General features: G+C 36.8%; 8 protein-coding genes and 1 pseudogene across 17 annotated transcripts; 3 read left to right on the forward strand and 6 right to left on the reverse strand.

Moving 5' to 3' along the window:
• Positions 1–427: 427 nt before the first annotated feature.
• Positions 428–1,384, reverse strand: LOC121794716 (LOB domain-containing protein 16-like). 2 transcript variants are annotated; one of them, XM_042193005.1, is made up of 2 exons: positions 1,013–1,384; positions 428–883 (listed from the first exon to the last, which is right to left on the reverse strand). In XM_042193005.1, exons 1-2 carry the CDS (start codon positions 1,292–1,294, stop codon positions 611–613), a joined length of 555 nt encoding a protein of 184 aa, XP_042048939.1. In that variant the 5' UTR covers positions 1,295–1,384; the 3' UTR covers positions 428–610. The 2 variants fall into 2 exon arrangements, with proteins under 2 accessions (XP_042048939.1, XP_042048938.1); XM_042193004.1 differs by having other exon boundaries at positions 428–904.
• Positions 1,385–6,631: 5,247 nt separating this feature from the next.
• Positions 6,632–18,040, reverse strand: LOC121794416 (myosin-9-like). 4 transcript variants are annotated; one of them, XM_042192568.1, is made up of 27 exons: positions 17,681–18,040; positions 17,063–17,191; positions 16,491–16,634; positions 16,240–16,385; positions 16,003–16,159; positions 15,308–15,366; positions 15,060–15,216; positions 14,833–14,982; positions 14,617–14,753; positions 14,398–14,544; positions 14,206–14,307; positions 14,081–14,138; positions 13,897–13,998; positions 13,660–13,697; positions 13,438–13,564; positions 13,170–13,352; positions 12,932–13,063; positions 12,747–12,853; positions 12,607–12,667; positions 11,444–11,621; positions 11,051–11,256; positions 10,852–10,971; positions 10,384–10,482; positions 9,914–10,162; positions 9,684–9,823; positions 9,028–9,278; positions 6,632–8,752 (listed from the first exon to the last, which is right to left on the reverse strand). In XM_042192568.1, the coding sequence occupies exons 1-27, from the start codon at positions 17,681–17,683 to the stop codon at positions 8,700–8,702; spliced, it is 3,435 nt and encodes a 1,144-aa protein (XP_042048502.1). In that variant the 5' UTR covers positions 17,684–18,040; the 3' UTR covers positions 6,632–8,699. The 4 variants fall into 4 exon arrangements, 3 of the variants coding, with proteins under 3 accessions (XP_042048502.1, XP_042048504.1, XP_042048503.1); XM_042192570.1 differs by having other exon boundaries at positions 17,974–18,036; XR_006049289.1 differs by lacking the exons at positions 16,491–16,634; positions 17,063–17,191; positions 17,681–18,040 and having other exon boundaries at positions 6,632–6,981; positions 7,713–8,752; positions 16,240–16,395.
• A 499-nt stretch (positions 18,041–18,539) lies between these two features.
• LOC121794420 (F-box/kelch-repeat protein OR23-like) lies at positions 18,540–20,345 on the forward strand. 2 transcript variants are annotated; one of them, XM_042192575.1, is made up of 3 exons: positions 18,540–18,718; positions 18,817–19,776; positions 19,983–20,345. In XM_042192575.1, exons 2-3 carry the CDS (start codon positions 18,869–18,871, stop codon positions 20,275–20,277), a joined length of 1,203 nt encoding a protein of 400 aa, XP_042048509.1. In that variant the 5' UTR covers positions 18,540–18,718; positions 18,817–18,868; the 3' UTR covers positions 20,278–20,345. The 2 variants fall into 2 exon arrangements, with proteins under 2 accessions (XP_042048509.1, XP_042048508.1); XM_042192574.1 differs by having other exon boundaries at positions 18,541–19,776.
• Positions 20,346–20,481: 136 nt separating this feature from the next.
• Positions 20,482–24,955, reverse strand: LOC121794419 (transcription factor MTB3-like). Of its 2 annotated transcripts, XM_042192572.1 has the most exons (4): positions 22,723–24,955; positions 22,123–22,243; positions 21,422–21,640; positions 20,482–20,776 (listed from the first exon to the last, which is right to left on the reverse strand). In XM_042192572.1, exon 1 carries the CDS (start codon positions 24,210–24,212, stop codon positions 22,731–22,733), a length of 1,482 nt encoding a protein of 493 aa, XP_042048506.1. In that variant the 5' UTR covers positions 24,213–24,955; the 3' UTR covers positions 20,482–20,776; positions 21,422–21,640; positions 22,123–22,243; positions 22,723–22,730. The 2 variants fall into 2 exon arrangements, with proteins under 2 accessions (XP_042048506.1, XP_042048505.1); XM_042192571.1 differs by lacking the exon at positions 20,482–20,776 and having other exon boundaries at positions 21,145–21,640.
• Positions 24,956–25,208: 253 nt separating this feature from the next.
• Positions 25,209–28,628, forward strand: LOC121794418 (annotated as a pseudogene).
• A 1,300-nt stretch (positions 28,629–29,928) lies between these two features.
• LOC121794422 (PHD finger protein ING2-like) lies at positions 29,929–32,886 on the forward strand. Of its 4 annotated transcripts, XM_042192580.1 has the most exons (9): positions 29,929–30,089; positions 30,277–30,376; positions 30,480–30,551; positions 30,670–30,860; positions 31,146–31,209; positions 31,700–31,956; positions 32,039–32,077; positions 32,153–32,245; positions 32,724–32,886. In XM_042192580.1, the coding sequence occupies exons 2-9, from the start codon at positions 30,331–30,333 to the stop codon at positions 32,724–32,726; spliced, it is 765 nt and encodes a 254-aa protein (XP_042048514.1). In that variant the 5' UTR covers positions 29,929–30,089; positions 30,277–30,330; the 3' UTR covers positions 32,727–32,886. The 4 variants fall into 4 exon arrangements, with proteins under 4 accessions (XP_042048514.1, XP_042048511.1, XP_042048512.1 ...); XM_042192577.1 differs by lacking the exon at positions 32,724–32,886 and having other exon boundaries at positions 32,153–32,497; XM_042192579.1 differs by lacking the exon at positions 32,724–32,886 and having other exon boundaries at positions 29,950–30,089; positions 30,257–30,376; positions 32,153–32,497.
• Positions 32,887–33,264: 378 nt separating this feature from the next.
• Positions 33,265–34,561, reverse strand: LOC121794421 (histone H1-like). Its single transcript, XM_042192576.1, has 2 exons — positions 34,262–34,561; positions 33,265–34,148 (listed from the first exon to the last, which is right to left on the reverse strand). Exons 1-2 carry the CDS (start codon positions 34,463–34,465, stop codon positions 33,465–33,467), a joined length of 888 nt encoding a protein of 295 aa, XP_042048510.1. The 5' UTR covers positions 34,466–34,561; the 3' UTR covers positions 33,265–33,464.
• A 17,708-nt stretch (positions 34,562–52,269) lies between these two features.
• Positions 52,270–54,527, reverse strand: LOC121794423 (probable WRKY transcription factor 21). Its single transcript, XM_042192581.1, has 4 exons — positions 54,305–54,527; positions 53,213–53,974; positions 53,012–53,137; positions 52,270–52,679 (listed from the first exon to the last, which is right to left on the reverse strand). Exons 2-4 carry the CDS (start codon positions 53,959–53,961, stop codon positions 52,538–52,540), a joined length of 1,017 nt encoding a protein of 338 aa, XP_042048515.1. The 5' UTR covers positions 53,962–53,974; positions 54,305–54,527; the 3' UTR covers positions 52,270–52,537.
• An 8,988-nt stretch (positions 54,528–63,515) lies between these two features.
• Positions 63,516–68,786, reverse strand: LOC121794426 (E3 ubiquitin protein ligase DRIP2-like). The gene is made up of 8 exons (XM_042192583.1): positions 68,591–68,786; positions 68,219–68,475; positions 67,257–67,356; positions 66,547–66,865; positions 66,010–66,455; positions 65,866–65,919; positions 64,240–64,312; positions 63,516–64,062 (listed from the first exon to the last, which is right to left on the reverse strand). The coding sequence occupies exons 2-8, from the start codon at positions 68,331–68,333 to the stop codon at positions 63,892–63,894; spliced, it is 1,278 nt and encodes a 425-aa protein (XP_042048517.1). The 5' UTR covers positions 68,334–68,475; positions 68,591–68,786; the 3' UTR covers positions 63,516–63,891.
• Positions 68,787–69,573: the final 787 nt, after the last annotated feature.

Below are 69,573 nucleotides of genomic sequence, written 5' to 3' on the forward strand. Positions count from 1 at the left end.
GGCTATTTTTTTGTTGTTCGGGGCGACGCCGGAGGTAAACGGAGGGGGCGGACATGGTAAATTTACATCCCGATAAGGGAAAAATAGCCCCCCCTAGATCCGCCACTGTGTGAAAGCTAACTAATTCGAACAAAGTTTCATCAATAATCAATTCTCACATTAATACTTAAAATCGGATTGAATTTTCATAACTCGTAGAAAAAGTGATGTCAAATTAAACCATTTTATTTTTCCTTGTAATTCATGTATGCAATATTGTTGGTTTATTTAATTAGTTTTGTATACAGTAAGTAGGAGTAAAAGAGTAAAATATGCCCATTTCCTTTGGTTGGGAGAAAATTTTCTTTAAATGCCTCAATTATATGTGGCTCCAAATCATATATATTTCCATAATTAACGTGATTGATGTTGGCAAATAAAACAAAAACATATACTAGCACTATCCTATATCTCTGCAAAGAGAGGACTGAAATCATTGTATGTATATATATATAATTGCCTCTCTCATTTTCCATTATATACAAACCCCAATTCGAAGAGATTTTAGCCAGTGAGCATCATCATATATGGATCATCAGTTATCCCAACAACATTACACAAAAGTAAATAATCAATCTTGATTGTTGATCATTCTGAGAGCTAGCGCTTGGAGCTCGCTGAGATCAGTCTGAGAAGGTCTCTTCTTGGTGTAGTAGTGCTCAATATCTTCTCTGCTTTGGGTTTCTTGCTGGTCGATCGAGTCCAGTGAGCTCTGAGGCGATATGCTCGAGTAGAAATTACTGTAATTCGCTGCCGGAAATGGCCCCATTGCACCGCAATTCCATTGATTCTGATCACCATTCCGCATCACGTTTTGTGCTAGCTGCGCTTTCGCCTGCATCACCTGCGCTTGCAGATATGCCACCTGATATATAAAACTTAATTTTGTTAACAAATCATACTTCAATTTTAGGCAGGGCATTCATAAATTAATCATGAAATTGGAAGTGAGGTTAATTAGTTAATTAATTACCTGTTGTTGAAGGGCGAAGATATGAGCAACGCAGCCGTAGACAGGATCTCTGATTCTGGCCTGGGCTTCGTAGGCAATGGTGACGACGGCCTCGCAGCGGTCGGCGGCAGGCACGTGCAGAAGCAGCTTCGACACGTTGCTGGCGCCGAACACCTTGTGTATGGCGGCGAACCGCGCGGGGCCCTGCTCCGAGCAGAAATAAGGCGCGAACACGCAGTCCGCCGCGCATTTCCGCCGGAGGAACTTGCATGCGCCGCACGGAGATCCGCTGCCGCTCGCCATTGATAATATTGAAAATACAAGTGTGAAGATTGAAGGTGGTTTTGCAGGGAGGCCTTTTATAGAAAATTGAAGCGCACGAGCACACTAGAAAATGGCGCACATATATGAAGAGAGAGAAGGGGACATGGAAGGTCTGTGTGTTTGGTTTGAAGGAGACATTTCTTAATGGCTTATGCAATATGGGCTGGGTTTTCTTTTTCTTTTTCTTTTTCTTTTTTTTCCTATCTCATTTGTTTTAAATAACTAGTCTAGTGTGGGTGTTTTTGTTATTCTTGTCATAGTGTGTTCTATAATTGAGAGAGGGGTTTTTTATAATATCTTTTTATTGGATTGAAAATTATAATGTTGCCAACAAATTAATTAGCCTCCCCAACCACACTACTACTATTCATTTTGAGTATGATAGTTTTAGACTTCTGTTTATGCAATTTTAGTCTTCTATATGTGTTTTTATCAGCTTTGACTTTCTTATAACAAAGTGGTGTTTTTTCGTATTTTGATGTTAATAATTAAACAATTGGAGTATGATGGATACGACTCTTATAATTAAATCATTTGATATAGAGTTTCAGCATTCCATGTCTTTCTAATTTGCTCGGTTCTATCTTCAATTATTGAATTTTGCATTCTCGTGTGATTGGAATATACAATATCTATATCTATTTGGTGTCAATAGATACTTAGATTTATTAAATTATTTCATTAATATATTGCCAAATGATTACCCGCAATTAGGGTCGTGCGACGATACATAATGGAAGTAGTTAATTATTCCAAACAAAAGTGTTACTCCGTCATACTCCCTTCATCTCATTCAAGATGTCCATTTTTTTTAGTTTGTCTAACTTAAAATGTTCACATTCTATATTTTAAAATAAATTACTTTCTCATCTCCCCTTATTAAATATCCAATTACACTTTTACTCTCTACTTATTTCACTTAACAACTCATCCTAAATTCTCGTGCCACTCAAGAAAACGTGGACATCTTGAGTGAGACAGATGGAGTATTCACCAATATATACATACTCTATAAGAGCATCCTCAATGGTGCTCTTGGGCAAGAGCATCGTCCTTGCTGTCGGCAAGATCACAGATGTGCTCGCAGTTGCGCTCTTGCCGAAGAGCAGGGCGACGTGGCACCGTTCCATTGGGCGGTGATGCCCAATCACTCCATGCGCAATTGGGTGTGTTTTTATTCCGTTAAATTTATTATTTTTTTAAAATTCATAAAAAATCGAATATAATTTAGGAAAAAATCGGATTCCAAAAAATATAGCCGTTTTTCGACCTTTTTTAAAAACTTTTTGATTTTTTTTACATCAAATAGTAGTGATATCAGTCAATCTTCCTCATCAAATGTCAATTTTTACTTAAGGTAGATAGGTTTATCTTTAGAGCATCTCCAATAATAAGCGAGCGACCGGCTCGCCGATTTTTGGCGCTCGCCGGTCCGCTCGCCGAACTATTGCAGCCGGCGAGCGCCAAATCGGTGAGAATTTCGGCGAGCGCACGCCGATTCCCAGGCGCTCGCCGATCCGCTCGCCTCTATTGCAGCCTCCCGATCGGCGAGCGACCACTTGTTTTTTAAATTTTCGGAACTCATATATACGTGATTTGCAAGTCATTTTCATTCGCACCACTTGTTTTAACGAGTACTTTCTCTATCTTAATTTCTGTACAAGAGCAACAACGGGAAATGGATCTCAACAACGAGCCAACTTCAGGGACGAGCGGGTCTCAAACTCCCACGGTCCCCGTGGGAGGTGGATGGAGTCAGATGTCCGAGTACTACAACAACATGTACCATTGGCAGCAGATGATGCCCGGGATGGCATCTGAGGGTGGTATGCCGGGATGGCAGGGGATGCCGGGGGGTCCTGCGATGCAGGGGGTACCAGGGATGCAACCCTGGATGCCGATGATGCCGGGTGGGCACCCGGGATGCAGATGACGCCGGGGTACCGGGGATGCATGGGACGCCGGGGGAGGGGCGGGGATGCAGGGGACGCCGGGGGGCTCTGACGTCTATCGCCCCAGCTTTGATTTTGGTACTGCTTCTTCGCACACATCGACCCCAGCGGAGACGCAATTCCAGGGGATTGAGACCTTCTCCTTAGAGGAGTTGGGTATAGATCTCGGGGCACCGGACACTCCCGTGGGACGGGGTCGGGGCGCGCCCAAGAAGAAGAAGGGGAAGAAGGTGGTCGGTGAGTCATCGCAGCCGGAGGTACGGAGGAAGTGGACAGACGCAGAGAACGTCGCGCTGTCCAAGGCGTGGGTCAGTGTTTGCGATGACCTCCTCGCCTCGAACAATCAGAAGATCCTCAACTTGTGGGCTAAAATAGCAGCAGCCTACATGGCATTTTGCCCGGAGGGGAGGCCACACAGCGGGGAGGAGTGCCGGAAGGGGTGGGACCGAATCCGGGCTGGGGTCTCCCGATTTTCGGGCTTGTACACCAACGCCCTCCGAATGAAGTCCAGCGGCCAAACTGACGAGGACTGCAGGAGGCAGGCAGAGAAATAGTCCCCCCAGCCCGGCCTTTACAAGGACTTCACCTACCGGAACTGCTACGAGGTGCTAATGGACTCCGAGAAGTTTCGGGCAGGTGTCGATGCTGGCTGGCCAAAGAAGCAGCGCCTGAACTATACCGGTAATTACGCCGGCGACAGTAGCGGCGGTTCCCACGACCTCCCCGAAGATGCTCAGGAGACCCCGTCCCCTCCCGCGTTTACTCGCCGCACTCGCCCGGTTGGTCAAAGGCGGGCGCAACGGGCTCGCCCGAGGTCCCAGGAGGTCCAGTCGGCACCCCCCCGTTGACAGCTCGACAGATAAACTCGTCTTCTTGGCGCGTCAACAAGCGCGGGCTCAGATGATCCAGATCATAGATCAATGGAAGAATGCAACTGACCCCGAGGAGAAGAGTTTTTCCCACACGGTGCTCGTGAGTATGCGAGAGGATTTGAATCCCCCCGTGGCACAGGTGGGGGGCTCTGACGCGAGCTTAGATGCCGCAGATTTGGGGGTCCCGGATAGCGGCGATGACGGCGACGAGTGAGGCGGAGGCGGGGGAGTTTTTTAGAGTTTTTTAGAGTTTGAATCCCCCCGTGCGTGATTTGAATCCCCCCGGATAGCGGCAGATTTGAATCCCCCCGTGCGTGATTTTAGAGTTTTTTTTGTAATGGACTTTTTTTTTAATTTATGTACTTTTTTAATTTTTAATATTATTATTGCATTTTCCCGTATCTGTGTCGTAAGTGGAATTCCGTATTTAGTGTGATTGTTAATTATTTGTTTTTAGTGCTGATGATGTGGCTAGGCTATGGCTGGGCTATTGCTTGTCCAGTTGCTTGTCCTGATGATGTGTCAGGAGGGATTTTAGTGCTGATGATGTGGCAGAGGAGTTTGTGGCTGGGCTATTTGCTATTGGAGATGCTCTTATGGTTGTAATTCCGAATTTTGTAGCCTATATATATAAGCATGTTCTTGTGTCTTCAATTAGGAAGCAACAAGATTAATCAATTATGTAATTTTATTTATTTTTTAATAATTTGTAATATTATTTTGGATATTTTGAATGCATTTTAATATTGTGGAAATGTTTTTAATAATTGAAATATTTAAATTGGATGATAAAATGGTGGGACCCTTGAATAGTTTAAGAGTAAGGATTTGAGTGTTGTACTCTTGCGAAAAAGCAGGAAATTAAAAATGATTAAATGTGGATCGGGATCCTCGTCCCTCTAACAATGAGCCAAGTGAGAGTTAATTTGATAACGTAACTTGTGAATATAAGTATTATAAGCATAAAATCATGTACATATTTTTTCATAAATTACTATATTATGATGTTACATATTTTAATGTTTTATATAAGAATAATATATTGATTAGTCCGTGTATAATCAAATCTTAATCGTAAAGGTATACTGTATATGGATCAGATTGATTTGTAGCTAACTCAATAAAAATAATTTATCATAATTCATCAGTATTATGAAATTCATAACTTGTATACATACGGATTATAAAATTCATAAATTGTATATATAGCAAATGTATAAATATATATTCTGTGTTGTTTTGATAAAATAATGCTAGTAGTACTATTTTAGCTGTGACTAATGACTACATTCCATTATTTGAATCAAACGATCTCTTGGACTTTTGTGTTATCGCTTTTGGTTTTGATCATATGATTTGGTCTCTCAAATTGTTTAATATACTATAGAGTTTGTTTGAAAGGTTGTTCAAAAAAATATTTTTTTTGCGCCGAACGCCGCACCTTGGAACTGCTGCTAAATTTTGTTTACTTATTTATGCTTTCTGGAAATTGGATTAATATAGATTATTGACACGTAGGTGATGTATTCTTATAGGCTTTAATTTATAATACTACTATTGATTAGTGACAAATAAATTATAATGAAGCATGGTTCAATGTATTTGAATACAATTATACAAGTACCAAACCCTGAGAGAAGCTACGGTCATAATATGACCAGATATATTCGTAATTTTAGAAAATATTAAGTATATAATAAATTTGAATTAATATACATACTAGTTTCACATTCTCACAATTATTTTTTTTTAAAATTATGACTAGTCTATCGCTAATTAGCATTATTCCAAAACCTTTTACTTTGTTTGTAATGGGTTACTGCCCAATTCACTCACTTATTAAAATGCCCAAAAAGGGATAGCTTAAGGAATTAATCTAAATTAAAATATTAGTCCATTATAGTATTATTAGTTTGTAGAGTACTTTGTATAATGGAAAAGATGAGTTATGAATGTTGACTTTGGAGGTGAGTGAAGTAAAAAAGTTACAACTCCTAGGACTATTTTATTTGGGTTTGTGAGTTAATAAATGAGGTTGGAAATCGGATTGCAAAATTAATTGGCCATGAAATCAGTGCTATTTCCCCACTCGCTCTGTATTTCTCAGCACAATATTACAACATTGACTTGGGGCAACCTCGTGTATTTAAAACGAGTTTATTCAACAAAAATCTATTATTCAAACTATATATCAGATTAAGTAAATTTATAGCTGTACAAATTTTAAATCAGGTTTTATTTAGGGTTAATTACAAATTTTGTCCCCACTTTGACACTAATAGTATTTAAAATCAGAATGTGCAATATCTAAAAATTAGTAGGACGGAAAATCTAACTTTCAGGACAAATAATTTAATTAGTATTCCATGGAGGGACCTAAATGTTCAAAAAATAGTTCAGACATGAAAAGATATTGGAAAGACCTTGATATACAAAGTTGGTATAAATTAAAAAGCCATGACATTTTTTATAAGAACATCATAGCATTAATATAGCTCCCGATAAAATCTGTAATAAAGCATTTTATTTATTTACACATTCTTCACAATCACAAAATTAAAAGCGCAATGCGCAGAAATGTCATAAAATAAACCAAACCATAAAAACATTGATGTTAAACAGCAAAAAGGTCAAATGCTGTTTACAAATTGCATTGCAGCAAGCAAAAGCAATCAAATATCACATCCACAGATTAACATCTGAGTTCTACCTGCATATCATCAATAAATGATAACTGCATATTGATTGGAGCTGTCCATTGCCCCGAGAAACCGCCTGCATCATGGCAAGGCTCTGCTCTCGCTGCTACTCCGCCAGTTGAAGAATTGCACAGTTAACAAGCCTAAAAACAAGAAAGTTGTAGTATGTACAAACTGATGACAGGAAATTCTACTCGACTACAACTTACGTACTAATGTTGACCTCATCACAGCAAATACACAACGCTACATCTGCTAGCAAGTTAATTACATGCACATGTATCATTTGTATCGAAGATGAACTGCAAGACTCTAATAAACACGCAATACGTTAAATGGAAAAATAAAAGAAAGAGGTTAAAAGAATAGCCTGTCACAAGTCAGAGAACAGATGGGTGAAAAAGAGAGAAAGAAGTTTCTTAGAGCTAAAAGAGACGCAACAGTCAATAAAGACAGACCAAAGAAACAAACCATCCAATTGTCCCTACTTAAGGAGAGTACGGTCCAATGCACGAGTGAAGAAGAACCTTATTTCTAACAAATAGGAATCCAATAAAAACTTGGCAGGAGAATAAATAAGGCAGTGCCAACTAAAGCATATAATCGATCACAAGATATTTCGCTTTAAGAAATTCTCAGTACAAAGAAAATAGATGGGCGTAATTTTACCTTGTAGAAGTTGTACAAACAGAAGTGGAGATTAGGCATAATTTACATTTATTATAACATGATATCTGCAGCAGTGTTCAAAAGGAGAGACAGAAAAAATGCAGATTCATAATGTCATCAAAAGTCCAACTAGTACCACATATCATTTGTTAGAGGCTAACACTGCAGATTCGTAAAGTTTCCTTTTCTCTGATAAGATGCTTACCTGGAACCTCACTGCTACGGACAGAATACTTCCATATGGAGCTGATGGACTGTAGTAAACACCATTGGATGCACAGAGCTCCAGCTCTCACTAAAATTGTCCACTAAGATAACCGTGTCTAAAACTTAAATGAAAAACAAGTTGAACTTAAAAAGGAAAGGAACCTAAGCAGAGACGAGACATGACAAAAATTTGAAATCTTACAGAGGTTTAAAACATGAATGATGAGAATTTGACTTTACACTCAAAATATGCTTCTAATGCAATCCATCCGCAGATACTCATGATAAAAGGTGGACTCGTCTTGAAAGTGAGGGAGAGCTATAAAAAGTTGGGCTAACAGACATTAAGAAATGGAAGAACTAGATTTTATTAATCGACAGAATACATGCATAACAACAACTGGTATATATTGAAGATAAGATAAACTTTTTCGATGTATATAGAGGTATCGACTGTCTCAACCTTATGGCATGAATAAATGAATGGCAATGCAGAAGGAACTTACCAGTTACTGGATCTGTCGACAAACAACCTTTTCTCTGATAAAATAAACATTCAGATATGCTTTACACTGCCTAGGAAAACTATTATCACCAAATTGCAGAAAGCCAAACTAGATTGGGTCAAGATTCTGAGTTTTGCAGAGATCGTTACTGACTCAACAAATTTTATAAATCTCCAATTAAGTTATAATCATGCTAAACTAATTGACATATATGAAGCTGAATTAGATTTAACGACTGTATGCCAGTATTATTATAACCTGCATTATCGTGTCTGGTGTCAATTGGTTATGTAGAAGAAACTTATAAATGTGATGTTAAATTTTCTTTATATACATGTGTGATGTGTCAGTACAACAAGTGGGTGGTGTTCCGTGTTAATTGCGGTATCTGCTGTGACATATCAAATTGTTAAAATCTAGCCCAACTAATTTCTAACTAGGGAAGATATAGACACAACACACTGACAGAACAACTTCCATCAGAAAAAGTCATCGAATGCCCCCTCCCGATCATTTTTCCACTTTCCAGATCCTGCAAAATGCAACCATCAAGAGAAAAGAAAAGTATAATGTAGTTTCTTACCGCGATTTTATTCAAACAAAGAAGGGATAAAGATTTGAACCAAATGTGTTACATAGAAGACTAATGAGAAAATAACAAGAACAAAATGAAAAAATTACTCTTAATATTGATATCAAGAATTGGGACAAACATTTTAATTTCTATACGGTCGTATCGCAAGAGATAAATTTTGCCGGATCAAGTCCTAACTTCAGTGTTTGTGGCCTCTCAGGGACTAGACTGACCTGAAACCTCAGCTGCTGAAAGATCCTGAACAATGAGCTGAAGTGCACTAGAATTGGCAGAAGAAAAGTCTGCTGGAGTTGAAGCAGGGGCTGGGAATGTGAAATCAGAGTCGGAAGATGTCGTTTCTGAAGAGGTGGAAGAACTATCACCTTTTTCATCCTTAGTCACGATCCCCAAAGCTGAACTTGAGGTAGATGCACATAATACCATTTGTAGCTCTGAAAATTGACCAGAGATGTTGTACATCATCCTGAGGCACACTAGATCATATCCAATATTAGTTAAATGAAGCTGAGTTAACTTTATTATCAGAACAGAGAGTAATTTAAATCCATCAACCATATATTGATATGAATCCTTAATAAATATTAAATTTTCTTAAAAGGTAAAACTATATTTGATCATTTGCATAGTGAAGTAATTTTGACATAGCATCTCTAACATGGAATTTCAGCATCGTTAGATGGTGGCTGTCCAATCACATCAGAAAATACAGAGCTTCTTTTTTACACATCAACATTAAATTCAAGAGAAATAATAGCCTGTTTTCAGAGTATAGCTGGCATAATAATCATTTATCAAGAGAAAATCAAGAGGCATAAGCTCTCCAGGCAGAAAAATGATGAACGGCAATGGTTTTTAAGAGTTATGGTACCTATTCAGTGATTCCTGAAGTTGGTGAACTCTTCTTTCGGTTTCTTCTAACTTCATCCGCTTTCCGTCAACTGATTCCATAGCTTCAGTATACCGTCTCTCCATATCATCAGCCCGTTTCTTTTCAGATTTTAACAATCCCTGTGTATTAGATGGTACAGAGTAGTGCTGAATCAGTGAGAACAGAAAGCATTTACACAGGCTATAACAAATCAGGTTACAACAAGTTACCTTCAATCTCTCCACATCAGAATTTGAATCCTTAGTCATTCCTAATCCTTCTTCAACTGGAACCCCTCTCTCCTTCATGATTGAGAAGGCTTCATCGATTGCGATGCGAGCAGCGTCACTTGCGATATGAGCAGCTTGGCCCTCAAGCTTGCTAGCTCTTGCAGCTTCATCTTCAAGAAGACTATTTGTTTTATCGCCTTGGCTTTGCATTACATCCAATGACTGTTCCAGCTTTTTCTCCAAGGCAGCCTGGCACAGGAATTGTCAATCTTAATATAAAAAGCACTGAGTAAAAGGGCCTAGCATTGCATCTTGCAATAAGTTAATAGCATCAAAATATGTAAGTCATCTATAAAGCTGAGAAGGGAAAATATTCATCAGGGTATAATTGTGCCTCCTTATGCACATGCACACAGAGATACTGACTAAACTTTGCATAAACAGAAAGATGCAAAAGGAAAGTTATTAACTCGCATATGTCTCTCCATCTGTAACTGTGATCTCAGTTCATCCACTAGCTTTTCAAGCTTACTCTTTGCTTCCTGAAGTGCGCTTGTTTCTCTTGAAGCCTACAAATAGTAGATAAAACCATCACTAGTGTCAGATGATTGCTAAATCAAATATGAATATCCATTTTGCATTAATCATGCCCCTTTCCCTGTGTGGAAGAAGATAAGAACATAAAATGCAATGTTTTTGCACTAGAACCATAAAAAGGTCAATTTGAGAAATACAATGAACTAACGAGACATAACATAAATGCACATGCATTCCGTGGGAGTAGGTTCATGAGTTTCTGAATGAGATCAGCATCCTAAACTAAAATAATTAGATGAGATTTATATTGTTCAGTGTGACTGCCACGAGCGCTGTAAAATGTCAGGCTTACATTCATATGATCATAGCAAATCAAGGCTATATAAAACTTTTTGGCCTACCACTTTCAGTTGTCGAAGCTCTCTTGTAGCTGACACTCTCCTCCACCCACTTTGGATAAAAACCGTTGCCCTTATGGCTCGCCTAGCTTGTGAAAAAGCTCTATGGCCGCGCCACCGGGACTGAAAAAAGGGTCTATTATTCAAGGAGGGGCATCAATCTGCTCAGACTTTTGCAGAGAAAGCCTACAACTTAAATCACCTGTATAACAGTCGCTGTTTTGGTTTGTATTGTGAAATCATACTGCTTCCGTGCAGCCATTGCTCTTATTATTGCTTGCAGTGAAGTAGTTGCTCCCTTGAGTCTGTTGTAGTTCTGATTGAATTTATGCCATCTCCAATCTGTTTGGATTTTAAGAGCTGCTGCATCCTTTCTTACAACTTGGTAAAAATTGAAAGCAAGCATTCCTGTACCACGGAAGAAAAATGTGAGCTTGCATGATGGTTACAAGCTCAACATTAACTTGCTGAAAAACAAGGACAGCGATGAGCATGCACGGGGTAAGCTATTTTCAGTTAAGTTAGTCACAGAGTATGAATACAAAAAACAGGTTCCACTATATACACATTAGAAAATCGGCAAGTTGAAACAAACCTCTGCATATAGATTGAAGTACAACCGCTGCCTTAACTGTGGAAGAATAGTTTTGTCGGGCCCTATGAGTTTTAGTCTTTCTTTGTATTACCTTTGCTGCATCACCTAATTTTAATGCGCTGTGAGCATCTAAAGTAGCCAACTGACCAGCTCTGAGGAAGATCTTAGTTTTTCCAATCTACAATCACAAAATTATACTTTACATCATTTCTTGATAAACAAGAAGCAAACCCGTAAACCATAAGGCGACAAGATACAAAAGATTATTGTTAGAAATAAAAGAAAACCACGTTGAAGCTGGACAGACATTGCAAATGTTGGTAGAATTGCAAAAGAAAGATTTGAGCCACCGAGAAGAGAAGCTGTTTAACAGAAGGTCTTTGTTCCCCACACTTTTCGTATGTTCTATTACCCGCTAATCTATACTAATCTCTCAAAAAATTGTGGCACTGAGATATGGGAAGAGTAATAGAGTCTTGTGAGATGCGATTCGGGTAAAGAACAAGAAAGAAATAGTAAACTCAAAAATATACCAATCTTCTTTATACAAAACTTACCTATTATGACTAAGGGTGCAACATGACTAAGAATGTGCTACGAGAGAGTCCTCAAAGTCCGTATAGAGAGTCAGGTTAGTAAAAGGTTGTCTTTATTGATTTTTCTATTATAAAACTGAGTAAAAAGAAATTTCATTTTACAGACCTGATTTCCGGAACCTGGGATATGAAAATTCATTTCAGCCAAATGAACCTTCACAAACTGTTTTCTTAACTGTGCCAGAACAGAAGATGCCAAGAAGACAAAAAGACTGTATTTGAACATTGTTTATTCTTATTGGTATCAATTATGACTGAGGCCTCAAGATCAACATTTCTGTCTAGGATAAAAATTGAATTTTTTGCAAACTGAATAGTGTATTTCAGGCAGTTTTTCCAACTGTTTACTGAAAATCCGTTCCGTCAAAGATGCTACTGAAGATTTATAAACCAGAATAGCTTCAACTCTATTTTAAAATAAATGTAATTAAGAATTGAACACACATATAATGTGACAAAAGAAAGGTAAAGAAAAAAAGCAAGAGAGAAAATGGGCACTTAATTTCTCTGTATTCCATTTTTCGGGTAAAGGAAAACTCAATGTTGAGCATAAAAAGAAATTAATACCTGAGCTCCATCAATGCCCATCTTCTCTAAAATCCTTTTGGATGCATCTTTTGTACCAATTCTGCTCGTGTGGGGAGAAAAGAGTTAATTTCATCAGGGTAATCACATAAGATCATAAATATATCAAATGAACGACTTACTCTCCTTCCAACTCTGGCACCAGAGTAGAAAACCGTTGAAAAAAATCATCAAATGTCTTATGAGTAGGATAACCGGATAAATTAATTTTAATTGCCTCTAAAACACCCTGCCAGTAGACAAAAGATATTACTAAGTTTGGGAAGCATATAGAAATTTTTGAATGACTACAAGTAAGAGCACTCACACCGCAACGAAGTTGCTGCATAACATCTTCCTTTTGAAAAATACAAGGCTTGAAAAGGGTATTAGGTTTCACGCATCTAATGTAGTGAGGTTCTGTGGAATTCAGTGTCTCCATCAATTGTTGGAGTTGAGACTGTACCAATTAACCAATCTATCAGTTTCAACCTTCTTTAAAGAAAGAAGCTGTGACAAATAAGTTAGAACAGTAGTGAACGAAAAGAAAGAGAAAAGAAACATACCTTAAAGCGAGAGCCTATTGATGAAAATTTAGAAGACTTGTTTGAAGATTTGGTTGTCTCTTCAGGAATTGGAGGAAACAGTTCTACTACAAATGGGCATTTCGAAGCAGTTAGCAGGTCCTGATGTTCGGGGACGACATAGTCTTTGTTTTTGTCCAAAAACTGATCACATTGGTATTGAACCTTGGCGCAAAAGCAAAATAAAAAAATTCAATAAAATTGAAAAACCCAAAACTATACTCTAGAAAAATAAATATATCCAGTTTACCTCTCCAGCATAATGAACAATTGCGAAATCAGTACGTGACAATTTCGGTTTGATGAAACGTTTGTTGGTTTTAAATATCTGATAAAGCTTTTCTGCAAATGTTTCAGGTGTGGACTTTGGGAACATACTGGAAACAGAAAAGATAAAATTAGTCCGTAATCACAGAAATTTAAAGCACATATCCTTTCCAAGCTACCTAAAGGAAGACATTTGTTACCGTACCAGGCCTCATCAAGAAGAGCAATGATTCCTCCAGGTTTCTGCATCCAATCAAAAGCAATTATAAGAAGGCTTGCTCTTGCTGCAGATTCTACAGTTGAAATATAAGGAAGAGTACAGTCGACAAATTACATGGGAAGTTCCAAACACTAGACCATGTCTACGTTTATGTGCAAACTACAAAGTGATAACAAAATAATGTAGCCTAGAGCTAAATGGTTTGGTATTATAGAGAGAAACCTTCTCTATAAGATCTAGAACATCTTGGTTATCCACGAAGTCTATGTAGCTCCAGGAAATCTCTTCTTTGGTGTATTCCTCCTGCTCCATCTTAAAAACATGCTGAATAAAGAACAAAAGAAAATTTTAGTACTGTGCTGAGAATAGATTTATCAGCTGCTAAAAAGGATGTCAAATTGAATACCTGATTAAAATGTTGTTGTAGCTTTTCATTGGTAAAATTAATGCAAAATTGTTCGAAACTGCATCCATAAACTTTTAGTTATTTCGGATGCCTATACAGAGTTTCTCTAAACAATCAAATCTTACCTATTAGTTTTAAAACTTTCAAAACCATAAATGTCGAGGATTCCAATCAGACTTTTCGAAGATGGATCTTGCCCGATGGATAAATTTATTTTTTCCACCAACCTACATATGCAGACCACATAATATTAGCTAAACCAGAGAAGGAATTTTCAGAAATGTTAAAGTCTAGCGCATGGTTCATAAATATCATACCAGTTAAACAAGCGAGAATAAATCGTCTTAGCTAATCCATCCCTACTAACTATTGCACCATCAGGATCAAGACATCTTTTGATAACTTCTTCTGGAGTGACCATCACACGCCTCAATAATGCATCTTCCAGAGCTTCAGAATCGCACCTAATATCGAAATTATTACACTAATCAGAAGAAAAAAAAAGAGTGTTGCAAGTATAAATGTCCCATTCATACATTAACAGCTCTGCTGCAGTCTGGAGATGGAACTTTGATTTCTCATCCTCGAGGACAGATGAATCAATCTCTTCCCCCTTGGCGAATCTAACATTACCAAGATGGAGAATAGATGCAACAATTCTGAAGATTGAGTCCTGTAGAATAAGAAAATATGAACTACTGGCAAGAGGAGAGCTATGGGACAAATGAGATCCTAATTTGTTACAAATGCACCTGCTCTTCTTGACTGATTCCAACAACATCCATTGCCTTCCTTGTTGCCAAATAATCATGAGCATCATCCACATCATCTAGTGCAAAGCAAGTAGATTGGTTTAAGTAGTGAAATGTCTGTGGATGTCCCAGCTTATACTTCTTAATTTCCTGACAAAAAAAATCAGAAATGTGATGACTGTCTTTTGAAAAAATAGATGCAGCAAGAACTTGTAAAAGCGGATTACCTCTTGTGCTGCACACAAAAGGTAAAAACAGTGGTAATTGCGCTCAGGATCAGAAATTTGGCAGACACGAGATCTCTCAAGAAGATATGTCCTGATGGCTGCCCCTGATATTTTTGCATGATGGTCGAACTGGAGTTCAACAAATTTACCGAATCGGCTGCAGCATCAGACCTTAGTGAGCAATTAAAATGCAGAACGCTATTATTCAAATTCGAAACTTTTGATGCAGGATCCAAGCAAGGTCTCACCTAGAATTGTCATTTCTGACAGTCTTGGCATTCCCAAATGCTTCAAGGACTGGATTTGACTGAACAGAACCACTAAAATAAGCTTTCCATAAATAGATGTAAATGTAGAAGTAGATATCCTATTACAGAGCGTGTCAATATTAACTACTAGTCTTAACATTTCCAGACAAAAACCTATTTGCTTTGATAACTTTCAGGAAGTACTTCGCATAAATCTTTTAAAAGACAACCTTATCTTGAAAGCTTGCATGCTACTCTCCCTATATTCTCAAATTCATAGTTGTATTGAAAAACTGAACAAGGGAAAATTTGGCAGTTTGGAGTCATTTTCGCTATAATAAATTTCGTATACCCACTTATTCGGGGACAATACTTTCTCAAATTAGGACACTTATTCGACAATGGAGGATGTATTTCTTCACCACATTTTCAAATTGCACCATACCGGTCAAACAATATGCATTTTATTTCCAGAAACACCTTTTACTGTACATATGAGTAAAAAAATAGCACACTCAAGAAAAAGAGACATCGGCAATCTACCAGTTCAAGTCAAACTTTGCTACTTACTACTTCAAAGGCTTTATCATTATACCATATTCAACAAGAGAACCGTTTCAAGAAAATATTTTGAAAGAAAAGAAACAATGAATAATAATCAGTGATTAAACAGAAACTTAGATGAAAAAACCTACCTCAAGAACTTGTTGTTCTACTGATCTCCCTTCGCCTCCTTTATGGCCACCCAAATAAGCAAGATATTGCATAAGCATCTTCGTAGTTTCAGTCTTACCGGCACCACTTTCTCCGCTTACCAGTATTGAGTTACTTTTTCCCTCAATCATCATTTCCCTATTTAGCTTACAAGACTCAGGCATGGAATTTCATTGACAAAACTATCAAGAAAAAGAGTGTGGAAAACTATATAGCACCTGAAGGCAGCCTCTCCAATCGCATATACATGTGGACTCAGTTCACCAAATGATGCTCTGTGGTATCGTTCCATCATCTGTCCATCGTATAAGTCGGGAAGTCTTTGAAACGGGTTAACAGCAATAAGAATTCCCCCACTATAAGTCTGCAAAAATAGTGTGAAATGAAGATGCTCATGGATCAATAGTAAGCATACCAGAATGTACGTAGATTGAACATAAAAGTTAAAGGGAAGAGAATGTCATCTTACATAAATCTTATTGACCTGGTATCTCTTATCCAAGTTATGCAGAACTGCAGGTTCATTCATATACGAAAGTTGGGTCATGTCGTCGAATCCCTCAGCAGGATCATCTTCATCTTTCGGGTATGTTTTGGATATGCTAGCAGTAAGCTTAACAATGGAAAGAGTAAAACAGATGTCAAGTGTCAAAAACAGGCAACATTTTGACAGTTCGAATATCAATTTGGAAAAATAATAAGAAGAAAATCATACTAGACTGGAGTTTGATTAACCTTGACAGACTTAGTGTACTAAGTTAAAGCAGTGTGCATCAGAACAAAAGTATGTCTATTACACCAAATTATGGAAACTTCTCTTCTATGTTTCAGTGGAAACAAATCTTGTTGGAAAATTATCATTTCTTTAAATGTCAAGAATGACTTTCTGATCTATAGAATACAAGCTATGAGATATTTGATTGAGGTGGATATATACTATAGCTTTTTTCAGAGATATGCCTTCCTTTACAGCATATATAACACAACACCATCTCAATACAGAAGAGGAAAGCTTCAGCTAAAAAACAAAAGCTATTTTACCGTCCTTTCATCAGATGTTTGAACTTCAACTTCGTCCCCATTAATCTTTACCACTTTCCCATCAATCCAAACAACCTCCGGATCCTCAACCCAAATGTGAGAACCTTCATATACTTTGGGTGGGTTGCCCTGCAAGAAATATTGAGCTTCAGCTGGAAGTAAGTGCATAAGTTGCACACAAGAGACGTCTATGATATAAAGTATCTAGGCAAAACTCAGTTCTTCACATTCAGAGATACAGCTGTTCAACAACAAGAAACTTCACTTAATAATGATTCCTGAAATTCTACAACAAAATGAAGTTAAAACATCATCATTATCATGCTTCCCCAATATTTTAATATCACTATTTCTATGCCAACTTTCATTCATTTCTTTTTGTTTTTCAAATGTAAGGAATATTCAGGAGCCTTGGATGAAATCAAACACCAATCTTCTAACTATGAATATATGACCTAATCTATGAAGAAAATTGAAGATCACAAAACGTGATTCGGGCAAGATTTCAGCAAGAGTTTCAAACGATATTCATAATCTTCATGCAATTATGTGTTTAGAACACATTAAAAACGCATACCCAAATCTAAATCGACACAATCGCCTGTACCAACAACATACCATCTTATTTCAGGAACCAAAAGTTGAACCCAAATTCGTGATCACAGTTTCGAACACAATTTCCAAAATCTGCGAAACGAATAATATGTTTCCGTCGAAAAGGGTCTGTTCGAATTGGGGTATCTTAAAACGGGGCAGAGAACACATAAGCAAAATCTCCAGCGATCTGAGTGTATATTTTTTAATTTAATTTTTTAAAATTTTTTTCTTTTTTTTTTGGGTTTTGATCGGTGAAAGGGTGAGAGTAGGAGTGAGAAAGGGTTAGTGGAGAAGAGCGACATTGAAAAACCTACGTTTTCGGAGCCGTTGAATCCTTCTGTGGATGCTGTTGATGCAGAGGTTTTTTGGCGGGGAAGAGAGAGAAACTCTCTCATATAAATACATATTCTAGAGAGAGATAATCGCCGACCATGTATTTATTACTGAACTTTCTATTTTAATTTCAACACTTCAAAATCTTATCTTATCTAGTTGAAATATTAAATATGTGCTTCTATTATATTTTGTTTTGTCTATTTTTCCTGATAATTTATTGAATAATTCTCAAAATAATTAGCAAGGAAAACTCATCGAGTTATGCCCATTATTCAAAATCCAATCATGTTTGGTTCAATTTACATTTTCGACATAAATCAAATTCAAGTTTGGAACTAATTGGTTGTTTACATTTCTAATCTTGAGCAAAGACAAACATCAAGAGTATATTTTAGTAGTCAAATATTTACATAGTTAAATTATGTGAAAATATGATCTTAAACTTGAGAAGTTCTTTAGATAATGTCGATGGAGACTAAATTATACTCCAATTAAAGCTTCCTTTTGAATTTATTGTAACGATATTTTATCGATATAAAATCTAAATTTCCCAATTGAGTTGTGTTTGCACTTTGCCTAATTAGAGCACTGTTGTCTGAGCAACAGAAAAGAGATCCCTGGCAACCACAAAAATGGCGTTTCCTTCGTCAATGATATTGAAAGGTTGGCGATCAAGAAACCGCCATTACCATTTCTCTTTCCATAAATTTACACTAGAAAAAGGTTGAATCTTCCACCCTGCACCACCGCTTGTACATACACTTGCTTATATCCTGTACATACGACACTTTCTCACTCTCCCTCTATTCAATCTGGCGCAGCTGCGGACGATCGTAGGCGATTATTAATTTGTTCAAATCAATTGATCCAGAAATGGCTCCACCGCTATCGTCAGACGAGTTTGGGCTCCAAACCCTAACCCTAATTCCGGGCCTCCCAAACGACGTCGGAGCGTTGATTCTCGCATTCGTTCCTTACTGTCACCACGCGCGCCTCAAAGTTACCTGCAAATCGTGGAGGCGCTTCTTCTCCTCGAAAGCCCTAATTTCCCTCCGCCAGAATTACGTGGTGGCACCGAAATTGCTCTGTATTTTCCCGCAGGATCCTTCAATTTCGCAACCGTATCTGTTCGACCCGAAGAATATGTGGTGGTGCCCGCTTCCGCTGATGCCCTGTAACCCGCACGTGTATGGGCTGACGAATTTCATCTCCGTCGCGGTTGGGCCCCACCTCTACGTCCTCGGCGGGTCCCTCTTCGACACCCGGTCGTTCCCCCTGGATCGGCCATCGCCGTCTTCCTCAGTGTATCGTTTCGATTTCGGGGCGTTCTCTTGGGAATCGGTGTCCCCAATGATCACACCGCGGGGCAGTTTCGCGTGCGCGGCAGTGCCTGAGCGCGGGAAGATATTGGTGGCCGGGGGTGGGTCCCGGCACACGATGTTTGGGGCGGCTGGGAGTAGGATGAGCTCGGTCGAGATGTATGACATAGGGAATGACGAGTGGGTGGCGTTGGATGGTTTGCCCAGGTTCCGAGCCGGGTGTGTTGGGTTTTACATTGGGAGGGAGTTTTGGGTGATGGGAGGATACGGGGAGTCGAGGACGGTCCTGGGCGTATTTCCGGTGGATGAGTATTATAGGGATACAGTGGTGATGGAGGTGACGAATGGCGGGAAGTGGAGGGAGCTTGGAGATATGTGGGAGGAAGGGGAAAGGAGGAGGCTGGGGAAGATTGTTGTGGCTCAAGGGGAAATATTCATGCTTGACAGAGGTGAAATATTCAGGTAAATTGTGTTGCCTTGTGTTTTGTTATGGACTTCAGTTTTCTGTTATTGCAAGCATTGAAAAGACTTTTGAATGTAGAATGTCTAATGCATAGGGCATTGTCATTTGCTGTTATGTTTCTAGTTAGTTAAAATTGGTGTGCTTAGTTTTGGTGTTGGATGTGAATCAGAAACTGAAAAAACATTTGGTGTGGTGATATTGATAGGTATGATAAGAGTTCGAATCGTTGGGGAAAGGAGACTCGTGTGCCAAAGAAGGTGAGTGATGATGCATCAGTTGGGTTTGTTGGGTTGGAGGAGGAGCTCTACTTGATCACCCTTTTGAGTGCGAGTGAGCCGACAACAACAGCCACAAGATCACGGCAGCACAAGAGGTCATCAACGCTGTTAATGCAGATATATAATCCTTGGCAGAGTAGATGGAGGTCAGTTATTGTAAAGCCACCTTTTCATCAGTCCTTAGATTTTAGAACAACTGTAATGTGCCCCATCCGATTGTAGATCTTTTTCTTCTCATTGGGAATACTTATGATCATTGTTTGTTGCAATAAATCCCAATCTCATCATCATCATCACCATCATCACCACCCATATATGTATTTCCAAGTTGGTATATAATTCAATGGATTTGTGTGTTGACACTGGCATAAACACAAAATTTCATTTAAAACTGTAAATTGCCTGTAGGTGTTTACACATCCAATGAACTAACAAGTACAATCTCAAAATAAACTATGTTAATTTTAACGAAATATATGTGAGGTCGTCCAACAAGGTGATCGATCAGACAATTTCACTGAAACTGAGCTGCAATGAGTATTCGGTTTACCAATCACTAAAGGCACATTCTGGTTTTTTTCCCACAAACTTTGAGTGTATGACCAATATCTTATCATCGAATAATCCGATCGACTTAGCATCCAGCCTCGTGGTCCAGCTAATCGTCCTCCAATGCATCATCTGGTACACCTATTCGTCTCCGAGCAATTCCTGTTGCCAACTTCAAATTCAAATCAAACGTCTCAGCTTGTCAAGAAATTTGATGCTCAATGCTCATAATGTGGAAATATTTAACAAGTCAATATTTCTTAAATAATTTTAACTCATATCGAAAATTAAGATATTTTATTCATTCAATTCACTTGCGAGTAGATTGCAATGAAAGAGAGAAACACTTTGAACTTTTTTTTAAAAAATAAATAATTGATGTATACATCAAACTTATTAATGGTTTATAGTAGCAGTTAAATATTACTAAGTACTATAATATTATCTTATTTTTCCCCCTAAATGTATGACCCTTTCAATTTCTCAGTTTCTTTGCAAATCCTGGTAGTCAATAGTCTACTTTTGCACTTTCAACCAAGAAAAATTGAAATCACGCATGATCATCATTTACTTCCATACATTATATATACACACACAATCTCAAACCTCAACATTCACCATTTTACTGTTATTTGCAACATTGTTTAATCTGAAACCAAAAATTATTAAAACTTTGCTGCTTTCAGGAACAAGATGATGTCCAAAAAAAGCAATCTTGGTGACTATAGTACTAGTAGCATTTATCACCATAAAACCATATGAAGCCACTCGAGTTCTCAATGAAGAAGAAGAGCAATGGCTGAGGAGGGGCCAATACCTCCTACAGCCGTTGTTGCAGCATCGTTCTATTCCACCACCGGGCCCAAACCCCTGCTCATGGGTCCCCAGCAAGGGAAGGACATGCACTACCAGCATCGGCCAGCGCAGCCGGGCAACAGCATATCCTCCCCCCCCTCCTCCAAAGCAAAGTTTTGAGTTCGGTATTGCTGCTAAGAGGATATAAATTCAACTGCGAACAGCACTCAGCAATCAAAATCTGCAATTGACAAGAAATACAGTTTCACAAATCACATGTTTTTAGCAAAATGGCTTTAAGATTCTTTCTTTTCTTTCTTGCTTTCAATCCGTATTTGTTTGGTTCAAGAACCAATTATTTCCTCTGTTTGATTCTTTTCCATATATAGGTTGTGATTTAGGTGTGCATTTGGCATGTTGTAACAGATTATAGGAAATTAAATAATGAGAGATGATAAATGAACATTTCTCAGCAATATGTTTGCCTAGAGTTGAAAGGGCTTAATTTGTATGAAACCTTTGATTTTTAATTCTTCTCTTATCATCAAACATATGACTATCTATTTTAACTAAGTAAATTAGTCCTGTTACTCCTGTAGAAATTGAAATTGCATGAACACAAAAAATCGTTATCTCCAATGAAATTCCATTATCTACCTTCGTGATGTAGTAGATAATCCAAACAACAGATGGCATTCTAAAGTACTTGGACAAAAAACGTACCTCACTGAATGCAAGACTCACAACAAAACAGATTGATCGCTACTGTGAAAAACTTCCCAGCCAGAAGCTCATCACCAACCTCCATTGCCAAAAGAATTCTGAAGGCCGTGCCATACAAAGTCTGCAAAATCAAAAAAATTGACTTTTATGGATAAAGACTGCTTAATTGGACTCAAAACTCATTCTATTTCTCAAGTTGTCCACTTGCTATCTTTAAGCTTTTACTCAGCAAAACACTCTGTTTTCCAAGCCAGAAATGGCAAAGATTGGAAGCCATATCTCGATAAACCTCCAACAACACATGGATGAGGCATAGCATCATGTACTACAACTTAACTGATTCATCTGCACATTCAGCAATCAATTCTTGCAAATTTTGTAACTACATATACATGTCTAGACACAAATATAGACACAGAACAAGATTTCCAAGAAAGAGCTTGTTGCATAACAGAACACAAGAGAGAGAAAAAGTGAGTCAAGGGTCATGATTTAATGATAAATATGGATATGCATTAACTGAGCACAATTACAAATAGGAAGTTCTACACAATTAAAATAAGATTATCAAAACTACATCAATACACAAACAATGTTTACATTGAAAATCAATTTAAGAGGGCAGCAGCCAACTTATCCTTCAAGTGTTGAGCAGCACCATCCTGAGTGTGTATGGAGAACGTGTGGATGACTTCACCATGCTCAGTTAAGGAAATGGTGGATTCTTGTGTCGAAACTTGATGCTCTTTCAATTCCTTTATAACCCCAGATACAGGGTGAGAGTCCAGAGGGCAACTTACGCGGACAACTGCATCTTCATGCCTTTCTTGAAACTCAATATCTTGTATAGTGCAGTGATACTCATTTCCATTCAAAATCCCCTTTTCTGTTTCCATTATCCTTATCTTCGTCTGAAGATCTGCAATATAGGCAATTGCATCACCGAGCAGAGATGCTTTGTCCATCTTGGAGATATTTGGAACTACTGCTCTCAATGCATAAAAACGTTGATTGAGCTTCTCACGTCTCTGCCTTTCTGCTTCCACATGATTCAATGGTTCTTCCCTACCATTTGCTGGCTTCCTACCCCGTTTTCTGGGCTTTCGCTCATCAGAGATGAGAAATGAATCATCCCTAGCTTGCTCAGTGTTAGAAATAATGGATTGTGACAATAGTTTCACATCACTATCATCATTTCTGTGCCCATTTGATGAGTTTCCGTACATTTGAGCACCACCTAGTAGTGTCTGCAAATCATATGATTCCACAGAATAGACAGAATCATCTTCCACCTTCGGAGAGAAGCTAATACTAATTGGTCCTGATCCTGACCTCCCAACACTCAGTTCCTGACCAAAAATCTTTGGAGCAGCTTTTGCCTGTGCGGCTAAACTCGGTTTCACAACTATAGATTTTGCTGATTGAATAACACTCCTATCCTCAGGTATAGAACTCCTGGAGCCAATCTCCACCACCCCGGACTTTGTTGGAACAAACACCACTGTCTCCAAACAAGCCAACTTTGCCAAATATGACCTCGACTCATAACGTTCTAAACAGCTTTTCGCATCAGAAACCCAAATAGACCGACCAGAGTTGAATGACTGAGAGGGAATGGAAGGTTTATCAAAGGGAAAGGCAAGATACATCGATGTGAGATAGAACATCTCCACATCCGAAACCTTTTCCAACTTAGCAGCAACATTGTCTTCCTCTGATCCCCCCAAGCAAGCATGAATCTTGTGCAGCACCCATCTTCTACCATCTCCATCCACTGATTTCTCATTCTTGGAGACATTACCATCCTCGCCCTCACCTTCCTTTGGCTCCCTACAATGACCGTCGCCCCATATCAAGGCAGACCTACCAGACTTAGATTTAGAAACATGCCAATATATTGCATATGTCCAATCTGATCCCTCAACAATCTTGACCAGTGCTTGCTGCACCCCTAGATCCCCACAGGATGGAGAAAATTCCAACAGCACGTTGTTCGAGGCCAACCAAGCAAGATATTCAGCTGCTTCATTGCCCACTACCCTTTCCACCACAGCCTTATCCTCATCCTTCAACCAAAACTTACTCCCCATCTCAAAAAAAAGGACACAAAAATCACAAGCCTAAAAGGATTGAATAGCAAAATCTCCACCAAAAAGTTGGGCAAAAAAACAATAGCTCAAACCCCAATTCTCTGAACTAAATTTAGATATCAAGAGCTACAGAAACCACACATACCTGAAATCTTACATAAACCCGGTTCAATTTAATGAATTCCGTGAGTTAGCCCGAGGCTAAAGCAAGAATTACTTTTTAGGGAACCCCACATCCGAAGTAATTAAAACCCTATTATTTGGGGAAGAAAAGGATAAAGAATAAAGTTTTACCCCACCCCACCAAATAAAAAATGCACAAGAAAAACCTAGGAATTAGGGAATTCTGGATGCTCACTGAATGAAGAATGTTGAACAAGCACACTATCTTTATGAACAAGCATACAATATGAGATGAATCTGAAAGCCCAAAAGTGATACCTCGTATATAGACTCTGTGTATGTGTGTGTGTGTGTGTGTGTGTGAAAGAGAGAAATTAGATATGTTGGGAGTAAGGAATCCAAGAAAGCGCCAAAGTGAGCGGAGAGGGTAAATATCTGGATTTGATGGAGATGAGAGTCGCAAAGATTGAAAGTAGAAGAAGGTTCATGAATCTGTACAAGCGCTCGTGTATCGCATGACACCCGACTCCCAACCTCATCTCAATGCTTCAAATCATCTCTACTTCACGCGCTAATGCCGTTGTTCTACGTTGATTCACTCCACTTGCCCTGTCACCCTTTTCTTTCAATTATATATATGCACATGCCAAATAGTCCCAAAAATATGTCACTTGTCACATGAATAATTCATTGAGTTTGCTTACATTTGCATTTTCCAATTTTTTAGATTTTTCGGAAAATATCCCTGTCACCCTTGTAATAACTTTGGATAGAGTCTACATTTATGATGGTCTAAATTTTGGGATTTCCTAGTGTTAGTGTATGGTACATCTAATTTAGGGTAGTTTGAAAAAATAAATTGATTCGAGTATAAAAGGATGAAATAATAAGGAAAGGGGTAATCCCGGTAGCATCAAAAAATAGGGAAGCCGTAAAGGGGCAAGGTTGACCTAAATACCCTCTCTCTAATCCTTCGCCTTTTCCACATCTCCGAATCCCCTTCGCCTCTGCTGCTGCCCCTCAAAATTTTCTCAGCTCCCTTTGCCCTCCAATTTTTCAGGTATTTTCAATTCTCTCCCTCGTCTTTTCTCTCTACATGTAAACCAAATCTATATTCTCGCGCCAAAATAATTTGTTGTTTTAATGTATGCAAGTCAGTGGTTTAATTTCAGGGTTTTTGTGGTCGCTGAATTTTGCTCGCTGCGTGTTGTACCCAAATAATTAATCTTGCTAATCTCTTTATTATTTTCTTGCTTTCTTCGATGCTCCTCTCAATTAGTTCTGTTTGATTAGGGATTCGGGCTTTATGGATGTTGCTTTTCCTTTAGTTTATGCCGGAATTTGATGTGAATGTATAACTTTCTTGTGTTTGTTTGGGTTCATTTTTTTGGCTGGCAGTTTCTTTAAGGTCTTGTTTGCCAAATTGTATGTTTTGTATGTGATTTAGTCGTTAAAACTTTCAAAAGAAGAGACTTAATACTATCACTTACTCATTGTGTGGTTAATAAGCATATTATCGTTATTGTTTGCATAATGTTTCCACGGATATTAAATGTAATGATTATGTCTTTGTGTTATTTGTTTTACAATCCAATGCCTGAGCAAAATGGAGCAAAATAACTGTTGTTTTTATAGGATGAGCTGCTGATATGATGACATTTGTGTATTCGACAATATGCCCTAGTTGTAAATTGTGTTTAATTATTTATAGCCCCATATGTTAAAAGGTTTGGAAGGCTTTCAAGAATATGAACTGTGCTAGCTTTGTGTTATAACCAGCGGTGAATCAGGATCCTGTAACTGGACAATGAGATATGACGCCAGTTCAGAACTTACACTTTGGTGTTGGGCGTAGTCATAACTTGGAAACTGAACATAGTAGTCCCTTAGGAACGTTGGCCGAGAACCATGACCATGATCTCGACTTGAGGTCAGTAGATGGTGGTGATATAGGTATGGGACAGGAAGATATTGGTCATGGTTATTTTTTGGCTCCAGTGATCAACCAACACATGGCTCTTTCACACAGTGAAGATGGAGAATATGATCATGAGTATGGTGAAGGTAGCGAGTATGACTGTATGAGAATAAGTATGATCCGCTTGATCAGATAGTGTTACATGCTGTTCAGTATAGAGACGGGACTTAGTCAGGAAGAGAGTGGCGCAGACAACCATGATAGGCGACTGACTGCTACATCAAGTGTCGATGAATTGCATTTTTCTGAGGATAATGAATTGGCTGTGTTGGAGAACTGCGAGATTGATGAAAACTTTGAGGTTATGCATCAGAGCACTGAATTGGTTGTTGTCTCTTCTCCACTTCATTCCATTATGCAGCCTCAAGTTCTAACCACTTCTCCTATTGTTCAATCTCGAACTTTGTCTCCTTTACCTACACATGAATTTATTGTGGGGCAAGAGTTTTCTGATGTGAAGAGCTGCCGCAGGGCATTGAGGGACATGGCAATTGTCCTCCATTTTGAGATTCAAACTGTGAAGTCCGACAAGAGTCGTTTTACTGCCAAATGTGCTAGTGAGGGATGCCCATGGCGAGTCCATGCTTCTAAGCTCCCTGGTGTTCCTACCTTCACAATTAGAACAATTTATTCTGAGCATAATTGTGGTGGAATAGCTCATCTTGGTCATCAGCAAGCATCAGTTGAGTGGGTTGCTAATTCTGTGGAAGAACGACTTAGGGAGAACCCGCATTACAAGTCAAAAGAAATATTGGAGGACATTCATCGTGCTCATGGTATAACTCTGTCATACAAACAAGCATGGAGAGGGAGGGAGAGGTTCACGACGTCTCTTCGTGGTTCATTTGAAGATGACTATCGCCTTTTGCCACAATATTGCAACCCAGATAAGACGGACCAATCCGGGGAGTATGGCATCAGTTTGTGTCAACCCAACAGATAATAGTTTCCAGCGCCTGTTTATTTCATATGGAGCATCGATATATGGATTTCTTAATGCTTGCTGGCCACTTATTGGTCTTGATAGGACTGTTCTAAAGAACAAATACCTTGGAACTCTGCTCTTTGCTACAAGTTTTGATGGAGATGGGGGACTCTTCCCCTTAGCATTCAGTGTTTTTGATGAAGAGAACGATGAATCTTAGTTGTGGTTTCTTTCTGAGCTGCACAAACTTCTCGATACCAATACTGAGAACATGCCGATGCTTACAATTTTGTCTGATCGACAAAAGTGCATTGTTGATGCTGTGGAATTGAACTTCCCAACTGCTTTCCATGGCTTCTGCAAGCTTCATCTCAGTGGGAGCTTTCGGAAGGAGTTCAACGACAGCCTTCTTAGTGAACTTCTCTGGAAACAGCAAATGCTCTCACAGTCGGGGAATTTGACTCCAAAATCCTTGAGATGGAAGAGATGTCCCAAGATGCTGCATTTTAGGTGCAGAAAGTTCCACCTCAATTATGGGCCGATTCATATTTCGAAGGATCGCGTTTAGGCAATCTGACAGCCAACATCATCGAATCACGGAATTCTTGGATTCTCGAAGCTTCGGGTCTGCCAATAGTTCAGATGGTGGAGTGCATCCGACGGCAGCTAATGACGTGGTTCAACGAGCGTCGTGAAGCCAGCATGCAGTGGTCATCAACACTGGTTCCTTCTGCTGAAAGGCAAGTCTCTGATGCTCTTGACTGTGCGCGGAGCTATCAAGTTCTCCGCGCAAATGAGGCCCAGTTCGAAGTCATATCCCATCAAGGAACCAGCATTGTGGATATTAGGAGCAGATGCTACTCCTGCCGAGGGTGGGAGGTTTATGGCCTTCCGTGCTCTCATGCCGTAGCAGCCCTTCTCTCGTGCAGGCAGAATGTGCACCATTTCAGTGAAAGCTGTTTCACTGTGGCTAGTTTCTGCAAGGCATACTCTCAGACAATACCCGATAGAACACTTTGGCATGAGTTGTCTGGAGGTCAGCAAGGTGAAGTTTCCGCTGAAGACGTGGTTGTGAACCCTCCAAAGTCACTGCGGCCGCCTGCGCAGTCTAGGAAGAGACGAGCGCCCACCGGAGAGTGCTCTCAATCAAAGCGCGTCGTGCATTGTAGCCGATGTTATCAGACTGGGCATTTTAGAACCACTTGTGCAGCACCTATATAGAGTGGTCGTCTCCAGAATTATGTCATTTTTTCCCTGCACAAAACTAAACCGTGCTCCCTTCCATGCTAGGAACAATCCCTGAGCATTTCTTTTGGCATGTTTTGTATGTGGTTTTGTCTTAGATGGGATTAGGCTAGCTAATCAGTTGCAGTTAAATTTGTTTAGTATATTTAGTGGTTTGCCAATGCTTAGGACATCCACAATGGGACGGATGTCCCGGCGGACATTCCGACAGACATCCCAAAAACACCTCTTGCCACGTCATAAGAACATCCCACTGTACTGCCATGTCATAAGGACATTTCACTACACAATGACGGACATCCCCAAGGATATCCCCAAAAAACAATAAAAAATCGGGACGTCCGTCGTGTCAACGCAATGGCGGACGTCTCAACGGACGTCCCGGAAAGCCGCGGAACTCCGGTGTCCGCGGCGGACGTTTGTATCCGTATGCATGCTGTCTAATGGCGGACGTCCGGCACGCCAGTCCGACGTCTGCCGGGACATCCGCCATTGTGGATGATGCTCTTAGGTTGTTAAAGAATGTTGTCTTGCAATCGCATGACAAAATTGTTTCATATCTATTGTTATTTTAAGTGTGAGTACACCTATTTAGGGGTAAACAGTAAACACTAGTATGCAGCCTATAGCACGGCCAGGTGAGCCGCGGCGACGCGGAAGGTCAAATTTTAGAATTTTTTTTCAATTTTTTTTAAATCTTTATCTACTATAAAATATTTATTCCCAAATTATTTTTTTATTCTATTTCATTCTATTTATTTTTATCCATTTAGTTTTATTCCAATCCAATTAAAATATAATAGCAATTGATAAAATAATGTGATTTGTGGCTGTGGTTTGTCCACTATTGAGCTGTATAAATTTTTATGACTCTAGACAAATTTTCCTAGCCGTGGACAACTTTTTGTGGCTATGCCTTATAGGCATGTATGTATTATTGTAGATACTCTAAATGATAGGGCCCCTATCTCGCTTAAGAATTTTGTCATGATTCAAAAATACTCACCCTTCGTCTAAATTATGTATCTCTTAGATTTATTACTAAAAAAATGTACTACTACATAACAAAATTCTAATAAATGTTTCATAAAAAATGATATTGGTACTTGCATCGTATTGTAGTATTACCTATCTATTTTGTTCTACTACCAATCAATGATATTATAATGTGTGTACCTATGCAAATTCAAATTGCAGATGGACAAATATCAAAATAACAACAATACAAGTCTTAGTTAATAATAATAATAATAAATGGAGTAATACACTTTGAAGGTTTAGAAAAATAAACATAGCAACTACGCAACTTTGAAAGAAGGGATCAACAAAATTTTTAATAATTCGATTATTATTTTATTACATTTTTAAAACCCATAGTTTGGTCAGCAAATTGTGCTTATGGAGAGTATTAATTTATTTGAATTTAATTTAATTACGTCATTTAAATCTGGGCAGAAAAAACAAAGTGTTTCCGAAACGCGGTTAGAATTCGTCCTTCCCCATTTTCCTAATTTTGCGCCCAAATTTGATTTCTCTTGAAAAAAAACCCTAATTCCAAAATCGTGCTACGCCAAGGAACCCTTCATTCAATCCTGTTGCTACCAAGGTAGAAATATTTCATCAGCGTTTTCCGTTTCTCGAATTCTCTCTTCTCGTTATATTTGGGAAATTAGCAAATTCATCGTTATCTGAGAGCTTTTTCATGCGACTAGTTTAATTGATCAAATAAATTCATTTCGGTGATTACGGAATATTTCCGATTCGACGTATCAGCTTCCCTCCTGTATTTTCAGTGCCCTGCCTCATTTGAACCCTAGAGCGATCCGTTTAATCGAGCAAGCAGAAGGATGGCGATTGCCAGAACTGGTGTTTTTGTAGACGACTATTTGGAGTGTGAGATGTTCTTAACACAACTTCTTATACACTCATATATATAAAAAATTGTAATGAAAGAAAAGGTTATAACTGTGTCATTGTTTGTTGTTTGTGTGCACAGATTCTAGCACACTGCCGGCGGAGCTTCAGAGGCTTCTCAATACCATTCGAGAACTGGATGAACGTTCACAAGGTTCCGTTATGCTATTTTTATTCTTTGGCGGAAATGCAACGGATCTTCATGTTATGCTATGCTAAGCTCAGAAGTTTAATTAATTTCTTCTGTTCTCTGTGTAAATGTTTGTGTACAGCCATGATAAACCATACAAGGCAGCAAACAAAGTATTGTTTGGGTTTGGCATCTCAAGGGGGTTCCTTCTCCACGAAGATGGAGGACGATGAGTTATCTGAAAAGCTGCGAAAAGAAATTGAAGCAAACCAGGACAATGCCTTTCGCCTCTGCACTGAGAAGGTTCTACTTGCCAGACAAGCTCACGACCTTGTAAGTCGGTGACATGGATGCTTATGTGTTGGAACTTTGCAAGGTTTCCTTGTTATTGCATCATCCATGGTAGAAATCTTTTTTTTGGGGGAAAAAGAGCATGTTTGCGCTTCATTGTCGATAAAGAGCATGTTCTTCAAGTAGATACTTTTAGATTATTTTTTGTCTTGATCTATGTTTCATGTTTGTTAGAAGCACTGACACTTCGGTTGATTAACAAGATACGCACGTCATTATCCTTAAATTCAGAGCTGATAATTTTCCTGCTTTGGGACCTTCCTTCAGATTGATAGTCACATAAAACGTCTTGATGAGGATTTGAATAACTTTGCAGAAGATCTCAAACAAGGTGCGGCTACTCGCTCATCTTAAAGTTTTTCTCATATAGTTGCAATGCGAGTAATAAAACTAGCAATACCTATATAACATATCTTACTTGACAAACATATTCTAGCTTTTAAGCCTCATTGCCTGTTGACCAGTCAACTTGGTTTTCCCGTACTAATTAATAAGTGTAGTTTTATCAGCGAGAATTATCAATATCTAAATTTCTAATAGATGCCAAAACATGTAAGGTAAGATATGCTGAAAATTAGATGATTCCTTTACCACAGCATGAAGGTGACACATGCCAACCCCATTGATCCAAAGCATAGATTTCCTATTCTGAAAGTGGTTAGGAAATGCATACCCCCCCCCTCCAAAAAATGCTACCTTCTTGAATGTGTGGAAAAGGCATTGTCTACATGGAAATGGTTTAGCTTTTGCACTGATGTGATTATTGTAGGGATGTTCTATGTCATTGGCATTAAGTCATTAACATTTATTGAGTTTTGCAGAAGGAAAAATAGCACAAGATGAGCCAGCTGTGCTTCCTCCATTACCTTTAGTCCCTAAAGGTGAAAAACGCAAGCCACCATATGGAACACCTCAATCGAAGAGGCTTGATTACAAGGAGAGAGATTGGGATAGGGAGCGTGACAGAGATTTTGAGCTTATGCCTCCTCCTGGAAGCCTCAAGAAAGACTTTGCTTCACCCGTTGAACTTGATCAACCCATTGATCCAAATGAACCTACTTACTGTGTCTGCCATCAGGTCAAAGCCTCTGTTATTTTTACACTCATTATCAATTTCTAGTGTTTATGCTGTTGAGGTTAATACTTCACCAAGTTTGCAGGTATCTTTTGGAGATATGATTGCATGTGACAATGAAAACGTAAGTCAATCATCCCTTTGTTTGATCAGTTTTTGTCGTTTAAAGAATGGTGTAAAGTATTTTTTTTTTGGACAGTGCCAAGGAGGTGAATGGTTTCATTATGCATGTGTTGGGCTTACTCCTGAGACTAGATTTAAGGGAAAGTGGTATTGCCCGACGTGCAGACAGGTACCACACCACTGAAGATGCATGTAAATTGCTCTACACTTTGACAAATTCAATCTACCTAAATAAGTAGCTGGGTACTAGTATATTATTATTGCCTCCCCAACTTTTGCAACGATTGTAATTGATTTTTTTTTACCGCACTGCACTGCACTGCACTGCGCTCCCTTCCTCCTTATTGCTATACTGTTATTATGTGTCTATCATTTGAAATCACAGCAGCCTCTTGTTTATCATCAAAGTATTTTGTTTTTATAATATTTTTAGTTCGAAATATAAAATCTTATGCTAAACCTAACAGAGTCGGTAGCTGTTTCATGCAAAACGATGGTACCTTGATTAATTAAGATCGCATCGCTGAGTGTTTTGTCAACTAACCAAATTAAACTACCAAGAATTTAAAAATTACTTCAAACTCGAGAAAAATCAAAAAGTCCACAATTTATTAGAAAGAGCTGAGGGAGCTTCTGCTGTGTTGCAGTGAGATTGAGATGCGAAGAATCAAGGAGAGTCAATTGATTAATGAGAGTTATAAAAAAAAAGCAGTATGAAGAGAAGGGAGGTTAGTTGCGGAATATTGCCAACATGTTTGAAGCAGACATTATATTCGGTCTTGTTCAACAAAGATACAGCAACTTATATTATTACACAGCTTCATCTCACTGCCAAATAGTATTCCAATGTTAGGATTTACTTGTGCTAGGATTGATTAATAATAATAATAATAATAATAATAATTCAGGCTAATCCGACATACTTTGATGGATTGATTGATTTCACATGTTCAACCATCTTATCCTTCAAATAAACATAGTGATTTTGTATTTTATGAATCTATCATTTAACTCAACATACCATTCGCAACAACAGAAGTTCACATACACAAAAATCAAGACGATTGATTCCTCCCCAATCCAAGTTTAGTGGTATATGAGTATATCCATTACCAATTCCTTAGAGAAATTTACAGAAAGGAAAAGATAAATGAATTAAAAACCATTGAACTCAGGAACTTGATAGGATTAAAGAAACACTCCAAGCTTTTGTGATTTAATTTGAGGAAAACAAGGTGTAATCCAAAACCTAAAAACAAAATTAAAGGAAAAAAAGAACACTTACTGTTATGGACGCTAAAAGCAACAATATATTGGTTGACGGATCCGTAATAAATGTACAACACTATCCCTACAAGCGAACGCTGATTCAAAAACCACCCTTCCGATCACTTTTTCCCTTTCTTCCCAACGGCTGCCTTCTTTGCCGGAGACTTGACGGTTTTCGCCTTCACGCTCTTGGCCGGAGCTTTCTTCACCGGCGTCGCCTTCTTCGCGGCAGGAGCCTTCTTAATAGCATCAATTGGCGCTGTCTTCCGCCCCGGATTCGTCCTCGTTGACGTTCTCGTTGCCTTAGCCGGCGGTTTCTTCGTAATTTCCGGCGCCTTCCTCTTCGTTGCGGCCTTCGCTTTCGCAGGAGCTGCTGCCTTTGGCTTCGCTGCGGGTTTAGCCTTCACAGCCGCTTTCGGCTTCGCTGCAACTGTTTTAGGCTTCGCTGCGGCGGATTTAGGCTTCGCAGCAGCAGTTTTAGGCTTCGGCTTGGGTTTGGCAGCAGCGACCTTCTCCTTGGAAGCGGCGGCTTTTGACTTCAGCTTCGAGGCAGTCGCCGGCTTCTTCTTAGTGGGCGCAGCAGCAGCAGCCGGAACCGGCTTTTGAGACCGCGCAGAGGGCAATTTAAACGAGTTTTTCACTTTAGCAAGCTTCTCGTTCGCCACGAGCTTCTTCAATTGAACGAGCAAAACCTTCCGGAAATTCGCCGGCAAATTCTTCTCCTTATCCTCAATGAACTTTGTGATCGCGTATTGGCTTGATCCCGTCCTATCCTTGAGGGTGACGATTGCGTCTTTAATCATCTGCATTCACATAAAACAAATCGAATCAATTAAGAACCCAATTCATCGATTACAAAATCAAACTATTCCAAAAAAATTATAATATTCATACGGAAATGGTTTAATTTAATTACCTCAAAGTAAGGAGGGTGAGAGGAATTACGGTTCCTCGGGGCAGGAACCTTCTTATTCGCCTCTTTCGGTGCAGAAACCTTCTTCAGCGTTGCGGATTTCTCCGGAGCTTTCTCATCGTTAGCTGTCTCCTCCGCGATGCCTGCGGCTGCAGTCACCTCCACCGCTGGCTCATTCGAGAGAATCGGCTCTTCTGTGGTAGCCATGGATAATTCGCAGCTGAAATTAGGGTTTGGATGTTGAGGAAATTTAGGGAAATGAGGGAATCTAGATCGAATTCTGTGTGTGTGGTATTAACGGAGAAAAATTGGGTGGATTTAAATAGTGAGAGTTGGATTTCATTTCATGAAGACGAAATCTGATTGGTTGGAAGCTGGTTCACACGGATTCAGAAATTTTGAATATGGACCGTAAGATGGATTTCAATCTACGGTCATCTCCCGCTTAAAGGATTGCGCATGGATGGCGTTGCTTGGCAAAGTTAATAGGTTTAATGGAATGGGATGTGTTTTTCAGCTACACTAATTTGGACAGAACTTGAGCTAGGTTTAATGGATTGGGATGGAAAGTGTTTCACTTTGTAGGGAATTTCATAAGCTTTCTAGTGCATGGTCATTTAGGGCGAGAAGATTATCGGTTAGGAAGATATCAAGTTTAGAAGTTATAGTGGTCGGGACATGTGTTTTCATGGATAGTGTTGTACTTCTTCAGCGTTGCGCGAAAATGCTCGGAATAAATTTTGTATTTTAACATTGAATACGTTGCTGGCTTAATGTTGGATTGTATTTGGCCCGTAATCATGAAAATTTAACAAGTTTTGATTGGAAAATTATCGATACAAAGTTAGTCGAAGTTGAACATATTTTTACTATTAGACTTGAAGCAATAATTTCGTATTTCTACCTATCAATTTTATTTTGAAGATTGTTATATTCATTAGCTTATTTTCTACTAGGGATTGTTGATTGTATCTAAACACACATTTGGCTTAGTTGCATATAGAAGGTATGGAGAAACACAAACAAAGAAAAATGGAATTCATTGTTTTTATTAGTACTACGTTGATTATTCCATAGGATTTCAAAGTCGTTGTTTGTTCATTGATTATGGTATGAAAAAAATGTCATTTTCTGTTAGTCAAGTAACGATATTATCATATTAGGAATTGAGAAAACTAGGATGAAAGTCATGAAACCATAACACTAAGATTACCACAAGCTAAATGTAAGTTGAGTCCAACTAAATGAAGACCATCACGTCCCAATTGAAATATTCAAAATTCATTGAATCCAATAAATTCATATGTTTATAGAACGTCCCAAAAAACCATTCACAATTCCATATATAGATTTATACATTTACCAAGCATAACTGAAATATATATAATGATTATAAAAATTTCAGTGGACAAAATTAGTGCAAGTCAACTGCCAAACGACACAATAATCTCTTAATTGGCAGTTTCACGTCTAAAAACGCCTAATTTCCTCTTGCTTGAAACTTATCGACGTATCAAATTGCAGAAAATCATCACTAATTTGATTAATAAATTTGTAGACTTGTAGTAACGTAAACAGATAACGCTGCAAGGATAATAATCTATACGAAATTCGATTCTTATTGAAACCGTTGATAAAAATCAGGAAATATAGTCTTTATAAAATCCCAAAGAAAAATTATTAGGCGTTCTCTCTAGCTTTCGTCATAAGGTTCCTAAAATAATTACCCTCTGATTAAATTGCAAGTCTTTCAAGATATATAGACTTGACCGGTTAATTCTTTTCAACGTGTATCAAGTTCATGTCTCGACTACTAGACTACTCCCATCCACAATCTTCACTCAACCTAACCCAACTTTTTCATAAAATATTTATTTCTCTATCATCCATACTTAATCTCCAACTTATATAAATGTTACCCTCGTTGATGACGTCAATACAACCTGATTATATACTTTTCACATCACATATTCTTAATATAAACTCCATCCATCCACCAATATAAGACCTAGGTTGATCGAACACGAGTTTTAAGAAATATAATTGAAAGTTAGTGAAAATGGTTAATGGATGGTAGTTTCTGCTTTTATATAATGAAACGTGACGAGATAAAGTTAGTAGAATTGTGTTCCATTACTAAAAGTATTAAAAAAATAAATGGGACATTTATTGATGAACAGATGAAAATGACAAAATGGGACGATTATTGATGGATGGATGGATGGATGGATGGAGTAAACAACTTTATAATTATTTTCAATATATTATATAAAAAATTAAATTAATTAAATTTAATTCAAATCATAATAAAAATTACTAAAATAAGATAAATGAAATACAATATAAAATTACATAAAATAGGAGATATGACTTACAATTAAGAAAATAAACAAATTAAGAGTAAAAGCATAAAGACAACATAACCAAATACTCCATTCGTCCGCGAATAGGAGTTCAGTTTTTCTATTTTAGTCCTTCCATGAATAGGAGTCTCGATTCACTTTTACCATAAATGGCAATAGGGTCTCATATTCCAGTAACTCATTCCACTCACATTTCATTTAAAACTAATACTCTCTCTGTCACAGATAATTTGTCCCATTTTTTCCATTTCGGCTCGTCCCACATAATTTGTCTCATTTCACTTTTTACTATTTTTGGTACTGGACCTCATATTCCACTAACTCATTTCTACTAACATTTTATTATAAAACTAATACGTAAAAGTAGGACCTACATTCCACTAACTTTTTCAAGTCACTTTTCATTACATTTCTTAAAACTCGTGCCCGGTCAAAGTGAGACGAATTATCCTGGACGGAGGGAGTACTATATAAAAGTTGGGACCTATATTCCACTAACTTTTTTCCACCAACTTTTCCTAACATTTCTTAAAACTCGTGTCACCAAGAAATGAGACTTCTAAGTCCTAATGACGGACCGAGGGAGTAAAGCTTACATGTTTAATTTTGATTGCCAATATTTTTACCATATTGCCACATATGCTCTATTAAGTCTTCGCGAAGAACAATATGAGATTCACTATTGCGAAGTTGATCTTTATGGTCATATAAGATGACAAACTCGCAATCCATTGAGTGGAGTAACTAAAAGTCTCAATATTTTCGAATTGTACACTTATAGTTGTATCCTAGTACAACTCAGCAGGATCGTAATAATTTTGATACATGCATCGTTCATCTTCTACTATCATATTGTGCATGATAATGCAAGTTATCATAAAAATCAAGTTCAGTTTTATTCTTATTGAAACCGTTGATAAAAAATCAGGAAATATAGTCTTTATAAAACCCCTAAGAAAAATTATTAGAGCATCTCCAATGGCGGACGTCCGGTCGGACATCCGCGACTGGCGACCGGGACGTCCGCCATTGTGGCGTGGCAAGTCGGATACGGACGTCCCGTAAGGACGTCGGATGTCCTCGGACGTGCGGGCGACGGGCGGGTGGACGTCCGCCATTGTGGCGTGGGTCGGACGTTCGGGTCGGACGTCCGGTATTTAATTTTTTTATTTAAACTCTATATATACGGCTCGTTGAACTTCATTTCATTAGAAGTGAGCCGAGAATGTATGACTATGTATTTTTTTTATTTTATTACTATGTAATTTTTTTTTCGAAGCATGTATGTTTTTTTAATGAAGTTGTTAATTTTTCCCGTTCGTATTCGTGTTGAAATTTTATTTCCGTAAACGTAAATTGCTTTATTTGTGAATTTGTGATTTTTTTTATTGCGGGAAGTCCTAGTGGGAAGGGCGATGGGAAGGGCGGATTGTGGAGGGGAAGTCCTAGTGACGTGGCAGTGGGATGAGAAGTCCTAGTGACGTGGCCGGAGGTGTTTTTGGGAAGTCCTAGTGGATGTCCGAGTGGGACATCCGGGCATTGGAGATGCTCTTAGGCGTTCTCTCTAGCTTTCGTCATAAGGTTCCTAAAATAATTACCCTCTGATTAAATTGCAAGTCTTTCAAGATATATAGACTTGACCGGTTAATTCTTTTCAACATGTATCAAGTTCATGTCTCGACTACTAGACGACTCCCATCCACAATCTTCACTCAACCTAACCCAACTTTTTCATAAAATATTTATTTCTCTATCATCCATACTTAATCTCCAACTTATATAAATATTACTCTCGTTGATGACCTCAATACAACTTGATAAAATATTTTTCACATCACATATTCTTAATATAAACTCCCTCCATCCACCATTACAAGACCTAGTTTGACCGAGCACGAGTTTTAAGAAATATAATTGAAAGTTAGTGAAAATGGTTAATGGAAGGTAGTTTCTGCTTTTATATAATGAAATGTGACGAGATAAAGTTAGTAGAATTTGTGGTCCTTTACTAAAAGTAGTAAAAAAATAAATGGGACATTTATTGATGAACGGATGAAAATGGTAAAATGGGATGATTATTGATGGATGGATGGAGTAAACAACTTTATAATTATTTTCAATATATTATATAAAAAAATTAAATAAATTAAATTTAATTCAAATCATAATAAAAATTACTAAAATAAGATAAATGAAATACAATATAAAATTACATAAAACAGGAGATATGACTTACAATAGAAAATAAACAAACTAAGACTAAAAACATAAAGACAGCGTAACCAAATAAAACTTACATGTTTAATTTTGATTGCCAAATTTTTACTGCATTGCCAATTTTTACCATATATGCTCTATTAAGTCTTCGCGAAGAACAATATGAGATTCACTGAAGTTATCTTTATGGTCATATAAGCAGACAAACTCGCAATCCATTGAGTAGAGTAAAAGGCTCAATATTTTCGAATTGTACTCTTATAGTTGTATCCTGGTACAACTCAGTAGGATTGTAATAATTTTGATATATGTAGCGTTCATCTTCTATTATCATATTGTGCATGATAATGCATATCATCATAATTTTACTCATCAAAATCTTATCCCATTCAAGACATGACCTTCAAAGAAATGCAAAACGAGCTTGTAGGACTCGAAATGCTTGTTCTACATCTTTTCTTAGATTCTTGGTGTTGAGCAAACAACTTGTGCTTTTGGGTCCGTAGAGAAGAGATTGACTTGCAAATGCAGCCCAAGAAGGGTTATACCATTTGTGAGTTAGTATGTCATATTACGTTGCCGACCATTCACTACGTAATTGACATATGGTGCTTGACCTTCTAAGATATCATCAAAACAGGAGACTGATGAAGTACGTTAATATCATTGCATAAACATGGAGTTCCAAAAAACGCATGTCATATCCATTGGTCGAATGATGCAACAACTTCCAAAATAAATCGTTGGCTTGCCACTTCTCCTTGTATATTGACCAACCCATGCGTTAGGAAATTTTTCATTCCCAGTGTATGCAATTTAGGCTACCAATTATGCCTGGAAAACCACGTTGTTCTACAACATAGAGAAGTCTGGCTAAGTCATGATTATCAAGCCTTTTGAAATATGTGTCATCAAAGCAGAAACTAACTCACTCTACAAAATGTACTAAGAGCTTCTCTTGTCACAATTGAACTCATTCGTAAATATTCATCAACAACATCGGAGGACATCTCATATGCCAGCACTCGCATATATAGCTCATGTACATTTCTGCAATGATGATAAACTTAATTTGTCTGCCAGTAACATCACGCCTATCCTGAAAATATTCATCTGTAGAAGAAATACAGATTTGTACATGTGAAATCGACGTTGAAAGACCTCTGGTCTGTATGTTGGGTTGGACCAAAGTAGTCGTTGATCTAACGATATGCACCAGTCTCATGTTCCTTATCACAATACCTTCTTATGCCAATCAAACTAGGATTGTTTAGGATCGTATTTTCGATGATTGTATCAATTTGATGATTTTGGTGAGAAACTCTTTCTTCCAATTAATCGAGTGTGGTAGTAAATTATTCATCAGAGCTTGGGTCTGATGAAAGTGAAGAGACATATTATCAAGTGGAGTGAACATATTGAGAAATTTGTGATACCTTGAGAAGGATTTAAGAGCTATTTATAAAACTATACATGCTATCTAGTCTATCAAATGCTTTTCACAGAGACACTTGCATGTGAGTGGGATGATCGAAACTTGTGCGTGTTAGTGACATAATAGAAAATAAAGTAGGATAATAGAGACATGTGCATGTTAATGAACAATATTGTGACAGAAATTCAATGCAATCAAATGCTTTCTGAAAATATAAAAGACACTTGCATCTGAATGGGATGGTAGAGACGTGTGCATGTTAGTTGTGTTGGTTTTCGGAGCGGATCTATTTAGTTTGATTGAAAGATTTACATCTATACATGCTTTTTCAGATTGTAAACATGTTTATTAGCATGTAAACATGCTTGTTAGCATATAATCACAAATAATACTGAATAGAGCTGTGATCAATGTCGAACCCTTCTTAAAAATAAAACTAAAGACCAAATGTCATCCACCCATTAATCACATCTAATGCTCATTAATAATTACTACAAATTATCTGATTTTTTATTAACAAAAGGTAATTTTGGAAGATTAACCAGTTACTTGCAATCTAGCTGAACACTGCGACGTGGAACCAAAGGGGCAAGGCGGATGAAAAACGGCAGAGAAACTTAATTGGCGGACGTGGAAGCTACCGGAAATTTGAGGGAGGATAAGAATTGCATCTATTGGCAAGGTATAATCCCAATTTCTCAAGGCCAATTCTAAATTAATTGGATTCATTAAATTTCTCTCGTGTTGGTTCCCAATTATTCATGCGAATTTGGTTGATCAACAACAGCATCTGACGCATCTTGTTCCTGCCTTTCGCTGCGAGATACTCAAGTTTATCACGTTGGAATCGTGCTTGGTCAAACGACTTTGACTAATAATAAATATTACAAGATATTTAATTTTGTAAAATTAAATGCAATAGCGACGATCTACGTTCCGAGTAGATGACCGTAGTATATTCATTTTCTCAAATCCGATTCCCGGTGAGTGAGAAATAATAAATTAAAGTTGGTCATAATAAAGCTAAAAATGAGCTATGAGAAAAACTAAGGGATTAATTAACTAAGTGTTAATTATCCCACATCGGGGATGATAAACTTCTTTGATGAAATATTTAATAAGATGAATTATTATGTGTAATAATTATCATGGAATAAGATGGGTGACAGAGCCCACACTCGCGCCGCCGCCCGCCCGCCCGCAAGCCGCGCACCTTGTGCCTTGTGCCTTGGGCTGCTCTTTAGAGCTGGTCGTTGAGCGTGGTTCAAGCCCCGCTTGTTCTTTTTAGACCACTTCAAACTCCACGATATCCCCAACGAACCCCGACTCATGGTGGTCCTGGTCCACGTCATGTCCCCGCTGGACCCCGACGCATAACGGGAGACAAAAGGTCCCCGCTTTGGGTTGGTCGTTGAGTGTGGTTCAAGCCCCGCTCGTTCTTTTTAGACCACCTCAAACTTCACGCTATCCCCAACGGACCCCGACTCATGGTGGTCCTGGTCCTAGAGATGCCCACCGGTTCTGGTTTCTGCGGTTCAAGTTTCGAACCGGAACCGTGGCGATTTCCTCGAACCGGAACCGTTGCAATTCGAACCGCGGTCCGGTTCAGGTTCAAGATTTTTCGAACCGGAACCGTCACTGAACCGCCGGTTCGGGCGCAGAAACCAAGGCGTCAGGGAGGGGGCCGAGGGGCAGCTTTTTATACGTTAAAACCGGCCGGTTCCGGCGGTTTTTGGACCGGAAACCGGCGGTTAACCGTGAAAACCGGCGGTTAACCGCCGGTTAGGTGGCTTTCGGTGACAGCGCGGGACACGAGGCGACATGCCGCAGCTTTTGGCTGACGGTTTGTTGACCGAACCGGCAGTTTTGTCGTCGAAACCAGCGGTTCCGGCGATTTTCCGCCAAAACCGCCGGTTTTCTGACAAATTCAAATTTTTTTTTTCGGATTTCAAATTCAAATTCTTCTATTTTCCCCTATTTTTATTTATATATACCCCCATCTATCATCATTTACATTCAACCCACTCTTATGTTAATAAGAGTTCTCTCTTCAATCTCTCAATTCTCTCTCTTTGTCTCCAATTCCTCATTTGTCCTATTGTTCTTCCATTTAATTACTCAAGTGCTATTTGTATATGTATTGTATCGTTGTCCGTTATAACTCAAATTCAATAAAATTGATATCATTTTCACCTTATTCGTCTTATTTCAATTTAAATTATCCATTGTCTTGTTCCAATTTATTGTATAAATCCAAATTTCAAATTAAAAAAAATCGAACCTGAACCGTGTAAATCGCTGAAAAACCGGCGGTTCCGAACCGGAACCGTGAAATAACCTCACGGTCTGGTTCCGGTTCCAAACCGGAACCGTCGGTTTTCAAACCGTGGGCAACACTACTTGGTCCACGTCATGTCCCCGCTGGACCCCGACGCATAACGGGAGACAAAAGGTCCCCGATAGACCCCGACGGTCCATGGTGTATCCCGTCGTGTAGCACCAGGTGCGTTGTGTCTCTCCAGCTCCCAATGGCTAGTGCACCCGTCAGTAACCCCCGGCGATTACAGTCAAACCATCATGGCACACATAATGGTTGTTGACTCCACCAATGCCCAATAGGTGAACTTGGCCTATAAATAGGCAGTCACTCCATGCATTGCACACGATTGAACCCACAACAAACTCATATCATTTGCATAGCTCTCTCCCTCTTTGCATAGTCTTCCCGTCGAAGTTCTGCCCCCGCCTTACTCCCGTTCGCCAGAGCTCTGCTGCTAGCGGTGCTGCTACTTCAAAGACGACACGTCAATCTGAGAGCACTACCGGGGCATATCTCGTCTTGCGGAAAGAGGACTCATCGACTCGGCTTACATCTTTAAGGCTTATTATTTCGAATTCTTCTTTGTAATTTCAATTCAGTTTATTTCCGTTAAATTTCTTCATTCTTCATTGGGTTGTATTACGCCCGGTTAGTGTATCTTTGTATAATAGTCGATCTAAAACGAACATATCTCTTGTATGTTAGTTTATCTTTTCCACGTTTGAGTATGTTTAGGAATATTTAATTTGTTAGTTTTATTTCAAGCTATAGTCTTTATTTAGTAGATCTATTTGTGTTTCTCAGTTTAAAGTGCTGAAATTTACTAGTCTTGCCACAATTGGTGTTTTTTCCGTTTAGTTATGGTATTATTTTGGGTCTCTCTGTTCTCAGAATTTATGTGGTAGTCTGTTGGTGACTTTGTTCTATTCACAGATTGTTACACAGTGGGCGAGCTGTGCAGCCGCATCCATGGCGGAAACTTTGACAGCTGTAATTCAAATCGGGGAGCAATGAAAACAAGAATCGGACATGTGTTGGAGCAGAGGAAGAGCAATTTTGAGTGTGTGTTGTGTGTTTATTAGGTGAATTGCTGAAAGTGTGAGTAGTTAAATCAACAAGTGGAGAAATATGTGGTGGAATCACAACCTGCCTACTTTTACTTTATTCAACTTCTACTGTTATTTAGATTTCTATAGTACTTCATTCAACTAGACTATTACTTCATTTAGTTACATTATTACTTCATTCACCTAGATTATTACTACTTCATTATTTAACTATCTATATTACTTCATTTGACTAGATCACTACTTCATTTTATTCTATTCTATTACTTCATTCAAATAGTTTTATCTCTTCATTCGACTAGGTTATTACTTTAAGGGATTCTTGAGCATATGAAGAAGAGTGATCACTACTTCATTCATATGTGCATTTACTTCATTCAACAAGTATACCACTTCATCACAATTGGATTTACTTCATTGAACTTCAATTGAGTTATTACTTCAGTCCATTACCTTATTAAATGAAGTTATAACTTCATCAACATTGACATACATCATAATAAATAATAAATACTTCATTTTGAAAACACTTCACATAGTCTATTCGCTTTAATTTTGTAAAAAGTTAAACAAATTCAAATTCAAAGTGGAATGAAGTAATAATCTACTGGAATGAAGTAATTAAATATTGGAATGAAGTAATAAATTTACTGGATGAAGTAATAAACTATAAATATAATTTGACAAAAATGACCCTCGGTTGAAGTAATTTGGCTACCTAATGAATGCAAAAATTTCCACTACATCATCTCATCTCATCCATTAAAAACTAGATCTAAGGGCCATAATTTGGTCTCTAGTTCGGTCTTTAAGACTGGATTTGTGAATAATTGGACTCATACTGAATATATGCAATTAAATACAATGTACCGCAAGAATTTAAGAGTTGAAATTTATTGCCTTCATCAGTAGATCTCAACCACAGATCTTCTGATTTGTTCCCTTTAATTCGAATTTGACCTTTGTGTGGGCAAAGCTCGTCAAATTCTCAAATGCGAGAGAAGAATTGGAAACATAAATCTCTAGGTCGAAGAAGCCTATAAATCGTTATTTTTCAATCTCTGTATGATTGCAGAGAACAAAAATAATGATTTAAATTAATTATGTCTTCTCATCTTATCCCTTTTATAATAAGTTAATAATTTGGGTCCGATCATAGATCTTAGGATGATTGGATTGGGCCACAATTCAGGCTTTCACTTATTAAATTAAAACTAATTTAATTCAAACCCAAACTTTAAATATTATTATCATCCACTATAGATATAATATTAAATGTCCGTTCAAACCGTAATTACGAGTATTCCGAGACTTCCTCTTTAATTAAATCATTTCCCGTTTTTAAGATCTAAATATCCATGAATTAATATCAAGTCTGCTATCTGACTTTTATTAATTAATTTCTTTTTCCAAGAGTGGTCTAGTTCAGAAACCTTGTTTATTATTCATGGAATAAATTCCAACCGGCCAGAATAATAAAACACTTTTCTAAACACCTCTTGAGAATATTATCAGACTGACCTTTCTCAGCACACGATTCATTGCAATAACAATACTAGCACCACTTAGACATTAACGATCACTACCCAATCTATCGGGATTATTGGGCAACGGAATACCCTCACCATTTGATAGGTCAAAGTACTTTTTAATTAATATCGTATGCTCAATGTTATGTGAACAATGATTAAGAAATGACAATCACCGAGACCTCGTCTTTCAGTAAATAGTCAAGAAAGACTTATCTCACAGTTTGTCCTTTCAGTGCTATACCACACCGACGTCGTTCAATTCCTTAGGTAAGGAAACTTTTGGACTGACGTCGCAACCTTTCACGATAGGCAGTCAAAGCCTATCTAGGTTGTGAAACAGTTTTTCCTTCTACAAGAACCGATAAGTTACTTATTGTGAACGTCGCTCACAACTCGTCTACTATGCAGAAGACTTAAACTCATTTTGCTTAAACTATGTACTCCCCCCATCCCAAAAAAGTTGAGTCACTTCTTTTTTTTCACTCGTTTTGAAAAAATCGTAATAAATAGTTAAAATGGATATATAATATAGTAAAACCAAGAATAATATAGATAAGACTCTTCTCTAACGTGGCTTCGCCGATGAATGTGAGTGAGTTGGTGGAATGTGTGATCCATTACCAAAAGTAGTAAAAAATGAATGCGATAAGTGTTGGCGGACGGATCAAAAAGAAAACTAACGACAAGCAATGATAGATGGAGGAAGTATATTTTTAAATAATATAGGAATATTTAATACAATTATCAATTTAACAATTTTATCTTTTTTGGGTAAATGAATATAAATTTAAGAACAGCACTACAAAGAATTCGAATCGAAGACCTTAAGCTTTAGACTTCTCTCCCACTTGGACAACTCAAACACACCACTTTACCTCTCGATACCATATTAGTGCGTGAACACCGAAAAGGCTATATCTATATCTTAGGCATCCAATTTTTCATCCAAAATTCTATATTTTGGTTTAAGTGTTGATATAGATTTATGATATTAGTATTATCGACGCCAATTTCCTTTTTTTCATCTGGTTTTAATTAATTGGTATTATTACTTTTGGTAATACACCTCAAATTTTTATTATAAAATTATGAGTCACCTATCATTAATTTTTTCCATCAATTTTGTACTATATTTTAAAAAATATTCGTGTTAAATTAAATGATGCCTATTAATGGAGAAAGGAAGGAATATATAATCAATATAAAGACGGAAATTGACACTAAAGTCAAAATATTATTACCCAAAATCCTACCCTCTCTTCTCGAAAAACTCATCACAAATATGGTTGTAGAAAATGAAAACATCCTCATCAGTTCCGCGGCGTGCCGGTGGTGATGACTGATGAGCGAGCAGGAGAAGAGAATATTTAATAAGAAGCCGTTTCTGTTCCCGCCGCCGCTAAAACATCCCATTCCCACCAATCCATGCCTATTTTTTTCGGATGCATTTTTGTTAAATAAATGATACTCTAGATGGAGTATTAATACTATAATATTCTTCAAAAACTTTTTCCCTATATCATAAACTACTGTGGCCCAATATTCTTAAATAAATGATGGCCTAGCTCATGCGGCTTTTATTTTGCGGTTCTTAATGAATTTTAATAATTATATTATTTTGTGCTTTTAAGTGTGCAGGTAGGTGATACTAGTGAATGGCTTGGACTTAGATCGGAGCTTAGAGCATCCACAACTGTGCTCTTGCCAGCGGCACGGTTGTGGGCCCGGACGGTACTATTCATGTCTGTTCTCTGGCAAGAGCATAACACCCACAACTGTGCTCTTCCGCAAGAACGAGCACAATTAATATAAAATTCAATTAAACAATAACATTTCCATAATATTAAAATCCATTTAAAAACCATAATAAATATTACAAATTACAAATAAAATTAAAAAATACATAATTAAAATCCTAAAAATTAAAAATTACATAATTAAACTCCTTAAAATTAAAAATTACATAATTAAAATCCTAAAAATTAAAAATTACATAATTAAACTCCTAATAAGACTACGCATCCGGCGTATCAACCCCAATTGTTTTTGGAGACCTTTTATCATGGTCTCGTGTGTTTCAAGTTGCGTGGGGGTCATAGATGACCTATCGGCCATATTGAGTTGGCTTAAGAGCATCCACAGCGAGTTGTTCGGGGGTGGAGGTGGCACATAGGGAGCGGGAGCGGCTTCGGGAGTGGCTTCGGGAGTCGAGCCGCGACGACGGTTGGCCGCCGCTAGGGGTGGCAAATCGTGCGTGTCGGGTCGTTATCGTGTCGACACGATAACGACACGAACATGATAACAACAAACACGAACACGACCCGTTAAGAAAACCTCAAACACGAACACGAACACGACACGAAACCCTCAGACACGAACACGACACGAACACGACACGAACCCATTAACGACACGAACCAATTCGGGTCAACACGACACGATAACAACACGTACACGAGATGACACGATAACGACACGATAACAACACGTACACGAGATGACACGATAACGACTCGATAACAACACGACCTGATAACGGTTAAACCTATTAAAAATGAAAATAATAAGAATTAATAATATTAAAATATTATTTGTTAACGGATAACACGAACACGACACGAACACGTATTGTTAACGGATAACACGAACCCGACACGAACACGACACGAACACGACACGAAATTTTCGTGTCCTTAACGGGTCGACCCGATAAGGACACGAACCCAATAAGCTCTGACCCAAACCCATTATTTTCGTGCCGGTTCGTGTCGTGTTATCGTGTCGTGTCAAAAATTACCAGCCCTAGCCGCCGCCTTCTTCCTTCCTTGGGGGGCGGCGTTGGGAACCGCTCGGTCCGGCGTCGGGGCTACCCAAGTTAGCTCCGGCGAGTTGGCTAGCCACTTCTTCCGAGCCGGAGTCGGATAGGGCTACCGACCTTGATCGTTTGGAGGAGCCGCTATAGGAGGATGTTATGTCTCCCTTATACTTCGGGTGCGTCCGCGTCTCCTGCCAAACGTTAAGATATTTGAACGACTTACCGTTTATGGATTGGTAGGTGCTCAGCGCGGCGGTGATGATGTCGACCTCGCTTCGGCCGCTCCCGGCATTCCGGGACTCCTGGATGAAATAGCCGTTGAACTTGTCAATTTCTTCGTTGGCTCGGCCGATGCAGTTGCGCGCCATTGTACCGGCTAGAGACGCGCCACCAAAAGTGATCGCCGGATTGGTTCGTTCCAACCACCGCATCTTCAGAGATTTCCAAGTACGCCTTGAACAATCTTTCCATCTCCGCCGGTGAGTACGGTGTGCGGACACCGGCGCGAGATGGAGGAATCGGCATTTGGGAAGGGGCACGTGGCCTAGGCTCCGGTGTCCACCCGTAGCGCCCTTCGGAGGCACCTTGGTCGTCGATTGGGTATGGACGGTAGCCACCCGGAACGGCCGAATCTTGGGTTTGAGGAGGGGCCGAATATTCCGTTTCCGGACTAGGAAACGGTTGTGAACCGAACCATTCGGGGTTCCAACCGTGGGAGCCCGAAGGGTTATCGTCTTGGCCGGACATAGTGATGTTGTAGGGTATGAGAGAATGAAGATGAAAATGGATATGAGAGAATGGAGATGAGAATGGATATTGGAGAATGATGATGAGAGTTGTGTAGTTTGATGTGAATTTTTGGGGTGAAATTGGGGGTATTTTTAGATGAAAGTGTGTATTTTTTGGGTAAAAAAAATGAAAAAAAATTAAAAAGGTGTAAAAAACGGTTATAAACGGATATATTTTTTTGGGGAAGTGATTTTTTTTTTTATTTTTTATCGGTTTTTTTAATAAAAAACTGATTTTTTAAAAAAAAATAAAAAAAATGTTTAAATGCAATGGTCGAGCCGTTGACGAATGGGAGCGCACCACGTGTGCGTCCGCTGGCACGGACGTGCTCGATACATCGAGCAGCGCCGTGCCAGCGGCGCGAGCGCAGCGGCGGCGGATGGCGTCCGTGCCAGCGGCGCGGACGACGGTGGCGACGGACGCCACCACTGCGCATGCTCTTAACTTCTTGTTGTATCTCTTACTCTTATTTACTTTAGTGCGGCCTGTTACCCGAGGGTTGACCATCTCTCGACCTCTGGCCCAAAAGAGGCCTTGGTAAATAGCAAACTTTGATGATTTGATTACTACAACTTTTAGTATGTTATTTTTAAAATTTTATGCATGAAAGATTATTTTCGTCTATTTACTATATATTTTAGAGTGAACTGCCCTAATAGTCATTGATCTTGTCGAAAAATACATCAATGATCCCTAAAAAATTTTATAGCCTTTTTGGTCCCTAAAAATCACATTTTTGGTACCTGTCGATCTTTTATACCCCTATGCATTTGAAAAATCCCCTAAATTCCATGGAGGGCATTTTTGGTCTTTGGAAATCACAATTTTGGTACCTCTTCAGTCTTGCAATTTTTTTGGACATGTAAAAGTACATTTTCGGCAAAAAAATTTTACCTTTCTAGTACTAGTTGATTGTATATTTTTACAATATAAAACAATTTTTTTTGAATTATAATTCACTTAAATTTTTACAATAATTACTTGAATAACGTATAGCTTGAGCTTTATAATAAAAAAATTACTTTAATTTACTTTAATATTTTTATTAAAAATGTTACTTGTGAGAGTTCACTTTAGTTCATGTTATATATAATTCACACAAATATTGATTATTATACTTAAAACATGTTTTTTTACTATACTATATTTTAATTAATATAATTAAAATATTTATTTTCACTTAAGTATTGTAACATTTTTAAGTAAAAAATTTACTATAGTTCACTATAATATTTTTCCTTCTGAAGTTTTAAAAATTTAATTAAAGTTTTTAAGTAAAAATAAATCCCACATGCGAAAAGAATATTCTATAATTTACTTTAATATTTTTATTTTAAAAAGTTACTATTAGATTATTTTTTCTTCGTATAGACTGAGTTTTATAATAAATAATATTTAATTTTATAAATAAACAAAGTATAATTAAATTATTTTTAGGTTGTATTTATTTTTAAACACGTAATGACAATAAACTATTTTAAGTAAATAAAAAATATAAAAATACTCCCTCCGTCCCATGCTACTCACACTTTTCATTTTAGGCCGTAAATTTGGGATTGATTTTTTTGTGTAATTAAAAAAGAATTTTAGGTGTAATGAGACATCATTTAATAAAAGAGCTCTTAACTTAAACTAACATATTAATTAAATGCATTAATTCTAACTTAAATTATAAATAGTGTAAGGACTTTGTGACGAGCCGAAAAGCAAACGTGCGAGTAGCACGGGACGGAGGGAGTAGTACACTAGTATTTAAGGAGTAACTAAGAATACGAAAATAGTATACTAGTATTTAAGGTCCAAAATGCCTCCAAACATTGAAAATTTACATTTTTAATACTTAGGGTTGTACCAAAAATGTTATAAAAAATTTTTAAGGACCATTGATGCATTTTTTAATAAGATCAGGGATTATTAGGGTAGTTCCCTATATATTTTATTTAGAAAGAAAAGGCACTTAAAAAAACAGTAGTAGTAATAAATTATTCATTGGATACTTTCTTTGTAATTTTATTTTTTATCAGTTTCCTCTTTTCTTTTTCTTCCTTTTTATTCTTATATCTTTTTCCATTTTTATTATTCTTCTTTTGTCTTATTTTTTCTATTTATTATTGATAACTTATTTCTAAAAAGAATGAGAGATCTTCAAACTCATTTTAATGACAATTGTTTGCTACAATATTTTGGCCAGACCATTAGTTGAATCGGTTCGATCAATTGTACCGTCAATCAATAGCTTCATCAGTTCATTTATCGATCCGATTTTTAAAACATTGAAATACATCTTCTTTACTGGATAAATATAGTCCTAGGTCAACATTCGGGAAGAGACAAAATATTTATGATTATTAGTATAATTAAATTTTACTATGAATTCGTTTATATTCTGAATTTCAATTTATGTTCAAGTTAATTTATATATTCAGTTCAATTTATGTTCAAGATAATTATTATAATATAATTAAAGTCTAAAACCCCTAGAGTAAGATGTTTAAATAAAAACTTTTCTTATTATGAAAATTGAAAACTATTTTCCTTTATTGGATAATAAAGACATATGATGAGTTCATATTTATTGTTGGATAAGTGTAGATATGGATTCCAGTAATTCCACTCTTTGAAGGAACGGAGACTTTAATTTTTCAGTGAACTTAGTTTTTACTCTGAATACAGTCACTTTGTGACCAATTTACTTTCAAAGACATGAAACTAATATTTCAAAATATAAATGCAAATCAAATTTAGAAGTCATTGTACTATATCGTCAGTGTACTAATATATTTTATTTTATTAGATAATTTTTTGATTTCATTAAAACTCTTGTACTCAATGTACTTTGTTTTACAAGGACCAATTTAATCAACAATTAATAAAAGAGCCTAATGAAATAAAATGTACTCCACAAGACCTATAGATATGTTTTGCTAGATATAAATTAGATTAAAAAATTATAATTCCATCATAGATCGAGAAATTATATTTAAAATAAAATTTACAAATATAAGATAAACAAGAATAGTTTTCTTAGATAAACAAGAAAGTCGAACAAGTTGCGAAACGGTCCCATAAAACTATAAGCATTAATCATCTAAAATACTCCATGATTTGAACAAACACGAAATTAAATCCCAAAATAAGAGATAATAATGTGGGTTGCCTCTATTCATAAATCATAATAGTATCCTCATTCTATAATATAATTTAAAACTTAAAAATACTACTATTAACAAGAAGATCTAATAATATAAAAAACCAAAACAAAAGGTAAGATATTAATCATAAACATTGCATCAAACATCCCAAACATATTCAAATTGACTCCCCTCCTATTTGTTCGTAAAAATTTTGTCAAACAAACTTCTCGATAAATTTGAAACTATGTTGGAAACTAGCTCAAAAAATAAAATTCACCCGAGTAGAATTCAATCTATACTAAATGCAAAAACAAAGTACTAAATAGCAAAGGAAAAACATAAAGCTAAAAAATCAGTACCATAGAAATCCACCAACTTCTCAAAAAACAAAACATGAAAACAGTCAGTTAAAGATTGATTGGAATAACTTTTTTCTTACAACCAAATCTTGATCGAGTTCATGTCTTACCAACGTCTAGAACTAGAAGCCTTGAAGAAAACGACGACGCCCAGCTTGCCCCTGCCTCAGCTCAAGCAGCTTATGTACAGAACCAATCAAGTCTAATTTAGAAGATGATTTTTGAACAACAGCAATATCCCCTGCAAATCATGCGTTGGCCGACTGTGAAGGCATTGGGTGATTGTGTTCGCCTTCATAAGTGACTATGAGCATCGCAGGATCTTCCAAGCATCGCTCCACATGTTTCCTAGCCGGGCACCCTCTCATGCTACTGCATTTGTAGTATCCCCTGCAGATCAAACCATTCATCACAACCCAAAGTTTCAATCAAGGATGAAAATCGATGGAATAACAATAGATTGATTCACTTTGTCATTTGGACAAAGAAAAAGACACTGGTACCACGTTACATCTACAAGGCCAAAAAACCAAAACCACGTTGAAATCATATGCGAAAACATCAAGAAGTTGAAACATAAATATATCAAGAAAATTCCAAACCACATTGTGACTACAAACTAACAAGCATCATCTCAACAATAAGCAGTTTGAATTGCTACTATAAAAAAATACAGCAGGCCAATAATCACGAAATAACATGAAGTGTGTATCAAGCCATACCGGGGGTGAGGAGAGCCTTTGATTGGTTTCTGGCCATACTTCCTCCACGAGTACTCATCAGGGGGAATATCAGCAATTTTGTTGCTTATAGCAGGCACTTTGATAGACCTTTTCACTCTATGCTTCCTGCATTAACATCACACAAATTAGACTAGATAGCAAATTCAAAGCAATCACCAGGCAAAAAGTTATAACAAGCACCTCTTCTTAGAGCAATGACATCTGCCACTGCCTCCACATTTAACACTTCCATCCTCTCCCCTCCCAGAACACCTCCTCTTCTGATGAAACGACGCCTGATCAGCAGACCGCGCTGCACCAATCAAACGGAAGGCACGTCCATCCATGTTTGCCACGCTACCATCCATACTCACCGAGGAGATGAAAGACCTAGTTGAGGACATTGTAGGGGTGCACGAGGAGCTATCGAAGTTAAGGCTAATACCGCTATTGCTACGCCTATACATAAGCTCAGCCTGCTGCTGCTGCTTCAACTGCTGAAACCTCTGCTGCTGCTGCAATAAATGGTAATTGGGCAGCGGTGTTTGCTGCGAGAGGCGGAGATTCTTGCCATGGGAGCTCAATTCCATAGAAGGGTTTCCCAATGTGAGAGAATTTTTGGCTACGGATACAGATTCTTGGCGTGAATTGGGATTGATCTGAAGCATATGAAGGGGTTTAGGGTGCTGCTGATCATCATTTTGGGAAATGGGGGTTTCAAGGAATATGGTTGGAGGGAAATGAGGCTGGAATTTGTTGCTCTTTCTGACTCTAGCATGACCGCAGCTTGAGTTGAGGAGAGAGACTACTTTCTTGAAACGCTGCACAGCCTCCCCTGTTTGTTGCACTAAATTTCTACTCAAATTTTGATCTTGAGCATGGTTTAAGATGCTAATCACTCTATGGCAGCTCTCTACAGCTGCAGTATTTGCCTTTTCAACCTCATCCATCACCACACCCCCACTAAAACAAGTGGCAGATTAAGATCAAATAATTCAAAACCCTAATTCCCAAAACCAGAAGGGGCAGCTTCAAGCAAAACATGACATAAAAACAGAAGATGCTACAATTATACAAAACACACTGATTCCATTTCAACAAAGCTAGAAACTGAAAATAAAAATGCCGAAACCAAGTGATTTAAGCGGAGATTGGAAAAAAGAGCTTCATTTTTGCAAATCAACCAAAACATCGAGATGAAATCAATCAAACGTCAGCAGAAAAATCAAGCTGGTGAATGAAGATTAAAAGGCCAGAAAATAAATAAAAGAAAAAAGTGTGGAATAAACGGACCTTGAAAAAATGGTGTTGGTTAAACCCCAGATTCTTTGATTTTTCCGTTGTGTTGTTTATGGGATTGAAAGGTGTGAAAGAGTAGAATTTTAAGCTTCGCTTTGGCAGAGAATTGACACGACCCAGAAAATGAAAATACAAAAAGATGCAATCTTAGCAACATTTATAGTCCTAGAGTTGCAAATTATTGGCAGTGAGAGAGCTATAAATGCATAATTCTAGAGAGAGAGAGGCAATGGCATTTAATATATAAATCCATGAGAGAGAAAGCTGGGAAGTGAAACTGCCGTCTCTGTCGCAGATTTCAAAGTGGGGCCAATATCTGAAATTAGTTTCTTTTTATTTAAAAATTTTAAAATGCATTAATAATTGCATTTATATAAATATATAGAATACTTCATCCGTCCCAAATGGATATGCACTCTTTCCTTTTTAGTAATTATATACACATTTCAATTTTGAAAACTCTTTTTTCTCTATTGAGGTGTGACACATTCTCCACTGACAATACATTAATTACTTTTTCTTTCTATCATTTTCTTACTTTTTTAATTATGCATTAAAACCTCTAACCAAAGTACATATTCTTGTGGGATATAGTTAGGTATTACTCCCTCCGTCCTAACTAAGTTGAGTAATATTCCTTTTGGGACGTCCCAACTAAGTTGAGTCATTTTCTTTTTTAACAAAAAATAAAATATCACTCTTACTTTATTCCATTATCTTTACTCTCTCTTTATCTTTACTACTTTATTCATCTCTCTTACTTTTCAACATAATTTTTTAATCTTCGTGCCTAAAAGTTATGTCTCAACTTCGTTAGGACGGAGGGAGTACATTCGTCCCATTACAAGTGAGGCGTTCCTATTCGGACGTTGTTTTGAAACATTGATAGTAATAAATAGTTAAAGTAGAGATAAAGTAAAATAAATAAGATAATAATATATATCCCATCTTTTATATTATTTTTTTTCTTACTTTACTTTTTCTTAATTTTAATTACTTATTATTATTTTTGCAAAATAATAGCTAAACTTAGTAGTGTGATAGGGAAAGTATTTTTTACTCCACTTTATTTTGGGGGTTTGTATAACTGCGACGCTTTCGCTACTTCCGATGCAAGACTTATGTCTTGTCCTTCTGCTTTTGAGAGCATCTATTCCTATATTTAATTTTTTTCTATTCTTAGTTGGCAGTTTTATTTTTTATTTTGCTCGAGTTGATTCTGGACTTTAAAATTTTAACCACTATTACTTGCAATCTAGGTCTTTTAGTTCAATTCAAATTTTTTCACAAATTTATAAGGGTATCAGCAATAAGGCGTCCTAAAGCCCGCCCTATGCACCGCCACATCTGCATTTTATCCTTCTACTCTTCCACCTGCAGTGGGGCCATTAAGGCGCGCCCTATAGGTTTTACTATTATTTTGTTAATTAATTTAAATGTTTTCAAATATATAAATGCAAACTAATTAAAAACACAACGATTAAATGAAAAATGGCAAATACTACATTGGTTAAAAAAAAGTTACACGGGTTAGAAAAAAAAAGTTCTACTCTACAAAATGACGCAGGGCGAGTTGGAGACGGCTCCATGTCAGAGAGACCGTACGAATCCGTACTGAAATCGGGATCGTACTGCGTGTTGGGGTCGAACGACCGATATTTGTCTGGTTGTGTACTAGGCCAACGTGCATCGTCTCCAAACATCGGGCTATTGGGACTTGAGTATTCACTGGAATCCATTTTATAGCGTAAGTTGAGAGTGGAAAACTGAATCGAAAGGTTACAAATGAAATGTGGGGTAGGGGTATTTATATAAACACAATTTTCGAATTTAAAAAATAATAAAATAATAAAAAACGCGTTGCATCGTCCGCGTCGCCCACAATGGGCAGCCGATGCCCTATCGTCCGCGGACTAGGCTTAGGGCGAGGACGATGCATCGTCCGCGCACCCACAGTGGCGGACGATGGCGCGCCCGAGGCATCGGGCGGCCTATCATCCGCCCCACTGTGGATGCCTAAAGGTATTTCATTTAAAATGGCATCTTTATAAATATAAAAATAGCATTATTTTTTTAAAAAAATTCACCACTTAACACATTAAAAAAAATTACATAAAATTTCATGTTGAAATATAATTACTTTATTTTGAATGGGACAAAGTAGTTTGTTACCCCTCTGTCCATTAATACAAGGCCTAATTTGACTGGGTAGCGATTTTAAGATAAATAGTGAAAATGATTAGTGGAAGGTGACTCATAATTTTATAATTAAATGTGAGTGAGAAGATAGTGGAATATAGGTCTATTATCAAAAGTAGTAAAAACACGTATGAGACATTTATTGGTAACAGATGAAAATGACAATATAGAACGATTATTGGTGGACAGAGATAAAAGAGTATTTTAAAAGTGAACTACAAATTTGGTAATTGATGAATATAAAATACAATGCATGCATATAATACTTCACGAAAATAAATTGCACCAAAGGTCTTTTGATTAAAGTTTAAATTCAGTTAAGGTACTTTGCATTTTTTGAGACTTTTTTTCCTATTAATTATTTCAGCCTCAAATTTGAATATGTCTATCTCTTTTCTTATTTTTCTCTTATCCTCTCATTTGTTAACCATGTTTTTCAAAATTAAAGATAATCTTTAGACTTTGTTTAAGGATATACTCTCTAAAGTTTTAACATATTTATCTTTCAAATTTTATATAATTAGAAGATATAAATATATACAGAGTTCAAATTTGATAAAATAAAATCAAAATTAGTAATGAAATACTACATTTTTAATTTATTTGAGACTAATATATACGCTTTGGGCGTTCGGTTTGGAAGATTGTATCTTGTGATTAAATATGCAGTGTGTTTGGTTCATTAGATTCAATTCCACAACTCAATCTTACATGAATAATCATAAGATAATTAGTCATAGCTAATCCCTTCCAACTAAAATAATTTCACAACTCAATCTTAGATTATACTTTCACAAATTTGCTAATATTTTCCGAAAATATAATCCTTGGGGCAAAGAAAAAAGAAAAAGTAATGTATAATGTAGTAAAATAACATTGATTGATTATCATACAAAAAGCGTTCTTTATATATGTATGAAAGAATTGATAATATTGAAATTCTGTAATTTTATATATTGTGTTAATATAAGTATGTCATCTTGCATCAACTGCTCCGGCTCCGGGCAGTATTCATACCTACCTACCAAGTGCAGAAAATATCATTAGCATCTGCTGTCGCCTATTTATAGCTACGTCAATATATTAAATTCTTCTATTAATGCTCCAGGTGTTTATTAATGTGTATTCTTCCTAACTCTAATTATCAATATATTTTTCAATTTTTGATTTATACTTTATCTATTTATCTTTTTCTTTCTCGTACTAGTATTCAAACTCATGTTATTCACTAATAGAACTTTTTAGTAGACGAATGGAGTATAAAATTATCTATAACAAATTTATTAGCATATAACTTGTGTTCGGATCATATATATATAATAGTACCATATGCTATGACACAAATTTCCGCCGAAAGGAAATTGGTTGTGGTGAAATATTTTGGATGAATTTATTTATCTTACTTTGTGTTTGAATAAATGTTTTTATTTATCAAATCCTGACTAATTCATAAAAATGAATAATTCTCTAGTACTACTTAATTAAATTATGAACTTTGGTTAAATTTTAATTAGTTCTATAAAATTGAAAACAAAATAAGTACTCCCTCCGTCCCATGTTACTTGCACTGTTGCTTTTCGGCTCGTCACAAACTCCTTACACTATTTATAGTTTAAGTTAGAATTAATGCATTTAATTAATATGTTAGATTAAGTTAAGAGCTCATTTATTAAGTGGTGTCTCATTACACTTAAAGTTCTAATTTAATTACACTAAAAAATCAATCCCAAATTTACGGCCTAAAATTAAAAGTGCGAGTAACACTGGACGGATGGAGTATTAAATTACTACTTCTTCCTCCGTTCCGCGGTAGTGGAGGTATCTCATTTCGGCACACGATTTAAGAAAGCGAGGTGTTTGAGAGTCTAAATTATTTTGTAAATCAGGATGTAAAATTATGTTTTTACCATTCAAAAAGGCCCTTTAAAAAACATAATCCTGAACATAAATCTTGCTGGCCAAAATTTTAAACAAAGACCAAATTCCACATGCTAAAAACCAACAACAATCCTATTAGACAACGTCCAATAGCGGATGGCCTCATCATTCAGAGAGGGTTAAAAACAAATCTACAAACATCAATCATCAACTATCCAGTAGTGATTTTTTTCCCTCATCATAAAGAATTGATGGACAATCATAGAGCCAGAAATCAATAATAATAATAATAATAATAATAATAATAATAATAATAATAATAATAATCAACAATCGGGTCAGACAATGTGAAGTTGAGGGTTGTGGATGCGTGGGAGGAACCAGGTGCAAACTACCATTGGGGGCAACGCACAAGCCGTCTTCAGCAACGGTGGTGGTCGTCACGAAAAAGAGTGTGGTATGCACTCCATCCGTCTCATATGATTATGTATTCTTTCTTTTTTAGTTCGTCTTATAAGGCTTTGTACTTTCTAATTTTAGAAACTATTTTCTCTCTGTTGAAGTGTGACTCATTTTTTTATTAAAAATATTTTAATTACACTTTTTTATATATATTTTATTTTACTAATTGATTAATTAAAAGCCATGTTTAACTAAAAATACATATTTTATAGGATGGAGTGGGAGGGGGAGTAACTTGAATACAAATGAATTAATGAAGCGTAAAGTTGTGGTATTAAAATCTGCTTTTCTACTACTCTCATTTTTAGATGGTTTACTTAGCAGTACTTGAATTAAATCCCAGGATGAAATATCCTCTAATACAAAATTATTTCAGATTGGGGACATCGTTGACTTTCCTACCTAATGTCGTGCAGATATAATTACAACATTTTTTAATATTTTGAGAGAATATATAGTACTCCAATTAACTACGATTAAAAAAATTGAAAAGATTAAATGTTTTTGTAATTGTAAATTATTATATTTTTACTCTATAAATAACCTACTTTTTTTGTAGTTTTATAATCTCATAGCATTGCATGAACTTTTTTCTTAACTGTGATCCATTGACGAATTAAATTAGTAAAAAATTAAATAAAATCTAGTACTGTACTAGTACTATTTTTTAGTGAATTGGCTAATTTTGGGCTACTGTTAAAAGCCAAAGCCAATGGGTAGGGATAAATATACATAATTGAACTTTTTTAAAATTTTACATTGAAAATTAATTTATAAATATTAATTAATTTAAAATAATTTACATACTAATCATATTACAACAATTTTAAAAAAATTGAAATTTACACTTAAATATTTGTATATTTAAGAAAAAAAATATCTTTTTTACTAAATATTGATAATTAATTCGAATCAAGCTCAAAATCACGTTACAATTTGGTATAAAGTTTATATATCATTCATTGCTACATAATAGTAACAAATAACAAAATTAATTTTTAATTAAATTCAATTAAATCAAAAAAATTAAGGTTATTATGTACGGATACATATATTTATCTTTATTCAAAGCGAATATATAAGTGTTCTTTCAGTTTTAAAATTTCGTTATAGAATACGTGTTTAGTATGAGTGTACTATTAGTGTTAATACTTTATGAAAATAGTTTGTTGAAAAATGAACTCTAGTACCACACTTTCTTACTTTAAGGTACTGGAAAAATCACTTTTACTTTTTTTTTCTCTTATACATTTTGATAGTATAAAGAAATAGAGCACACATGAAGCCAAAATTTCATAAGGAACGTAATAAACTAAAATTGCATAGTTATTTCAGTTTGTGAGATTTAGTCATTTAACTCAGCTGAACCATGCATGCATGCGTGACTAAGAATCATACACAAACAAGCTTTATTTTAAAAATAAACTATTTTTTTTAATGAATTCATAGAGTAGTACGCCGTCAGTTTTGTATATTTCTAGTAAATTTTCCAATTTTAAAAGTTAAATTAGTTTAATAGATAAAAGGGTACTGAATCTAATTATTTCTGAAATTATACTAATGACAAACTGAAATAGCTATGAATTATCTAATAGCTTGCACTTATCACTACTTTACTATGTTAGTCAATATCATTACTTTACTATGTTAATTAATGCCTTTATAACTTAATCTACCAAACTTAGACGAAAAAAGAAAAGATGAGAGATATGATATGGTTGCTCAAGTCAAGCGAGTAGTGGAGAAATATTGATGTTTATTATCTAATGATATCACTAACACCATTATCCATTGAATAAAGTCGGATTAAGATTCACACATTTACATGTGTGATTTGACTGTTAACTTTTACTCCCACTCACCCCAAATCATTTTACCAACTTTTTATTCCATTCAAATGAATTGTGCCATGTATGATTGCATTCACAAAGATACTACTATAGTAGTAGTTATTTTTAGCTGTTATGAATATGAGAATGTCTATATTGAATTCATAGATTAAAATTAAATATCCTTAAATAGTGTGTACAAGTATTCACAGAGTAAAAAAAAATAAAAAACTAAAAGTAGAACATGAATAGCAAATCATTCTTGAAAGTATTGCCCCTCAAAAATGGTTTTTTTCCTCCTTGAGACTAAGCTAGAGAATTCGTTCTTGAGCCCATTTCTACAAATTCCAATCTCAATGTATGCATTTTCCAACGGCAAGATATCTTTTATTACAAAAATTTAAATGAAAAATGCGGAACTTTATTGAGAGGGAAAAAAATCAAGAATTTAACGTACTTTGAAGGCCAACAAATTACTTTTTGCATGCCATAAAGAATATAAAGGCAAATATGCTTTTAGGGATCCGTTCAAGAAATTATTGTTTTAACATGTTTGCCTTTTAATTATAATTATAATTATACACATACCAAATCCTCAACCCACCTCGAGTATCCTATTAAGATGACATTATTAGGTCAAGTGAATAATAGAAAATCAAATGGGAAGGGAGCTAGACAGCTAGTTCAGTTATCTCACATTATATATTTAGGTCCAATACTTAGAAATTTACTCCTATAAAAAACATTAACTATTTTAAAAGGTTGTGTGAAATAACTTACCATGCGACGTGAAGATTAATTAGGATCCCAACTCGTATATCAGTGGCATTACAAATATGTCATTAAATATAATTCTGCTACAAATTTTCACACATCTCATGGTAATTATCTCATGGAGTATAAAAGATTCTCCATTTTTATGGAGTACTATGATTTTAAATAATAAAAAGAAAAACCATAATTCTTATTGTGAATTAGGTTAGTCTTGGTCCTACCTCATCATGCCCTACCCCACACATGACACATGACACAAGACACAACAATCTTTCGATTTGAATTAGTGGAGTGGTGATTCGAGCTACACCCTTTTTCTATTTACTTATTTATTTTCCTCCAATTTTTTTTATGTAAAGTGGATGAGACATTTATATTTTTTGTCTTTTAAAGAAATTTACAATTTTGTACTGGATTTGTTATAGTTGATGCATGTTGAAAAATGTTTTGGACTTAAAAAGTGTACTCTAACTCATGTCCCAAATACTCAAGAATAATTAAGATTACCCAAAATGCACAATTATGATTGTGAAGTATCATACATAGCTTCTAGAGATTCATTTGATATTAGATACATGTTTGAAGATATACTAATTGTATAGTTACATCATTTAGTTAGGGTTGCCATGAATCATTCAAAACCCTCATGTGTGAGTCAAGAGAGAGAGAGACAGAGAGAGAGAGTTTTTTTCTTGTTTCACTTTACTACTCATTCTGTGTGTCGCCCCACAATAATTCTGGGCAAAGAAAAGGACTTGATGATGCAAAATCCTTACATTTTAGGACAAATCAGACATGCAACTGTGTTTCTACAACACTACCTAAACATTTTGTCACACTTATTCAATCAAATCTGTACAAACTGACTATGACGTATTCCACTAAATTACTCCATGTTATAACTGCCTACACAAAATACACCACAATACCAACAATTTGAATTTTAGCAAGATTCAAATGAACACCAAATCTTCAACTTTAAAAGAAACTAACAAGATTATTTCTTGCATAAAGTTGTAATTCTGTTGAAACTAACATAGTAATTGTTTTCTTCCCCTTCCTTTCTTGTCCTTTTCCACCAACTTCAGATATATCCGTTGCACAAAATGCAAACAACGTGAATAGAACCGCAAACACGGAAACCTTGATGCCACTGCTTGCAAATAATGGGAAAAGCCGAAAGGAAATAAGCGATGAAGATAACTGTATAAGTTAGAACGATAAATATGAATCAACATTTCCATAAATCTCCACAATTCCTCAAACAAGGCATGAGAATCTCCTAAGATTTCAGGCAACAACTCCAAAATCACCTAATTAAACTGGTGAATCATGGTGAAGTAGTTTCTGAAAATTGAAGAATTTCAACTAAATATTGAGAAAAGCTTGTTAACATTAACATCCCTGGTATTGAGTTACAACTTACAACCAAATAAATGAGTGAGATGTGTGAAGAATAATGCACACTTAAATTATACAACTATAGCCTATTCGAGATAGCATCACGTTAAGTCACAACAAACAATTCATAGAGGCCAGAACAACCATGAAGAATATAAGCATATCAAACTTAAAATATAGTTGTACTAAGAATTTATATACTACTTAAACATTTGATTTTTTTTACTATAGCCTAACTAATCCTCAAATAACCATGAAATGATAACAGAGTGTTGAGATATAATTGGAATGCAAATTGTTAAGCAAGTGAAAATATGAAACTTGAAAGTGGCTGAGTTTAGTAAAAGAGGGGCAATGACTAACTTTTATATGATCGGAGGGCAGAGCATTATTTCATTCAAAAGAGAGTGAAGATGTGTTACTAATTCCCTTATTAATGAATCCTATCACATCATACATCACTAATTTCAATTTTTTTGATATAAAGCTCGCCATAATGCCAATTGCAAAACAACTATCACAATAGTATTTATATACTAAAGTATTAAGGTTAGTGGAGTACTATTACTTTAAATAATACTCTCAATTCCACGCCGAATATGGGATAGTGTTGTAGGTTTGTTTGGCTGAGAAGGAAAAAATGAGTGTAACCAAACAGTCCATAAGAAAAGATGATGTTTCCATTGATTTCAACCTAACCAAACAGACCTGAAAGAATACAAGTCTTCAATGTCAACACACAAAAAGACACCATCTCAACTGAGAAAAAAATATTGCTTTTTCAGCAGTCGCAAATATGAAATGACCATAATTATGTCAAAGTCCAGTGTAATGTACTGTAATAAAAAACACAGAGGAACAAAAAATGCAAGTTTCGCAACCTACATGAGTGCAATCATGTAATAATAAGATAAAGCACAGGTAATTCAAATCAGTAAAACATGCCAAACTTTCTCCTCTCTCCTCATCTTACAAATGGCATTGTCACCTTGCTCCTAATTCCAAAGTGCCGTGCACGTGAAAGGCATCTCTTGTGGTCTAAGAATCAGGAGCCCTGCGAGCATAGCCCAGCACCATCACAAAATCCTTAGCTGATGAGCCGATTGTGGCTTTCACTCTGTCTATACTAGCTGTTTGAAGCCACAGATCGACCAGATTGTTCAGCGTTAGCGTGGGGATGATGGTCTGCCCCATGCACTTGATATCAACCTGGAGTTTGATAATATCACACAAACTCATCACAGCTGTAAACTCTTTTTTTTACTGAAGCTTCTCAAACTCGAATGCTAAGTCAAAGGTATAAAGTTCCATGCATGTAGTTAAACAAAAACGGGAAACTAGGCTCCAGCAGAAGTGAATGTTAAATGACTACGGAAATGAGGTTACCTCAACATCATTTGTAAGATCTAACTTCCTCTTGAGGTACTTTTGAATGAATGAAACTGGTATGCTTCCGTCCCTGTAAAAAATAAGCTTCAGTTATTTGAGGCACAACACAGAATAGAAACAATATGGTGAACTATGTACTATTATGAAAGTATAACACCAGTGATCCATTATAAATTATAAAATCTTCTGGCAGAGAGTAATTACTCAGAAGAAACAGCAATAAAATAAAAATGAAGACTGAAAAAAACTGTAAGTTAAAGCACTAGAAATTCTGCAGGCTGCTATCACCAATCAAACGTATCTTGATTCACTGGAGAAAATTATTTCAACTGTTATCCTCTACAGACTTTGATAATAATTTCAGAAGGACCAATAACTGTAAAATGTGATGCACCAGTCATGCAATCAGCAGGTTTTTCATTGCACCAAGCATAAAATGACCACTGACAGAGAGGATGAATGGGGAAAGAGGGTGCCCAGAAAAGCATTAGGATAAACGGCCAAGCATAGAGGGTGCACAAAAACGCATGAGGAAATTAGATGATTTGGTTTCAACATGGATATTGATAAAATAATGCAATCAGCAGATATTTCATGAGAGGTAAAGGCAACTTGATTAACAACCATCCTACTATAAACCACAGGAAAGTGAACAATGAATTTATCTCAGCTCAAAGTTCAACCTTCACTCTTTGCAAATAGCTAATTCATCATAAGTTGAAGTATTTATTTTGTACTATGATGTTATTGTTTACATTCAAAAATTGTCAGTGCCCTCTAGCAATAAAAAAGACCATGGTATTGACGTGACTAAAAAATATGTATCATATGTTAATTTAGCAAAGTTGGATATAAGCTAATAACCCAACAGTTTTAATTAAAACGAACGTCAACACATGTATTGTGTGCATTTACACATTCACAGAAATATCACTCATAGCATCAAGGTAGCCCATTACCATGCCCAGTTAGATAGGGTTTTTCACGCATTTAGAGAGTTAATTGTAGAAATCAACTTAATTAAGAAAAGTTGCCGGACAAAGAAACTATATACGAGGATCCAAGCAAAATAAATATGGGCAAAATCTTAAGATACTTGATGCAGCTTAAAAGCTGCTGATATTTGCTAAGATTGTTTCAGATAGACTGCATATGTGTCATAACAGATTCATGAGATAAAGGGTCAAATTATGCAGTAACACAAGTAAATACATGCATGATTTCACTAGTTTCCAAACTTGTCCACCAAGATAACTAAAATAAGGTTGAAAGACACTTAACACCAACCATATGGATGTATTTACAATGGCTTCAACTTTGTAAAAGAAAGAAATATCATAACTAATTGATCAGAACAGTTAAAGCAAAGCTAATTAATAAGCACTTTATTATCAAACTGACACAGGAACATGATAGTGCAAATCACAATAACATAGAAGTCAAAGAGAAAAATAAGTTTAATATTCAAGCACTGATTTCTTATTTTCCACAAATGATATGTCTTGATTTTCTCCTTCCTCTATATATGATGTCATAAGACAAAAAATGAACCTCTTATTGGTGATGCCAAAGCAGAAACAGTACATTCAACAGCCAGAACAGCAAACCATTGTAAGAACTTACTTTATTCTCAAGTAACTTGCCGAAATCTGAGGCAAGGGCAATGCATCTCCATCCCTGAAAATTATTTTATAAACCAGATGCATCAGCAAATAAGTCTATCATTCAGAATTTCCAGTCCTCACAAAGCTGGAGATAGCTACTTACAGTTCATTGGAGGCAACTAAAGAAAACCAAATGGGCCAGTTTCTTCTGTCGAATTTAGCACCTGCAGCATCAAGCACAGCCTGAGGTGGAACCCTGAAGTTCCCAAAATTTTGCGCTTTCTGCCGGACTCTGCGTAGCTTCCTGGGTCTCTCAATTTCCAGAAGGTTATGGTCGCTAGAATTCTTCTCTTCTTTCAATTTGGGTTTCTTCCTCTGTTCCTTATTTTTGGTCTTTCTGAGAAGACCCTCCTCCTTCTCATAAGGATTCTGCTCTTCAGATTTGACATGAGAATATTGTGTGTTGGACTTAGAGGATTTACTTCGATTTGCTGCTTCGACCAAGCAAGTCAAAGGCTTCCACAGATCAAATTTTCCTTCCCATTGCTCAGAGCAATTCTCTCTTTCTTTATCAGGACTATGATTTGATGGCTCACCAGCAGAGGAGTTCTGCAGCAATACCAGTAAGCATGCAGATTGGTACATGGAATGTAGAAAAGAGCTGATGTCTGATGTTCAAAATCTTGTAAACTACACATACCTGTCTATTATTGGGAGTAGATTTGTTCAGCATCTCTTGTGAGCTAGAGCTTTCAGCTTGGTCCTCAACAGAATTCCCAACAGGCTTTTCTATGGTAAAACTGGAACCCCTTGATGCTTTTCTAGCAATAGATCTTGATCTTCTCCCAGTCATGCCGACCTGTGCTGATACTCGTGGGGTACTGACGACCAATGATGAAAGAGATCTTTCCTTCCGCTTAGCAGGCAATGCAACAGGTGTCACTACCTCAGGGGCCTTAACTTTAATCCTCTTATGTGGAAAAATTTTTGCCCGCACGTCTTGCAAATTATGATCCGGCCTGATCAGGAATGATACCAAGTTATTAGTAAAATAATGACAAGACCCTTCTAATTTGCATCCAAATACAGAAATGTCCATGAATTATTAGCTAGGAACACATAACAACAATAGAAGAGAGTAAAACATAAGAGTTAACTTTGACAGAACTTTCAGAGTATAGCCAAGTATAAATTGCCACCCTGACTATCTAATTGGAAACTTAACCATAGAATCCATTTAACTTCTCTGGTATACATGCTTTTCTATGTGCAACAAAGGGGAATAAAGACTGCATAAAAGCTTGTCTGAAAGGTTGTGTGCTTTTGCAAAGGTTGTATCCTTGTTTGTAGTTAAGTTGGAAAACAGATGTGACAATATCAAGTAAATCAAATCAATACAGTTGAACTGACCTCAACTTTTCCAATGGTACACATCCCAAGTCAATATTACATATTGGACAACATTCCATTTCCTCGTCTGAAAGCTTCTTGTATATGCATTTCCGGCAAACTATATAGCATCATAGAAAGGAGAATATCAGGTAATGCAACAAATATTTAAACAAAGATGTATAAACACGCAAAGAAAATTACCGGAAATTTTAGGGACAAGAAAAGCAATGAATGCATCATCAATTTCACTAATTATGCATATATGGCATCAAAACAATGAGTAAGTACTCTTTGCATAAAACGTACAGCAAATTTACATTTCCTGACTAATAATATGATTGGCCACATGCTGTGGAACAAGCAACAAACTTAAATGGTTACTGTCGAATTCAAATAAGTCGTTCAAAGGTGTTATTGATTAGCTTTACAGTTATAAACAACAATAAACCGCACAGGCACGCATGGCCAATTGGTACATCCATGTTTAGGGCATCTGGTGAGAATTTTTTTACACTTGTCATTAGGTTTTAAATCTTAATTAGCGTGTGGTTAAGCATATCTCCCATTTAAATCCAAGATTCTTAAAAATCACAATTACTTTCGTGAATAAAACATGAGAGCAAAGGACATTAATCCAATATCATTTCATTCAATTCACCAGCATTCACATTGCACATATCACCACTAAACACACCAATTTGTTACGCGAGGAGCAACAAATTCAGTAAACAAAAGACAAATTCCCAGATAAAGAAGCTCGTAAAACGAAAAATCACAAGCAAACCACAAACGCATCTAAAAACCCAGATCAATAAAACGCAATCCACGCGACGAAAACCCAGATTCCAACCGAAAAACCCAGGTCAAAAAGGGCAGGCTTGGAACTCGAAATCGAAATCAAAATCCCAACAACCATCCACGATCTACGAGTAAATCAGAAATCCAAAAAAATAAAAAGATGAGAAGCAGCGGCAGCTCACAGGTGTGGAGGCATTCGATAATCGTGGTGGCGTCGCGGAAGAGCTTATGGCAGAGAGGGCATGTCATGCATGGCGCCAGCGCCTCCCTCCTGACCTGAACCACCTGGTGCGACATCGTGTTATCCAATTCACTCAATTCGACGGAACAACACCACCGCGCTCGAACCCACGTTATCTAATGCGGTGCATGCTATGCCCCCAACCGCATAGGCCACCGGATTAAATTTACGTCCGTTTTCTTTCTCTCTCTACTGCACCTGCATTAAACCCATCACCAAAACCACAAAACTATCACATGAGGTTCTGAAAACAAGAGACATGGAGTGCGTGAGTGAGATTTGATGTGAATTGTTGGTTAACAGTAATAGAAACCTGCAAATCGAGGATTTATTCGGGTAGGGGTGATTTGGGGGAAACGGGAACGTGGGGTCAAGGCTGAAGAGGTGTGCCGCCTCGTGGATGATCTCTGGGTCTATGCGAGTGCGTGTACTGTGTGTGCGGGGGAGAAGTCGAAATCGAAAGGATAGAGAGAGAAAGGAAGAAAGGGTTTGTTTTTACAATCAGCATGAACCGAAATATAAAGCCCTTTTCAAATGTTGTGTATTTACTATTCTAAGAAATGCAGCCTTTTCTTTTTGTAATAAACGCTACTCAGACTTGAAAAAATCACCCAATTTGAATCATTCACAAATCACCGAAATTAGGCTTTGCCAAATAAATTACTAAATGGAGTATGATTAATTTTGGTTGATTTCACACTATTTTAAAATACCATTTAACTTGGTTATAAGATGCAAATATTATAAAGATGTAAGAACGAGAATATTAGCATATGAAATTATACAAAGTCTTTTCAATATTATTATGTACATGGTGTGAACCCATATTACTTTAATTAAAGAACTTAGTATGATATCGTGTGCGCTTAAAATCGTACCTATATTTTAATGATATTGCATGCAAATCTTTTTAATTTCAATGATCTACTTGAAATTGGATATTGTTTCATAGTGTGCATATTTTATGAGCAAATATTCATCTTTAATCAGTGAATGATGTAGATCAGATTCATCAGATCATGTTTCCCAATTGGTGTTCGAATTCGCACATGTATTAATTCGTGACTCGTAAATTAAGTTATTGATATAGTAACAAATTAATTAAAAAAGTGTATGAATTTGTATTACGTAATATTGTACTAATAACTTATACCTTTTGAAGACTCATTGAATAGCAGTTTTTTTGGGTGATGTCTTGTGAAGATATTCCTACTATGTCTTGATTAATTTCCTTTTTTCAATTTTAAGATAGAGAGATTGGAATTCATATCATGAACACTTTAATTCATATCTTCA

This window comes from Salvia splendens, chromosome 3 (assembly GCF_004379255.2).
Source record: "Salvia splendens isolate huo1 chromosome 3, SspV2, whole genome shotgun sequence".
Classification (NCBI taxonomy): domain Eukaryota; kingdom Viridiplantae; phylum Streptophyta; class Magnoliopsida; order Lamiales; family Lamiaceae; genus Salvia; species Salvia splendens.

What these genes read in the sequence shown, in the direction of transcription:
- LOC121794716 (XM_042193004.1), bottom strand. Translation starts at nt 1,294, where the DNA reads ATGGCGAGCGGCAGCGGATCTCCGTGCGGCGCATGCAAGTTCCTCCGG. An exon ending in TCTTCGCCCTTCAACAACAG is followed by an intron (nt 905 to 1,012) that starts GTAATTAATTAA and finishes TTTATATATCAG; the next exon opens with GTGGCATATCTGCAAGCGCA.
- LOC121794416 (XM_042192568.1), bottom strand. An exon ending in ACTGCAGCAGAGCTGTTAAT is followed by an intron (nt 14,545 to 14,616) that starts GTATGAATGGGA and finishes TTTCGATATTAG; the next exon opens with GTGCGATTCTGAAGCTCTGG. An exon ending in AGATGGAGAGACATATGCGA is followed by an intron (nt 10,163 to 10,383) that starts GTTAATAACTTT and finishes TTCCTGTGCCAG; the next exon opens with GCTGCCTTGGAGAAAAAGCT.
- LOC121794420 (XM_042192575.1), top strand. Translation starts at nt 18,869, where the DNA reads ATGGCTCCACCGCTATCGTCAGACGAGTTTGGGCTCCAAACCCTAACC. An exon ending in GACAGAGGTGAAATATTCAG is followed by an intron (nt 19,777 to 19,982) that starts GTAAATTGTGTT and finishes TGATATTGATAG; the next exon opens with GTATGATAAGAGTTCGAATC.
- LOC121794419 (XM_042192572.1), bottom strand. Translation starts at nt 24,212, where the DNA reads ATGGGGAGTAAGTTTTGGTTGAAGGATGAGGATAAGGCTGTGGTGGAA.
- LOC121794422 (XM_042192577.1), top strand. Translation starts at nt 30,331, where the DNA reads ATGGCGATTGCCAGAACTGGTGTTTTTGTAGACGACTATTTGGAGT. An exon ending in CTTACTGTGTCTGCCATCAG is followed by an intron (nt 31,957 to 32,038) that starts GTCAAAGCCTCT and finishes CCAAGTTTGCAG; the next exon opens with GTATCTTTTGGAGATATGAT. An exon ending in TTGCATGTGACAATGAAAAC is followed by an intron (nt 32,078 to 32,152) that starts GTAAGTCAATCA and finishes TTTTTTGGACAG; the next exon opens with TGCCAAGGAGGTGAATGGTT.
- LOC121794421 (XM_042192576.1), bottom strand. Translation starts at nt 34,465, where the DNA reads ATGGCTACCACAGAAGAGCCGATTCTCTCGAATGAGCCAGCGGTGGAG. An exon ending in CTCACCCTCCTTACTTTGAG is followed by an intron (nt 34,149 to 34,261) that starts GTAATTAAATTA and finishes ATGTGAATGCAG; the next exon opens with ATGATTAAAGACGCAATCGT.
- LOC121794423 (XM_042192581.1), bottom strand. Translation starts at nt 53,961, where the DNA reads ATGGATGAGGTTGAAAAGGCAAATACTGCAGCTGTAGAGAGCTGCCAT. An exon ending in TGTCATTGCTCTAAGAAGAG is followed by an intron (nt 53,138 to 53,212) that starts GTGCTTGTTATA and finishes ATGTTAATGCAG; the next exon opens with GAAGCATAGAGTGAAAAGGT. An exon ending in AAAGGCTCTCCTCACCCCCG is followed by an intron (nt 52,680 to 53,011) that starts GTATGGCTTGAT and finishes TTTGATCTGCAG; the next exon opens with GGGATACTACAAATGCAGTA.
- LOC121794426 (XM_042192583.1), bottom strand. Translation starts at nt 68,333, where the DNA reads ATGTCGCACCAGGTGGTTCAGGTCAGGAGGGAGGCGCTGGCGCCATGC. An exon ending in TTAGTTGCCTCCAATGAACT is followed by an intron (nt 65,920 to 66,009) that starts GTAAGTAGCTAT and finishes AATAATTTTCAG; the next exon opens with GGATGGAGATGCATTGCCCT. An exon ending in GCAAGTTACTTGAGAATAAA is followed by an intron (nt 64,313 to 65,865) that starts GTAAGTTCTTAC and finishes TATTTTTTACAG; the next exon opens with GGACGGAAGCATACCAGTTT.